At 34.0% G+C, this 72,089-nt stretch overlaps 4 protein-coding genes and 1 non-coding gene across 8 annotated transcripts; 2 read left to right on the top strand and 3 right to left on the bottom strand.

The window, feature by feature from the left end:
* Nucleotides 1–9,382: 9,382 nt before the first annotated feature.
* LOC113767176 lies at nucleotides 9,383–9,487 on the bottom strand. Its single transcript, XR_003467897.1, has one exon. It is a non-coding gene; the product is annotated as a small nucleolar RNA R71 (small nucleolar RNA).
* Nucleotides 9,488–31,027: 21,540 nt separating this feature from the next.
* LOC113767086 lies at nucleotides 31,028–32,904 on the top strand. Of its 2 annotated transcripts, XM_027311260.1 has the most exons (6): nucleotides 31,028–31,190; nucleotides 31,365–31,460; nucleotides 31,646–31,683; nucleotides 31,790–31,833; nucleotides 31,865–31,884; nucleotides 32,695–32,904. In XM_027311260.1, exons 1-6 carry the CDS (start codon nucleotides 31,121–31,123, stop codon nucleotides 32,796–32,798), a joined length of 372 nt encoding a protein of 123 aa, XP_027167061.1. In that variant the 5' UTR covers nucleotides 31,028–31,120; the 3' UTR covers nucleotides 32,799–32,904. The 2 variants fall into 2 exon arrangements, with proteins under 2 accessions (XP_027167061.1, XP_027167062.1); XM_027311261.1 differs by having other exon boundaries at nucleotides 31,790–31,884.
* Nucleotides 32,905–35,291: 2,387 nt separating this feature from the next.
* On the bottom strand, nucleotides 35,292–37,886 carry LOC113765958 (UPF0481 protein At3g47200-like). The gene is made up of 3 exons (XM_027310194.1): nucleotides 37,759–37,886; nucleotides 36,217–36,572; nucleotides 35,292–36,173 (listed from the first exon to the last, which is right to left on the bottom strand). The coding sequence occupies exons 2-3, from the start codon at nucleotides 36,565–36,567 to the stop codon at nucleotides 35,292–35,294; spliced, it is 1,233 nt and encodes a 410-aa protein (XP_027165995.1). The 5' UTR covers nucleotides 36,568–36,572; nucleotides 37,759–37,886.
* A 1,434-nt stretch (nucleotides 37,887–39,320) lies between these two features.
* On the top strand, nucleotides 39,321–50,018 carry LOC113765758 (cell wall protein IFF7-like). Of its 2 annotated transcripts, XM_027310003.1 has the most exons (13): nucleotides 39,321–39,515; nucleotides 39,640–39,734; nucleotides 39,912–39,995; nucleotides 42,672–42,779; nucleotides 43,751–43,903; nucleotides 44,033–44,083; nucleotides 44,755–44,808; nucleotides 44,960–45,010; nucleotides 45,953–46,003; nucleotides 46,225–46,306; nucleotides 47,995–48,056; nucleotides 48,186–48,355; nucleotides 49,865–50,018. In XM_027310003.1, the coding sequence occupies exons 1-13, from the start codon at nucleotides 39,434–39,436 to the stop codon at nucleotides 49,893–49,895; spliced, it is 1,074 nt and encodes a 357-aa protein (XP_027165804.1). In that variant the 5' UTR covers nucleotides 39,321–39,433; the 3' UTR covers nucleotides 49,896–50,018. The 2 variants fall into 2 exon arrangements, with proteins under 2 accessions (XP_027165804.1, XP_027165805.1); XM_027310004.1 differs by lacking the exon at nucleotides 45,953–46,003 and having other exon boundaries at nucleotides 48,183–48,355.
* A 6,975-nt stretch (nucleotides 50,019–56,993) lies between these two features.
* LOC113765312 (UPF0481 protein At3g47200-like) lies at nucleotides 56,994–59,458 on the bottom strand. Of its 2 annotated transcripts, none has more exons than XM_027309447.1 (2): nucleotides 59,330–59,458; nucleotides 56,994–58,634 (listed from the first exon to the last, which is right to left on the bottom strand). In XM_027309447.1, the coding sequence occupies exon 2, from the start codon at nucleotides 58,607–58,609 to the stop codon at nucleotides 57,125–57,127; it is 1,485 nt and encodes a 494-aa protein (XP_027165248.1). In that variant the 5' UTR covers nucleotides 58,610–58,634; nucleotides 59,330–59,458; the 3' UTR covers nucleotides 56,994–57,124. The 2 variants fall into 2 exon arrangements, with proteins under 2 accessions (XP_027165248.1, XP_027165249.1); XM_027309448.1 differs by having other exon boundaries at nucleotides 56,994–58,629.
* Nucleotides 59,459–72,089: the final 12,631 nt, after the last annotated feature.

The raw sequence follows: 72,089 nt of genomic DNA, 5'->3' as shown, positions 1-72,089 counted from the left end.
TTTCTTACCGTTTTCCTATCTACTTGATTACCTGGTACTTGATTACTTAATTACCGTAAATTACATATTTCACATGAAATTATCAAATATTGCTTATGTGTTTATGTGTTATTTGTTGCTAGTAATTGCTCATATGAAATTGTCCACCATTTTAAGGCGAGTGTGTACTTTATCTCACTCGACCTACCAAAAGAATAAATTTTTATCGTTAGCCAAGTTATTTGATTACTTGTGCATGTTGTAAGCTCTAAGCTGAACTTGGGCCCTGCCCTTGGTTACTGACCTACTCGAGCCAGGACTGGGCTCGGTCGGGTAGGTTGGAACCCTGGACCACCGTTTCGGTATACTCGAGTATTACCACTGGAGGGATAAGGCGATGGCCAGACAGTACCGTGGGGACCGGAAGTTATAAGGTGCAGTTGACCGAAATGGTTCCAATGGAACACCGTATCCTTCAATGTGTGTTTATTTTACATAATGATAACCGTTTCATGCAAATGTGCCATACCTGTGATATGCTGAAATTACTCGTACAATGATTATTGTCTCATGTTAATATGCCAATGTGCAACCTTGAACCATACACGCAGTATGCTCAATTACTTGATTTATTAGAACTGCTAGAGTGTCTTGGAACCTCACTGGGCTGTGTAGCTCATCCCACGTTTTGGGTTTCTTTAACAGGGTTCGAGACCAAGAGTGCTCGTGAATAGTACTAGATTGCTTTCTCTTGAAGACTTTAAGTTGTATTACAGCAGATGGCTGTAGTAAATATTCTTTTGGGTTGTATTAAGCTTGAGAGCTGATTAATTGTAAGTGTGAGATATTTTGGAGTACTTTTATTATGTATTGGAGTTATTTGAAGTATTATTGAAGTATTCCGGGCTTGTGAATTGTGGATTGTAGTGAGCCCTGGCGAGAGTTGGGCAGGCATCCCGCGAATACCCTTTGGTTCGCCTTAGGGAGAAGTGGGGGCGTCACAAAAAAACCCAATCTCGGGCCGATAAGGAACCCGGCAAAGAGACTGGATCACTAGGTCAACCAGTGGGTAACTGGTTGAACTGGTGAGTATTAATTTGATATTTATAAATATATAATAGTAATTTTAATATACATAAAATATATAATAAAGTGCTTTTAGATACTAATTATTATACTTAGAAAGATATATAATAAATATATAGATATTAATAGAAGATTTAATTTCATTTTATCATACTTTTAAATAAATAAATAATATAGTCAAGTATAAAACAAAATTTATATCGCTTAATAAAAAATAAAAAAAGTTTATTTTTTTTAGTTATCAAATAAAAACAAAGCAAGTGGTAAAGTCTATATATATATTTATTTATTTATTTATTTAAATGAAGATCCAATGTGCAAATCTTATCAAAAGCATATGTATTTTGTTTCAAAAACAAAGACCCACAATTTAAAAAAAAAGAGATAAACCGGGTCAATTGAAAAATCGGGCAGATTCTCGGTTGAATCTCCCGGTCAACCAGGTTTTTCCGGATCAATTGCTTGTCCGGTCAAACTAGAGACCCGACTCGATCTAATGCTTGGGTCACCAAGACGACCGGTTCTACTGCTGGGCCGGACTAGGTTTAATAACTATGGTTTGGTCTTTGTGGTTAAAGAGAATTTTAAGGTTGTTCTTTCTTATTGGTGCTATATTCATTAGGTAGAGGGCAACTAGGCAAGCTAAACATATGGTTTGTAATGTATGAATTTCATTTGACTACTATAAGTTTCTACACTATTGTTACTTCATGGAGTCCAGAAAGTATTTAAGTTGCTAGAGGATTGAGTAAATAACAAAGAAAGTTTAGTAATACCAAAACACATAATTCAAAAGTTTGATATCATATTAAACCATAACATTGCATATCAGAAGAGGGCAATTCATTGCCTAGTTTTATACTCTAATCCCCTTCTCAACCCGTATCTTGTTTGTTTTTACTCTTTCGGCGGTTCTTTTCTTCTCAAGATTCAACTTTTTCATTTGTGACACCCCCTTTTTCTGGTCTTTTTCTTTGTTTCATATCTTTTTTATTGATTGTCTTATACATATAAATTGGTAATAAGCGGGAAAATCTGATGGATGAAAGCACCTGATAGTTGATGCTAGGTTAACATTTTTAGTGTTTATCATCTTCTGATGCCTTCTCTTGTCTTTTAGAAGGCTCTACTCTTCCCAAAACTTGATTTTTTTTTGTCACCTCTATTCTTCTTTGTCTTTGTTCGTCAACTAGTTGATCAAATTTTCTATGTGTAAGTTCTTGATAAGGAGGGATTAACTGTTGCATGCGTAGTCTTTAAATGGCTTTGCTAAAATGGAAAGACCTTATTGGTTTTGCTGTTTTCTTGTGCTGAACTTTGTACAAGTATATGGGAGAATTCTGACAACTCTGGAAGGTCCATTAAGCTAGTGACAGTTCAATTAGATAAGAGTTTTAGAGGGAACGCAATTGATTTGCTAGATACTGATCCTAGATTGTAGAGAAATGTTGTAGGTTTTGAGCCCGAACAAATTTCAGTCTCCCTTTCTTTAGATCATGATTCAGCTTGGATTTCATGGATTACAGGTAATTTCATTTGATATACGTGTGTTCTTGGTTCTGTCTCAATCTAATATTATGAAGACATTTAATTTATATGTTTGAAGGAGTTTTTAGAAATAGATGAGCAGCAAAAATATATTCTATATTAGAACAAGAAGGGTATTGTTGAAGTTTATTGAATGCTCTTTTAATGTTAAGTTGATGGTTTCTATGTATTCTTTGAAAAAGTTGAATTGGTTGAGACGTACATATCAATGAGAAGAGTGCATTTTGATATGTTTGTTATATCAGTATGTTAATGTGATGTTTGTTCATTTTCTGATTCAATTGGATTATGGGTTGATGTTCATTTTGAGAGATAAAAGAGAAGAATGCATGTTAATAGTTACAAAGGGTGATTCACTAATTGCAGAACTACACTTCTAGGATCATACATCATGTCCGACTTACAAGGGAAATAGAAAAATTTTAAGTCACAAATTGGGAAGCAACAAATCATTTTTTATGTAATGCTTATTTCAAGTTCATATATGATTTTATAAATTTAGTTGGATACATAAGAAAGGAAGCACCCGAGGTTTATGATTGGGCACCTGGGTCATGTTACTCGTGATTGTCAATCACAACTCAAGGTCAAAATGTAATATTGCTAAAAGAAGATTAAGAGATAAGAAATAAGGTTATGTTACTGGCCCTCCAACACACCAAAAATAATGTTCTATTGCTAGTTCTCAGATTATCTGCCCTCCCAAAGCATCTATGAAATAAAGTGAGGGTTTAGGTCATCTCTGAGTAAAATAGATGTAAGGTGCCTTTGGTAGGATATTGATTGGTTTAATATGCAGTTAACAACTAAGAACCTTCTGTCATTAAACTACGACAGGAGAAAAGACATGTTTAGGCTCTTAGACTCACATGCGCATACCAAACCATTTCTATTACCTCTGATTAACTGAGAGTGTACTTGAATTAGTTACGATTCCATTTCTTAGTGGTAGTTATTCTCTATTGCCTTCAACCATTGAATTATCCACATCCAAGTCCTCTGAGGAATAGACTAAGCAAATATACAAATGAATGCATAACAGAATACACATTGTTATAAACTCAAATTAGTAGGATAATGTATTAACTACCAATTCAAAATGCTTCAGAATCTAACTACCACCAAAATCAATTGTATAAATGAATCAGCTTTATTACGAAAGCAAACAATTACGCAATATACTACACCATCTAAACAATTCAATTCCAATAGAAAAATTAATTGCAGTAGAAAACACATTGTAAATGAATGAATTGCAGTACTTTTCTGGTTTACCTTACTCCAAATACTCTCTGCAAAAATTTTTTTTGCAGTTGCTCCAAACCTATTACAACAAAACCACACCATTCAAATTATACACACCAACCAAATTTCTAGGGATACAATAATGTCACAACTAAGTTATGCTAATAGAGTATGAAATTTCCATTGCATTCATCTCACGATAGAAACTATGATTTCACAAACCAAAACACACCATTTAAAAAAAAAGAATGAAGACGCACCTCAAACTAAACCACCAAGAATAGTTTCACCTGAGAATCATACTGGAGTATAGAGCACAATGGGAACAAAAATAATCCTATCAATAGGCAAAAGGAATATAACCGAAGGACGTAAAGGAGAAGACATTCGAACAAGCAAAATTGATGCTCAAACATAAATTCCTTAGCAAACCCTATTTTCTTCATTTTGATTGAGATACAAATGGCTAGTGAATATGTAGAGGTTGTAATAGTAAAGCAACGAAAATAAATGATACTTCAATTTAGTGAAGACATACCCATCAATGTTTTTGCAAGGCCATTTAAGTAATTACACCAACACAGAAGCTTTTATGGCTTGTATCTGCTGCTAAAAAGATGACCAAATAATCCAACATTTCCAAAATACCCAAACCTCTCAACAAATCACCACTACATCTGTAAAAATATAAGGATATTTTGGTAAATACAATAAAATATATGCTACCCTAACTTGTACCCAACACTACAACTACACTCTAGATAACTTCGCATTTCCAAAATGCCCCTATTCTTGCGATTGAAATTTGTTAATCTTAGTCCCTAACTTTTGATATTTACAAAACAAATGGATGTTACTAATATCTCTCAAAGATCTTTTCAGCAATGAAGCAAATCAGGTTCAAAAATTAAGCACAATTGAAAGAGACAAAAAGTGCTGAAAGCTGTCGGACGCTCGTGAAGACTGGATCGGACGTCCGATAATCATTGCGTAACTTCGGACACATGAAGAACTCCACCACCAGACCTCCAAAGGAATTAAAACATTTCCTCTAACTTACTGACCTCGATCGGACATAGAGCATCAGAGCACCGGACGTCCGATAAACTTTGCGGCACTTCGGACGCAAAGCATTGGAAGCACCGGACGTCCAAAGAACTGAAGAAGATTTCTCATCTGCTTTCGGACGCAAGCATCAAAGACACTGGACATCCGAAGGAATTAAAGAAGTTTTCTCAAGCTCACTGCCTGCTGTCAGACGCAAAAATCAATTGTACCGAACATCCGACACACCCAACGGCGAGTTAACTCTTCAACTGCCTTCTATCCGTTGGAAGCATTAATGGGACATTTTTTGGTCTCATATAAATAGTGCATGGCCAACAATATTCAAAGAACTTTTGCACATTGAGAATACGAAAGATCTAGAGTAATTTTATTGAGAAAATTCTCTTCAAAGAAGATTTGTACTCTTAGTTGTGTAAACTTCGTATAAGCTTTTCTTGTGTGAGAAAAATACTTCAATAGTGTAGTTTTGTGAGGGTTATCCGAGTGATAGTAAAACTTCCTAACTTGACCAAGTGTGGCTTGGGGCAAGGAGGAAGTGATCCTTCCTTTGTACACAAAGATTGCTTATATTTGATCAACTTGAAGAAGTTTGCTCTATAAAGTAACATTCAAGCTCAAGCGGAGTTTGGAATTTGGTTTGCTATTCTTTCCCTATTACTTACTGTCTTGCAAATATAAATTGCTCATCTCTTCTACTCACAAGCAATCTTGCTTTCTTGTTAACTGTTCTATTGAGTGGTCATCTAGAAAAGAGGGTAAATTTCATATTGAGCCAAAAAGTGTCTCATAACCTGTTTGGTTTCTAAATTATCTAATTCACACCCCTTCTTAAGTTGTCTTCGATCCTTACAAAATTCAAAGCCACTCTTTAACCAAAGCTCATCTTATATAGTATAAGGATTTAAAAAAGTCTTAATAAAATTCAAAGCCACTCTTTAACCAAAGCTCATCTTATATAGTATAAGAATTTAAAAAAGTCTTAATAGCGGCTGAGGACATACAATGAGACAATGAATGTGTGATTGTAGCTAACAATTTTTTTTAGATTTTCTATTTCTTTTGTTAGATATGAGTTTTTTTTTCAAATTTGATTGTCAAATCTAGAATTCTTTTGTTTTATTTTGTTAGATATCACCATAATATCTTAGTTTGAAGCAATTAATTAGTAAATCTGTCAATTAGAAATATGCACGGACATTCTCTTGTAGATTGCTGGTGTTTTATCTGACTTTTGGGTATTGTTAGAGTTTCATAGTACTCCTTCCATCCCATTGAAAATATCATACTTTCTTTTTTGACTGTCCCAAAATATTTGTCATATTTGACATTTCTAACTATTTTATACTCTGAAATTCACCTTATACTTTTCATTAATGATGCATAAAGACAAATGTGATGGGATTGCTTTTTATTTTTTACTTTGACCAGCATATGATTAAAGGCAAAATTGGAACAAAAGAAAATTTTTTTTTGGTGGAATGTACTATGCATAAAAAGCACATATCTCCAAACATGACTAAATATATGGGATGGAGGGAGTATAACTTTTTTTGATTGATTCTCAAGATCTACAGCATCTCTTCTTCAAATCCATTAATGTAGATTTAATGAAATTGTGATTTATAAAAAAAAATAGAAAATAAAAACATTTTGACCTGGTCTCCCAAAATTTAAATGCCACCTCTTATACAAATCCATATTTGATGCTCAAATCGTGCCACCAAAGACTAACATCAGTATTCACTACCAGTACTACTACATCATCATTATCAATTGCCTTGCATGATTGGAGAAGCAAAATGTCTCTTTCATTTTTTTTAACATGAAAGTTCTGAAATACAAATTTTTACATGGTTGATAAGAGTTTATTTTACGTATTTTTAAGTGCATTTTATTAGTTAATTTTGAGTTGATTATTTAGTTTTATAAATAAAATAAAGAGGTTTTTGGTAAAATTATATATTTTTGGTAAAAGTGGATAATATTGCATTTCTATTGATTTTAATGGTAAAAACTTCATTTTTATGCAGAAATGATGATTCAATCACCAAAGGATGTCAAATGAGGTAAAAAATAGAGATTTGGTGATGAATTCAAGTGGCAACAAGAAGAATGAAGTGAAAAATGTTCAAGTGAGGAAATGCAATACAAGTCAGTTTTGACACTCTTCAGTATTTTGACCATATCTGGAGCTACACTTATCGGATTGAGGTGATCTTTATACCATTTTAAAGCTAAGAAAGAGACCTACAATTAGTATGAAGACATCGAAATCCATTTCGGCCATCTTCATGGGCAAAACGTTGGAATACAGAAGCTGCATTCTGTGGTCGGAAGTTAAAACAGAGGTTTGAACAGGTGACAGTATTTCGATCATATCTCAGGCTACAATGCTCCGATTTGGATGATTCTTGAAGCATTGGAAAGCTAACTCAAAGGGCTACAACTTTTGTGTTTTGCACAAAAGCTAGTTTGGCCTTTATCATGGAGAAAATCGCAGTTGAAATAAGGCCAGAGTGAAAACGCGAGTAGACAAAACGCGAGTTTATACCGCGTTTTGTGTAGGCGCGTTTTATAGCCGAAATTCTGCAATTTGACTCAGTCAATTCTCTTGTGTGCATACCACTTTCCAGCTATAAGATGCAAGGGAATTCGGTGCACATGCTTCTGCAATAAAAGAGAAGACCAAATGAGTGTGGACAAAAGGAAACATCATATCTTTGACTTCTTTTTACAAAATCTGAGTGGAGAAAATTATGAAGTGAGAGGAATGGAATTTCTACCACCTTTTATGCAGAAATACAGGGGAGAAGCCTGGATGACCATACGTAGCTAGTTTTCCTTCTTGCAACAAGTTTTCTCTCTAGAGTTCTTAGAGAAGCATTTTGGTTTTTCACTTTGAACCATCTTGTACAAGAACATAGCAGGAATTGGAGAGCTTTACCTTCAATTGGCTAAGCTTTCTTTTACCTTTCTTATACTTGTACTTCATGATGTTTTGCATTAATAAACTTGTGAGTTTGATTGTTAAATCATTCATGAGTAGCTAATTTCCTTTATCTAGGGAGTAGATGAAGCTTATGGCCAAATGATATGAAGTGATTGTGATTTATGCTTGTTATGTCTTGTATTAACTTATCTACTTGTGTATGTTGGATTACTTGTTGTTGCTTGATCACCAATAGCAGGTTTATAGTTATTTTTATTCATTGAGAAATGGTAAAAATAATGGAATGACACAAGTAGAACTTGAGTTGTATATTCATGAGAATAGAAATACGTTCAAGTGGATGAAATCTGCATTTCATGTGTGAATAAGAACAGATTTAGTATTTACCAAGAGATTAGGACAAACTAATCTGTTTTAACCCATTATTATCATGAGAATGTGATTTTGGTATTTCTGGAAATGAATCCTTGGTTAAACAAGAGCAGTAACAAGTGTTGAATTAATTCAATTTAGATCTTTTGTGTCATAAGTGGAATCTACATCCCTAGATCTTAATATTTAGTGAATTCTACTCCCCTTGAGATATTGCATTTATCTATTTAAGAATTTTTGTAGTTGAATTAAAATCTGAAGTTTCTGCTCAAATTAATTGTGAGTCTAAATAATAGAGTAAATTAGTATCTAATAATTGTTTTAAATTGCTCCTCGTGGGATCGACCCGATACACATCTCGTACTACAATTGCGACCTGTATACTTGCAGTCCAACGGGTGTAAATTCGGAATTAAACTTGCACTTATGTAAAAACCCGTCAAGTTTTTGGCGCCGTTGCCGGGGAGCGGCAATATTAGAGCCTAATCATCTTTATTAATTTAGACAGTATTATTTTTTTTTATATTTAATCTTATTTTGTAATCAGTTTTTGACAATTGAAGTTGCATAATATCTCTTATTTCTGTTTGTAGTGTATGCACCGGGCGTCTCGGGAAGTTACACCTTTCGATCCAGAAATTGAGAGGACACTACGTAGACAAAGGAGGCACACACAACAGCAAGAGGAACAAGAGATTTGGCAACCGATAGAGGACATTTTGATAGAACTACCATTTGAAGAAGAAATGGCGGAAAATGACCAAAATAGGCGAGTTCTACGAGATTATACTCTACCGGGAACACAAGGATCTCAAACAAGCATAGTAAGGCCTACGGTAAATGCTAACAATTTTGAGATTAAACCATCACTTATCCAAATGGTTCAACAATCTCAATTTGGAGGTAATGCAGTAGAAGATCCTAATACACACTTAGCTACATTCTTGGAAATTTGTGATACAATTAAAATGAATGGAGTTAGTGATGATGCCATAAGGCTAAGATTGTTCCCATTTTCATTGAGAGATAAGGCCAAACTTTGGCTACACTCTCATGCTCCTAATACTTTCACTGGATGGGATGAACTATCAAGAGCATTCTTAAATAAGTATTTTCCACCAGGTAAGACTGCTAAGTTAGAATGGATATCACTAGTTTTAGCCAATTGGAGGGAGAATCATTATATGAGGCATGAGAAAGGTTTAGAGATTTGCTTCGGAAATGTCCACATCATGGACTGCCGGAATGGTTAATCATACAAACCTTTTATAATGGTTTATCTTTCTCCACTAAAACTATTATTGATGCAGCCGCAGGTGGAGCTTTAATGGGTAAATCACCCCAAGAAGCTCATAATTTGATAGAAGAAATGGCCGCAAATAACTACCAATGGGCCAATGAAAGAGGTAATACGAGACGTCACGCAGGTATGATCGAAATGGACACTCTCAATATGTTGAGTGCCCAAATGAATAACGTGATGAAGTTATTGAGTAGACAAGGTGGAGTTAGCCCAAGTTCATCTAATGCTCACGTAGCTTGTTGTTCTTTCTGTGGAGGTGAACATGATATTAATGAGTGTGTTGATTCTGAACAGGTACAATTCGTCAATAATTACAACCGAAATGCTCCAAATAATCCCTACTCGAATACTTACAATCCGGGGTGGAGAAATCATCCAAACTTTGGATGGAAAGATCAAGGCAATCAACAAAGGCCAACCAATCCGCCGGGATTTCAACCAAGGCAACCACAGGCTGAAACTAAACCAAGTTGGGAGATCGCGGTGGAAAAACTTGCTAAGGTGACTTCGGACAGATTTGAACGAGTAGAAGGGAGATTGGATCAACTCACTACCATGTACAGAAATGTGGAGGTTCAAATTGGTCAAATTGCCAATGTGATCAACAATAGAAACCCTGGTGAATTACCAAGTAAAACCGAAGTGAATCCGAGAGAGCATGTCAATGCAATCATTCTTAGAAGCGGTAAAACGGTTGAGGGATTCGATTTTGAAAATTCAGGTGGTGAAAAAGACAAGAAGCAAGCAATTGAAGGGGAGCAAGAAAGTCAAAATGATCATGTTATCATTGATATTGATGCACTTCATCCCAAATTAAATTCTAATGTGATACCTTTTCCTCACAGGTTGAAGAAAGATGGACAGGATCGGGAGTTTGAAAAATTCTTCAAAATGTTTAAACAATTGCACATTAACATTCCTTTCATTGATGCTATAACACAGATTCCCTCTTATGCACGTTTCTTGAAAGACATCATGTCAAAGAAGAGGAAAATTGTAGATAATGAGATGATAGCATTAACGGAAGAGTGTAGTGCATTGATTAAGAATAAACTCCCTCCTAAATTGAAAGATCCGGGAAGTTTTTCTATTCCTTGCACTATTGGTCAATTGCATTTTTCTAATGCTTTATGTGATTTAGGTGCAAGTGTGTCACTTATGCCGTTATCGGTTGCCCGAAGATTGGGACTTCAAGAGCTAAAAGCTACCAATATTACATTGCAATTGGCGGATCGGTCAATCACACGTCCCATGGGTATTTTGGAAAATGTGCTCATAAAGGTAAGACAATCTATAATACCTGTGGATTTTGTTGTCTTAGATATTGAAGAAGATGTGAGAATGCCAATTATTCTAGGACGACCGTTTTTAGCCACTGCACGAACTATAATTGATGTAGAAAAAGGTAAGCTTATATTACGGGTTAATGGTGAGGAATTGGAATTCAATTTGGATAATAAAGAAGGGAGTATAGAGCCTACTGCTCTTGTGTCTAATATGCCATATGATGAAAAGGTTAACCAAGAAAGGACCGAAGAAGTTAAATTTATAAATGTCCTTGGTACTAACTTTCATGGTGTAGGAACAAAGGAGGAGAAGATAAGGATGGAAGTTGGCTTAATAAATTCTCCATTCCATGAAGAAAATGGTGAAAAGTTGAGCCAATTCAGAAAAGACAAGCAAAATCCACTCCAAGGTGAAGTTGAGCCTCTCTATGACAAGTCTAATATTCCTCCTTGGCATTTGAGGAAATTGGACTATGAAGATCAATGCATGGTTCACCACATGGTGGATTGGTTCGGGAGTTTCGACCCATGGGGAGAAAATCTCTCTCTAATGCTCTAAAGTGATTCAACTTTTTCAGTCGAGCCAACGACTATAAACAAAAGCGCTAATTGGGAGGCAACCCAATATTTAGGTTATATTTGTTAACTTGGTGTGATTTTGTGGTTTGAATCAATGTTTTAGCTAAATTGTTGTTTTTGTAATGTAGGGTTGGCAATTGAAGGCAAGGATGACCAATTGAGTACAAAAAAGGCGAACTTTGATCAAACAACTCAACCCCTCGATTTGCGTTAAAGGTGTTTTTGATTCATTATAAAGGGGTAAAATGCATGTTTTTAATGTTTTACATTTGTTCCAGTCATTAAAATTGGCAAACAAATGATCTATGATGCATTTTGAGTCATTGGGGTACCTTTTGTAATTTTTCAAAAGTTGAAATTCTGCTAAAAATCGAAGCAGAAAACGCGTTTTCCAAGGAAACGCGACTACAAGTCGCGTTTCTCAGAATCGCGTTTTCAATTCTGCGCCTGCAGAACAGAAAACGCGCCTTTAAAACGCGACTTGAAGTCGCGTTTTGGAGGAAGTCGCGTTTTCTCGCCTGAGCAAAACTGGAAAACGCGACACAGATAAACGCGACTTTAAGTCGCGTTTTCATACGTAACCGCGTTTTCAATTCTGCGAGATTTGTGCAGAAAACGCGGATTTAAAAACGCGCGTTGAAGGCGCGTTTTTAGTCGCGTTTTAGGTTCATTTTTCTGCTTTAAAAAATGCGATTTCCAGAACATTTCTTCACTTTTCCATTTTTCCAGCCGCGTTTTTCCTTTTTCCTTCTACCCAACTCACAAATCTTCATTTTTACTCCATAATCGTCTAAGCCGAATTGAAGATCATTTGGGCATTCATCCACCGCCCAATCGTGATGCAGAGGATGACGATGATGCTGAGGGGGATGACTGACTTGGCACACTGCAGAAGCTATCTTTAGTTGATGAACTTGCTTGCCTAATTATCTTAACTTGTGGAACTTAAGATGTTTAACTTCATTTTATTTTTCTGTTTTCTATGTGGTAGGTACTTGTATTTTGACAGTGGTTCGTGATTAGTGGCTGATAAGGATCTCAGCCATTGACTTGGGGAGTACTTCTTTCTTTTCTTTTCTTCTTTTGTTTCATTTCTTCCCTACACATTGAGGACAATGTGTAATTTAAGTGTGGGGGGAGAAATATGTGTGATACTTGTGGTTTTAGTTGTGTTTGATATAATTCTTGTGCTTAAATGGTGTTTCTTGTGGTTGCTGGCAGGGAGTTTTAGTCCACTTTTAAGGGGAGACTCTGTCAAAATTTTTCCAAAACCTTATACATATATATGTTATTAACTATAATAAATAAATAAAATTTTGTCACTTATCCTTTTGAAATAAATATATGCGGTTTTGATACTTCTTTTCTTATGAAATTTGGAAATGATTTTTATGTGATTATAATTTTTACATTTATAGGAAAGTATATCTAGTAAAGTGGAGAAAATTATGCCTACATTTTGTATATTTGATGAAAATTCTTCTTTTTATCTAATTTTATAAGATAAGAAATTAATATGGTTAATAAGTGTCATACTCTTCTCATGATTACTCTTAGAGGGAATTTTATTATATATATATATATATGAAAAAAAAAGGGGTTATTCTACTCCAATGATTCTCATACCGAGTAACCGGGGGTTGGCATCTACAAATGTCGACATTCGCGTAAAAAGGTACTTGAATTAAGAGTATGCAAAGCAACTTGAGTATGTGAAATGTTGAGTAACCGGGGATCTGCATCTAAAAATGTTGATCTTCGCGTCAAAAGGCATTTTTCACAACTTAAGTAATATTTAACCCTTAAAATATATATAAAAAATAATAATAATAATAAATAAATAAATAAAAAGTAAATTAAATCCCTCTTTAAGAAAAATAAGAAGTTGATCATGAGATTAGTTAGCATCTTTATTGACTATAGGAGTTGCTTGCTTGCGAAATTTGATAAAAATAAGAAGTTGAGTTGAATTGGTAAAATTATGGTATACTTGGCTCTTCTTTGCTTGATATTATGAGTACTTGAACTTAATGGAAAGATCACATAAGGGTTATTTACCTTGATTCAAGGAAATAGAGTTGAAATACTACATATGTTTATTTTCAATTTTTTTGGATCATTGATGGTTAGAATTTTATATTGCTTGAGGACAAGCAATGATTCAAGTGTGGGGGTATTTGATAAGAGTTTATTTTACGTATTTTTAAGTGCATTTTATTAGTTAATTTTGAGTTGATTATTTAGTTTTATAAATAAAATAAAGAGGTTTTTGGTAAAATTATATATTTTTGGTAAAAGTGGATAATATTGCATTTCTATTGATTTTAATGGTAAAAACTTCATTTTTATGCAGGAATGATGATTCAATCACCAAAGGATGTCAAATGAGGTAAAAAATAGAGATTTGGTGATGAATTCAAGTGGCAACAAGAAGAATGAAGTGAAAAACGTTCAAGTGAGGAAATGCAATACAAGTCAGTTTTGACACTCTTCAGTATTTTGACCATATCTGGAGCTACACTTATCGGATTGAGGTGATCTTTATACCATTTTAAAGCTAAGAAAGAGACCTACAATTCGTATGAAGACATAGAAATCCATTTCTGCCATCTTCATGGGCAAAACGTTGGAATACAGAAGCTGCATTCTGTGGTCGGAAGTTAAAACAGAGGTTTGAACAGGTGACAGTATTTCGATCATATCTCAGGTTACAAAACTCCGATTTCGATGATTTTTAGAGCATTGGAAAGCTAACTCAAAGGGCTACAACTTTGGTGTTTTGTACAAAAACCAGTTCGGCCTGCATCATGGAGAAAATTGCAGTTGAAATAAGGCCAGAGTGAAAACGCGAGTAGACAAAACGCGAGTTATGCCGCGTTTTGTGTAGGCGCGTTTTATAGCCGAAATTCTGCAATTTGACTCAGTCAATTCTCTTGTGTTCATACCACTTTCCAACTATAAGATGCAAGGGAATTCGGTGCACATGCTTCTGCAATAAAAGAGAAGACCAAATGAGTGTGGACAAAAGGAAACATCATATCTTTGACTTCTTTTTACAAAATCTGAGTGGAGGAAATTATGAAGTGAGAGGAATGGAATTTCTACCACCTTTTATGCAGAAACACAGGGGAAAAGCCGGGCATCACCATACGTAGCTAGTTTTCCTTCTTGCAACAAGTTTTCTCTCTAGTTAAGAGTTCTTAGAGAAGCATTTGGTTTTTCACTTGTAACCATCTTGTACAAGAACATAGCAGGAATTGGAGAGCTTTACCTCCAATTGGCTAAGCTTTCTTTTACCTTTCTTATACTTGTACTTCATGATGTTTTGCATTAATAAACTTGTGAGTTTGATTGTTAAATCATTCATGAGTAGCTAATTTCCTTTATCTAGGGAGTAGATGAAGCTTATGGCCAAATGATATGAAGTGATTGTGATTTATGCTTGTTATGTCTTGTATTAACTTATCTACTTGTGTATGTTGGATTACTTGTTGTTGCTTGATCACCAATAGCAGGTTTATAGCTGTTTTTACTCATTGAGAAATGGTAAAAATAATGGAATGACATAAGTAGAGCTTGAATAGTATATTCATGAGAATAGAAATACATTCAAGTGGATAAAATCTATATTTCAGGTATGCACAAAATAGATTTAGTATTTTCCAAGAGATTAGGAAAAACTAATCTGTTTTAACCCATTATTATCATGAAAATGTGATTTTGGTATTGTTGGAAATGAATCCTTGGTTAAACAAGAGCAGTAACAAGTGTTAAATTCATTCGTTTTAGATCTTTTGTGTTATATGTGGAATCTACATCCCTAGATCTTAATATTTAGTGAATTCTACTTCTATTGTGAAATTGCATTTATCTATTTAAGAATTTTTGTAGTTGAATTAAAATATGAAGTTTCTGCTCAAATTAATTGTAAGTCTAAATAATAGAGTAAATTAGTATCTAATAATTGTTTTAATTGCTCCTCGTGGGATCGACCCGATACACATCTTGTACTACAATTGCGACCTGTATACTTGCAGTCCAACGGGTGTAAATTCGGAATTAAACTTGCACTTAAAGTAAAAACCCGTCATGTACTGCTAATTTCACAGATTAAGAGTAATTATCGACTAAATGGTCACGAATTTACTGATTAAGTTGTTTAGTGGCCAATTATTGACGAAAAATAGTTTGATGGCCAAAACATGATCTGACAAATAGTTTAGTGGCCGCTGAGGTTTTTTGCCCTTAAATTTATGGACGAGAAAATATTAGGATGATGCCGAGATAAAGTGATAAGATGCATCAATAACTTTAACAATTGAATCAATAATTAATAACACTTACAATAAGGGATTAAAGCCACTCGTTTAGTACAGTATGTTGGAATATCTAGAATATTGGAAAGATCATCCAACCAAAATGGTTAGGAAAAAAATTGATCGTTCTAGTCTCTTATACACACATTAATACAGAATACACATTCCTATTCAATATTTGATATAATCAATATTAGAACTCAAAATGGAATAAAATCTATACAAATTTTACTCAGTTACCCCAAATATTATTTGACAAGATATAACATGTTTATTTTTTGCTTCTATTTTGTTTGTGTATTTATGTGAAATTTTGACATTTTTTTCTTTAAGAATAACTCAGGGTTTGTATTGAAATACTTGTAATATTTGATTAATTCTAGGGTTTAATTTTAAAATTTCATTTTCGTCAACAATATAATTAGCAAGGCAAAGAATATAGCACTCAATACGAAAGAATTATATTCTCTTTTTATCTCATTCCCTTTCTTATATGAAATTCTAATAAATTCTTGTACAAAATTTATCAATATATGTTACCATAAACATTTTTGCTAGTGAATAAAAAATATTTTTAACATAGAAACAATCATTTTTATTGAAAACTACAGTTAGTTATTAATAAAACTTACAAATATCTTCAAATTTTGTGATGCTGTAAAAATGTATAACGATAAACTTGACATTTTATTATATTGGCCGTTGCAAGATGAAGTTAGAAAAATTTTTCCTAGGGTGGTTTGAGGAATAGGGATTCTAAGAGAGATACAACAGGTATTTTAGGAGAAAATGGCTTTCCAACTTAAATGATTCATACTAAATGTGAGAGAAAGGTTGCATTTTTATCATTTAATTTATGATTATTTTCTCCTTGATTTTAGTCAAATATTGCATTAATTGATGGATTCTGCTCATTTTTGTAATTGTGTTGGATGCAGGGATTTAGAGCAAAAAATAATTAAAAGGCATGATTTTCCACTGGACTTGTTGTCCGGCATAGGCACATGAGAGTTTAAGCTTTGTACGTCCGGAAAGCTCAAGAGTTGAAGCGTAATCTCCAGCAATGAGTTGAAATCTCAAAAGTCAGATCACAGATATTTCATCAGATAATCGTTGTTGATCTTTCATTTTCGGATAAGATGGATTTGTTAAACCAATTTGATTTGCATTAGTAGTAGTAGTTTAGTAGTAGGAAACGAAGCAAAAATGTTGTGATCTATATCTTTTCTTTCTCATGGGAGTAGGAAGTTTATTTTATTTAGGAAGCTACAAAATAGGAGATAGGGTGGCTGACTATTAGTACTTGGGTAAGGCAACAAATTTGATCGTCTGGGAGTTTTGGCTAATTACTAGTCTCGGCATCAAGACCAAATAAACGACTAGTTTTTCTCTTCGTCTTTTCTTTTTCTTTCACTTTTCTATTATCGAATATTCATGCAACTTTTGTCGATGAAATTTCTTGGATTATTCCCAATGATGAATTGCTAAATTTTCTTTTCTAGTCAAGAAACAATGGAGGATTTGGCTCATCTAAAATTGTAAGATCGAATTGGTTTTATTTTTTTTCCTATTAGTTTTTGGTATTCGTATATTCGCTGCTTTACTTCTTATGATTGTTGTATTATTCGAATAGCCAGGGCCTGGATTTTAGATTAATTCGATAACTTAAAATCAGTTAGAGCAATTAAATTCATAATTGTTTAATTGGTCTAAATTTGTAGTAACTAACATGATTGGATTTATGTTACGAGTTAATTTGAAATAACCCTCGTAGCATGTTGTTTGGTTAAAACAGGACTTTTCTAATTCTTAAGACAATTAGAAAATTGAACTCTATGGTCGTACCTAAGATTATTTCTTAATTAAGATAGTGATTAACGGTCGTACCTTGATCACCAATACAGTAAGGAGAAGTTGATTGTCATCGCTTATTTGACAGTTATAACATGTTTATCAGTTGATAAGTGAAATTACTATTACATCCATGATCGATTAAGTGAACCATTTATGAAGTTATTTCTTGGCTAGAGTTATTTATTATTGATTCCATTTTAATAAATTGTCATCTAGTTCTTGTTTGCTTATTTTATTTTATTCGATAGTATAATTGTTTTCATTTTTATAAGACTCTCCCTTACTCTAAACTCTACAAGAGACGAATTTTTCCCAATCCCTGTGGATTCGACCCTACTCACCACTACATACAAAAATTGTTTTTTCTCAAGTAGGTATTCATTATTACACAACTCGACACCTGTAAGTGAGAATAGAATGGACAATTATTTGAAATCATTTCCGCGTACCAAAAGTAAAGAGGGAAATTCACACATCTTCTCAAGTTTTCCAATTAAGTTCTTTTTCTTTCAAAACCACTTTTTTCGAGCAAGGGTACCACTTATAGCTTCATAAATCCTCTGTTCTTTCTTCATCAGTTTTTCCTCAAAAGTATTTTTGAGATAGTCATTTAATCAGTAATCTTAGCTATTGATTTATTGGCAATGAAAAATGAAACACTACCAATCATGTAATCTTATAAGACTCATTTATCTTTGTAATAGATGAGAACAGTCTCAAAGTAGAAGAAGGCAACAAGAAAGAACAAATTACTGAAGTCCGAAGAGTCAGTATATTTTCTAGTGATGATTTTAGATATGAATGAAATTATGAAAAAGTTGAAGTCTGACTGCAAAATATATCTGCAGTTTGATCACCAAAACTCTTTACCTGAAAATGCTAATGATGAAGGATCGGGCAATGATATTACTAGTAGATTAACTAAAATGATTGAAGATAAAATTTCCCAACAAATTTTAGACCACGATAGCGCTCGAAGCTTTGAGGAAAATGAGGTTAAAGACAAGTCCTAGGGTTCGTCAATTATGTGGTAAAGAGTTCTTATCAATTGTCTTCTTTTAATTAATTTTATTCTTCTTAACGATTTTAAGTGAAACTGTTCTTTTTCCATGAAAAAATTGATTGGAAAAACTAACATATAAAATTTAATCAAACATAAATCGAAAGATTGATGAACCAGGAAAGCATTTTTTCCGAATTAACGAAACATCAAGGTTTTTATATTTTGTTTTGACCTAGATACATGTACATCAATTATTCTTTTTGAGTGTCTACGTACACATCCAAGTTGACTTTTAAAAAATGTCAACTTAATTATTAAAAGAATTATAGAACAAATAAAAAGAAATTGTTTGAGATATAATACAACAGAAGTAATTTAACTTTTACACAAATTTGTTTTTAGTCCTTGAACTATTTATTTATTTTGATTTCAATCCTTTGTCTTTTACATATTGAGACATTCAGCCATTAGAAGTTCCATTACAAATAAGTGGCTCCTTGTGACGAAATAGTGGTTATAATTTGACCTCACTTACGTAGGTATCTATATCACATAAACTTTAGTAAAAATCAAATTAATATATTTCACATGAGTAAATATTACTAAAATATTTTTACATACTATAACTATAATAAAATGTCAACTTGTTATAGTCATGCACTTACTATCTTAAAATACCTAAAACAGTATCCACAATTTTCTATCGTTTGTTGAAAGGGACCTAAATTGATAAATAACTTTGAACTTTTAGTTTTAAGAAAGCTATTAGAAGAAAATGTGAGTAGGTTTTGACGTAAAAGATGCAGCTAAGCCTATCTTTTTTATTTGCAGTTGCTTTTGCTTTCGCCATGGGGAGAAATGAGAAAAGCAACAGCATTGCGTGCGTTGTTTGTTTTCAGCTTCAAGATTGTTTTTCTCATTTATGATTGTGATCATGGGCTACATTCAAACTGAAATATACTTTGTGGGATTTTGGTCAAATTTATCATTTCTGGATCTCTATTTCGTATGAAATCTTTAACTTTTTTGAAAATGTTAAATTCTTAAGCAGTTGATGTAGGTTAATAGTTTAATATCGTGCAGTCATTTATTGTGTGTAGTTACATCATACTTAGTCATTTATTGTGTGGTTTTTCCTTTCTTTTTCAAGCCACAAAACATTTATTGTCTGAATGATTCTGTTAGGAGACACTGGTTCCATCTTTTCTAGAGTGAATTTGGAAACCCGAAATCAAAACATTGGTTTGATCAGCCCCATAATAGTGCTTATATGCAATAAGGTTTGTTAGGAAAGGTTCTGTTCTCCCTTCAATGGTCAAAGTTGGGATTTGCAACAATCCGTTCTTGAATTCTATGTCAAACATGGCAAAATTTTTGAATTAATTTTTCTTATACAGATCTAAATGTATGACATATGCAAAATTTAAAATTGACTCTAAATTTCATACATATGGCATATTAGTTTAAATTAATCTTCTCTGATACAATATATACACTAGTAAGCCTGGAACCAATACTTATCCAATTAGTTTGATTAATCTTTCCTACGGGTGGATTGTAGCATACAGTTAGACCCGCTAGTTTATATGCCTGTTAGTGCAATTTGAACTGTTATTATAATTTGGATTAATCATTTCTAAATTGACAGTGTATATGACTACATATAAGCGGGTCCTTATTCATGACATACTTACAAATTTTAATTTCAAAAAATTTGCACATATGGTATGCATTCAACCCTACTTTTGTGTACACTGTAATAAAAAGTTTTATCCAATCAATTATCTAATTAGTTTTCTCAAAGTTGATTGTAGCCACGGTAAGTTTTGGGGAACAATGGTTCAACTGCGAATCTCCTATGCCATTCTTCTCTAAGGTGGAGTTTGGTTCGCACATTGGAATCGAATTCAAATTCGAAATCGGATATCCTGGATTTGGAATGAGATCATTCATTCCAATACATTTGTTTGGTTCAAGTACCTGGAATAGGTATCATTACTGACAGGTGTCCAGCCTGTGCAATAATAATTACCTACTCAAGAAAAATACAGATTTTGTATATAGCACTGAACATGGTCGAATCCACAGGAATTGGGGATAACTTATTTCTTTTAGAGTCCAAAGTATGGGGGGGGGGTTTTTGGAGAATATAAAAAACTAATCAACTACCTAATAAAACAACTAATAGAAATAAACAGGAATTAATCAATAACCAATACGACTCTAGCCAAAGGTGCAACTTTTCAGACACGGTCCATTCAACTGATCATCGATGCAAAGATAATTCAATTACTCATTACTAGATTGGTTATAGCCATCAACAAGCTCTGATAACCAACTTTTCCTTACTTTATCGATAGTCATGGTACGACCGTTGACTATTTCTCTAATCAAGAACCAACCCTAGGTACGACCGTAGGATTTAATTCCTTGATTGGATTAATAATTAGAAAAACCTAATTCTAACCAACAAACACACTACGAGGATTCATACATTTCCCTAACATGAAACCAATCACGCTAGTCGCCACTGGTATTAATCACTTGAACAATTACGGATTCAATCAGTTAATATGACAGTAGATTATTAGATTAATTCGAATATCGGACCCTTGACATTCAAATAACATAACAAGCATAAGCAATTAAATCAGAAAACGTACGAATACCAATGAATAAAAGAAATAAATAAAATTAATTCGATTTCACAGATATTTGGAACCGCGCCTTCAAGTTGTCTTCGACTAGAAGTAGGAGGTCAGTCCTCCATTAATGGAGAACAACCATGCGAAAAAGCTGTTCGAAGCCTTCCAAATTGTTTCTCCCAAAAAGTCCGCCCAAAAAAGAAAAATCAAGACAAAAAGTACTCTGCTATTTTGTTTCTAGTCAAAAGAAGATGATGAATTGATGTCTGCCGAATCTTCTCTCAATTACCTAATTGATTGGTTTCCTAATACCAATCCAACTCTTAAAAAGATTTCTATTACAAATCAATTTTCTCCAACTTTCCTTTTCTTTGAGAATGATCCCCGAAATACACCTCTGCGACTCTATTACTTGGTAATGTATTCACCACTACCTCGCAATCTCTACCACACAAGAAAAAATATAATCCTGTGTCCAAAGGCATCCCTGGTAATCTACAGAACCATAAAAAATCTGAGTCTTTTGGGTATCCAAGTTTCCACCCACATTTATCCAACATTATCAGGGACCACTCTTCCGGGTTGCATCCGTCTATATAATCCACCTGCCCTCCTAAGTATTGTATATTGGGAGGATCTGTGAAGTCACCTTGATGGTGTATTTCCAAAGTGAATGGTTGACCCAAAATTGCTCCATTACCACCATCTATTATTAAAAAAAAAGAATTTTTTAATCAGAAAATTAAATTTAAAAATAGCCCAGTAGTACGTTCAGAACCCCAATGTCTTCAATGGGGGGGCATTAGGATTCCAACGAAGAAGCATTTTGGTTCCAACATCACAAATTTCCAGACCATTTTCGAAATAAAAAATTTTCAAGTAAGTATATTGCATATTTAAATATTTTCACAAACCCCAATTTTTTACTAATCCCCCACTTCATCAGCCTATTTATCATTTTTCTATGTCAATACAAATCCCGATCCATCAACATATTCCAATTGCACACCACCCCTAATAGTATTAAAGTGAAATTTTGAAGGTTCTTACCGGTTTCCACCTTTACATTCCCTTTCTTTGCCTTCACTGGAGATGCCTTTCGATGCCCTTTCTTCCTTCCCATATCACCAGCTATAAATCCCGATCAATGGTGGATTGCTGTTTTTCTTTTTTATTTTTGGCTAATCCTACCGTTCTGCTCGTCCCTTTTCGAATGGAGGCAGCAATGGAGAACAATTTCATCAGACAACCTCTAAAATATTTACAGGTGAATTTACATTCATGTCCTCTCTTTTTCCTTCACACAACTGACACAACCTTCGGTTAACAGAACGTGTTTGCACGCTCTAGGAAAACTTACAGCACCCTAGATTCCGTCAAAATATTTCCTTAAGTGAGACGAATTTTTTGTTTAGGGACTTAAATATCCCATTTTGAAGTTTAGGGACTTAAGTGGGAATAAGGGCATAGTTTGAGGGGTCAAAGTGGAATTAACCCTTAGTCAAACTATTTATATTATATTATAGTATTATTATCTAGAGATTTTGTGCCGCTAGAATTATCATCACGTAAATGAATTAATTGTTCTTCTTACTTAGCTTAAATAGCGACGCTGTTAAAAATATACAACTAACTTTTTTTAATTTTTCCCGATTGTTAAAGCGTTTTATAAATAGCCTTACTGATTTTTTTCTTTTTCTTTTTTTTGTTTGGTGAGCTAGCCTTATTGATGTTGACATGGAGAGGGCCAAGATCCTCCGCCAAAACGTCAGCCACAAATTAAAAAGGCAGATCATATCTTGTCAAATTTCACTAGTGGATGTGAAATACAACCAATTGGAAAATATGTCTCCACATTTTACACCTCTTTTTTTTTTTTTTTTTTTGAAACGATAGGAATATATTGATCAAAACATAACTATACACTTATAGAGCAACAGCTCCAAGAAACTTTACAAAGGTGTTAGACACCTTGAGGATTGTTCCATTCCTCATCAACACAAATGCCTACAGCATAAGTACTCACAAATTTACTTATATTGTCATTTGCTATATCTAAACAAAATGAGCATTTTTGAAACGAAGAGACTAAGTTGGCAATGTCATCTATCATAGTTGCCAATCTAATATCTTTAGTTTTCCTTGACATCAACGATGGCAGAAGCTGCTTGTGGGGGATTTGAACCTTCAGTTCTGACCAATTCTTTCCTCTAGCCTTAATTAAAGCTAACCTTACTGTCTCAGCTAAGTCCAATACTGAAATGTTTGTACCTTTGTCCTTCATGGCCCAAGCTGTCTTCACTTGTCCCCTGTGATTCTTTGCCACCACTCCCCTTCCCAGCCATCTGGTGTCGTTATCCTCATAGACAGCTATCTGCAAATTGACTTCATTTGCTTCATCTCGTGCTTGAGCATCTTGCATAGGTCCTCTGGATGTTTCAAAATTGCATAGGTCCACATTTTACACCTCATGACCTTGTTTTTGACTCCTCAGTCAAATGTCCTTTTTGTGGATCAATGGCGCTATTTCTTTCTTGGAGAGGTGTACCTTGGACTGGAAAGATCCGAGAGGTGGTTGTTATTCATTGGGGAACTATGTAGTTTTCCTAGTGTAAATGGACAGTGCATTTGATGTGTAGGTTGCCGCTCTGCTGCTGTGTAAAAAATGCTCCCCCATTCTCTATCAATAAAAATTTACAAGTTTATATTAAAAAGAAAAAATAGTACACGGATTGTGTTTGTATGTCTAATCTGTAATTGTAGGGTTCAAAATAAGGACCAAAAGGAATACACCTAATAGATAGACAAATACTTCAAGTAAATTTGCTTCATGCTACTTTGTAATGTACTTTATTTATAGTTGGTGGAACTCAAACACAGATTTCAGTAGTTAATGAACACAGATTTGAGTGCTCTTCCCTAGCCAAGTACGAAGCAAGTTATTAATTTACTTATGTTTTTATTACATTCATATTTGGTACAGACTCGTATAGTTTTTGTATGCATATGAATTTTATTTGTGCACATTAAATCAATATACGAAAATAAAAGCTTATGTAATAGTATAGTAGCATGGAAGAATTACATCAATCAAATAGTACGAGACACAATAATTTATGTTTCTACATTGACTTGGTGTATACGAATAATCGGACATGGTTAGGTTTGGGATGTAATTCTTCCGGGTACTCTACTTTGATAAAAGCTTTTATTTTTGTATATTGACTTAGAATACTTTTGATAAAATTAAAGTTTGGAAATGTTAGGTTCATGAGTAAAAATTATGTCTCACATTGGTTCGAGAAATAGAAAAAGAGCGGTTAATATATAAGTAAGGGTCCGATACCTAATAGTTTAAACTTTTTGGTCAAAATTGGGTTCCTGACTTATATATTAGACTCTTTGGTGGGCTCTCTTGAGATATTTCTCCCTAATAAGTGGTATCAGAATTTCAAGTTACGAAATATGACTACTCATGGGCAAGTAGATTTTTCTCATAATTGCAATAAAAATTCTCTTTTTAGTGGTAGACTAAAATGCCAAAGTACTAAGGAGTTTGGTTAATGTTGGACTAGGTGCGCCATAGGTTTGGCAGGGAGTCCGATTAGCGTTAGATCAAGGATTCAAGAGTTGGCAGGAGTCCACAATGCAGTTTGGATGTTGAAAAAGAATGGGTCCATATTTGGGAGAAGATGTGATTTTAAGTAATAAGGTGAGTTTGCGTTGAATATTAAAATGAGTTCAAAGAAGGGCTTGTAAATTTGGATTTAATGTGTGGAGTTACTCATGAAACGGGAGATTGGATTAATTTCTTTTAGGTAGATTTCTTATTTTGTGTGAAAGTAATTGTTTTCTTAATTGATTTTAGTTACTTGAAATAGTAGTTAAGAAATTTCCTATTTGTTTAGAATTTAGAAATTATTTCCTATTCTATATAATTCTAGGAATTAGCACTGATTTCTGTTGTTATTTGGGTTTTAACCAAATAATATTCTCTATAAATTTGTGAGTTGGCATACTATACGAGAGAAACACAAGAGTATATAAGGGTGACATATAGCCTTACACATGAGGTGTGAGAGAAGATTGTTGGAAGATGAGAGATAGTACACAAGATTTGAGTTTGGATTCAAATTGTATTCTTGTATACGATTTTTCTCTCATAATAAAGAACAGATTTCCCTCCGTGGACGTAGGTTCAACAGTAAAGTCGAACCATGTTAAATATTGTATATTATTCATACTTGTGGCTTATTTATCACTAAATAGTTGTATACTTGATATCTCAATAGTTGCATGTTTCACGTTTGAATCCTAATAAGTGGTATCAGAATTTGGGTGCGAGATTGAACTTCTCACAAGTACTTGGATCCCAACAAATTGAATGGTTGGATAAAAAATTTGGTTATTCATGATTGGATTCTAGTTAAATATTGAGATCAAATTGATTAATAGCTATTACCAATTGAACAATTTAATGGGTGGAATCCTTAATTCAAAAGTTTGGCAAGAGGTATTGAAGGTAAAGAATGGAAAGAAGAAAAATATGCAGATACTTGACAATGAATTTAAATAGGTGATTCAAGAGTCAAGAAAAAGGCGGAGTTCAATGTTGATTTTGTACATGAATTGGTGGAGACTTTCTCATAACTCCAATGGTTGATATTTTATCCGAATGATTTTTAGATTCGGATTACATTCTTTAGATATTGTGGCATGTGTTTTAATGAAACAAAAGAATCTAATTTTCAAACGTCAGAAGACTCTGATGGCTACAAGTTTTATGTTGCAGGTGGAGTTTTGAAAATCACACATGGCGAGACAATCCTGAAGATGAAAAGATATATTGGTTATCTCAATAGTTAAAACTCACAGAAGGGGATCTCGAATTGCAAGTAGTGGTGAGAAAAAATTCTACAAAGACAGACGGTGAATTGAGGCACTTTCTCAAGAGTGAACAAGAGGTTGGACTCGAGATAAATACACATGTTTATTTGTCGATTGAATCAATTTGGTATCAGAATTGTATTAATTTGGGTGTGTAGTTTAGTACCATATTATTTAGTAGTTGAAGGCAAATAGTTGCTAAAAGAAATTTTCGCCACGGTGGAGATTTGTAAGGAAATTGATTTAATTTCTTTTAGACAGATTTCTTATTTTATGTGAAAGTAACTAGTTTTCTAATTGATTTTAGTTATTTGAAATAGTAGCCAAGAAAATTTCTATTTTATTTAGGATTTAGAAGTTATTTCTTATTCTGTACAAGTCTAGGAATTAGTACTAATTTCCTATTATTATTTGGATTTTGATTAGATAATATTCTCTATAAACAGGTGAGTTAACATACTGCATGAAAGACACATAAGAGTACATAAGGGTGACATGCAACCTTATACATGGGGTGTGAGAGAGAGTTCTTGAGATCTGAGAGATGGTATGCAAGGGTTGGGATTAGATTCAAATTATATTCTTGTATAGGGTTTTTCTTTTATAATAAAGAACGGGTTTCTTTTCGTGCATATAAGCTCAATAGTAGAGTTGAATCACATTAAATATTGTGTGTCGTTTATCTTTCATCCTTGTGGCTTATTTCTCATTGAATTGTTATACACTTGATGTTTCAATAGTTATTTATTCCGTACTGGATCTTGATAGGAAACTAAAATCTGAAATTAGAAATCTAAAGTTTAAAGTCATTAAATTATTGAATTGTTAAATACTAAATTTGATACATTTGAGTATATATCATATTAAGTAATAAATGAATAATTTATCACTTATTTTTAAACGCAAATTTTATCCAATAAATTCAATACCATTTAATTAATTCAGATGTTCAATTTTTTATTATAAAACATGTATGAATATATTAAAATTTGAATTTATTAAATTTAAATACTAAATTAGATTATGAAACAAGGCGTTAGTGTATACGAATAATCAGATATTGGTTAGGGAAGAGCACTCAAGTCTGTAGTCATTAATTAATGAGTTCAAGTTTGTATCAAAACGTCGTTATAAATGCAGGGCACATGCATGCAAAAATGTCAATCTTAATTTTAGGGGTGGCAAACGGGTCGGGTTCGGGTTGGCGGGTCGGGTTGAGGCCTAAGTATAACAAAGAACCTGCTGACCCGAACCCGACCCGCCAACCCGAAACGGGTCAGGGTACCTGACACGAACCCGAAAATTTCGGGTTGGCGGGTTGGCGGGTCGACCCGAAATGACCCGAAACTTAATTTTAATTTATTAATTTATCACTGTAATTTCTAATAAAATCAAATTTTCACAAAATTAATTACATCATCAAGTAATAAAAATTTAAATAAATAATTTCAAACCAAATCTAAAATAAATTAAACACCATAAAAGTGTTTTATTCCAAACCAAATATAAAATAAATTAAAACAACATAAAAGTAAAAAATAGCATAATATATTATTTGTCCAAATATAATAATTTTAACTTCACACAAGTTAAATAAATTCATTTAGGATTAAGTAATTAATGCCTTTGGAAAAAAAGAATGATTTAGTTTAGTTAGATAAAATAATTTTTATGTTTATTAAATTAGTTTTAATTCGTAAACGGGTCACATCGGGTCATATCAGGTCACCACAGGTTGACCCGAAATTGACCTGTTTTCTTTTCGGGTTCATCGGGTTCGACCCGATTCTGACCCGAACTCCCAAAATCTCAACCCAAACCCATTAATTTCGTGTTAGGTTCGTGTCGTGTTTTCGGGTCGTGTCAGGAATTGCCACCCCTACTTAATTTCACGAACAACTTTTTAGCATATTTTGTTTGATCAGTTGTTGTTAAACAACGTTTATAATCTTATTGTTTAAACAAAAATGTCAATCTTGTTGTTAAACAACGTTTAATATAATCTAAAGTCTATCTGAAGAAATTGTGGTGGGGACTTGATTTCTCCTCCTATTGAATGCTTGTGAACGAAAATTGACGAGTGTGCAAAATGGGGTCCGGTATAGCCCACTAATTTTTTTTTTTTTTTGAAACAATAGGATTGTATTGATTGAATAAAAGTATATACAAACGATAGGATTGTATTATAATGTGCATTTAGCACAGTAGATTGGGATTAATCCACTCTACATTATGATAACTGCTCAAAGTTTGAGCACTAAATAAACAGCTATGATCATTCATAGTAATTTTTCCTAGACAAAAGGAACATTTGTAAAACATAGTACTCAATTCATGGATGTCATTTATCAAGATAGCTAGCCATATATCCACTGTTTTACTCTTTTAAATTTGCTGCAGAAGGTCTTTATCCGGAACTCCAATGCATATTAACCTGCATCCTTGCTCTGCTGCTTTGATTAATGCCAATTTGACACCTTCAGCACTGTGTTGGACCCGATAATGAATACCAACAAACTTGATTACTGAGTTTGTCATGTCAAGAAGTCATTGCCGTTGGACCCGATAACAAATGCTTGGAAAGTTCCTCGAAACAACTTCAACACATTTTCTTTCGGTCGGTACTATTTGACTTCAATAGAGAACATTTTGGATTTACTCTTCAATTTGGGAAATTGTTAGGAAGGACACATTCTCTCTTCTTCGTCTCTGCTCCTCTTCTGTGGTTTTAGCTTTGGAAAAATTTCAGAAACCTCCCCTAAGGTTTCTAATAATTTCACTAGTATCTCCTAAAGTTTGCAAAATTATACAAACCTCCCTTGAAGTTAAGATTTTGGTAACAAAATTCGTCCAATTAAAAAAAAAATAACATTAAAAAAGTACTTTAAAGAGAGAGATGAACATTTTATTCCATAAATACCCCTTATGCATATATATAAGTTGTATTAGTAAAAGAAAAAAAATAATTAAAAGTTAAAAACAATGAATACACACATTTTACCATTTAAAAAATTTACGTTTAATAAATTAAATAACACAAATAAGTAACAAAATTATACTAATGATCACAAGATTCAATAAAATACACTTGTCGTCTTTTTTGACATGATATTTGCTATGATTCTTGTGATTTTGAATATAAAAAACTTTCAGATTTTGCCTTTTCTTCCCTCCATTTTTCTTTACTAATATTTAATGATTAAGTAATTAGAGCACTAATGAATTATTATGTCGAAAGAGATGACTATTCTATTTTGTCGAATCTTGTTATATTTAGTGTAGTTTTATTACTTATTTGTATTGCCTAATTTATTAAATGCAACTTTTTGAGTGGTGAAATATGTGTATTAATTGTTTCTAATTTCTAATTATTTTTATTCTTTTACTAATACAACTTATATATATATATATATATATATATATATATATAAGAGATATTTATGGAATTTAAAGTTTCATCTCTCTCCTTAAAGTACTTTTTTTTAATTGGACTAATTTTGTTATCAAATTTTAATCCCAAGGGAGGTTTGTATAATTTTATAAACTTTAAGGGAGGTTTGTCAAAAATCTCAGGGAGATTTCTGAAATTATCCCTTTAGCTTTTTCTTGCTTGAATTACGAGCAATCTTACTTGATGAAATTTCAATACTTAGCATAAATATTTATTAAAATGTAGGAAAAATGACCTGTTTTCATCCCTTATATTTCAAAAAAAAATTCTTTTCGTCCCTCACATTTAAAACAAAGCAAATTGGTCCTTCACATTTAAAAATCCAAGCTTTTACATCTTAGAAATCAACTATCAGTTGTGAATCAAACCATCTAACAACCCGCTTACAAATTTGGGGGGTAGAATTGATAGATCACTCGCAAAAACATATTTCTAACAAATAAATTAAAGCAATTAAAAAATCTTGATTAAAACCAATTTGCTTCTTCAAAAGAACGAAATAGTGCTAAAGCTCTCAAGCACTAAACCCTTAGCGCAACAAAACTGAGGAATATCATCGAAGTGCTTTCAACTATGGTTCTTATTAATCGAGAACTAATTAAAGTGTTGAATCCTTGTAGATGGAAGGCAACAAAGGGGAAGAAAGAGGGTAGCAGGCACTAGACTATGGTAAGTTTTTATGTTAATCTGCAAAAATTTTGTTGATTTAAGTTAAATGGGTTGTGGTACAGTAAAATACAACAATTATTGAATGATTGTGTGGTAATCTTGATTATCGTGTATATTTAAATGAAGAACAAGAAACTAGGGTTTTCTAATATGTTGTCGTGGTCGTAAATGAATGATTTTTTTTATCTGTATGCAATGGAATATTTAAGGAGTAAAAAAAAATTCAATTTTTGTATTGATGTTGATAATTTATTGAAAATGGGACAAATTAGAGTTATAAATTAATGGTTATAGCATGTGATGATATGAACATATTCACCTATTGTGGTCCCAAGTGTTTAATGGCCTCGATAAATATTGGCAGGAACAAACATCAATCTTTTTTCTATTAGGGTCCATCAAGGAGGTAAGCTTGAAGTTACACATGAGAGAGCAGCTGACATGGATGACCCGAAGTTCAAACTGCAACTTAATTTTATTGATAAACAGCTGTTCAAAAAAGCATGCAGAGCACATGAAGTCAAGTGGGGTAGAAGAATCAGATTCAAAAAGGATCATTTGATAGGGTGAGCGCAAATTGCAAGGGAAAAGGGTGCAATTGATTTGTATATGACATACATGAAAGCATATTTGACAATACTTTCCGCCTCTTTTGTGGCTGGCGTTTCGGCCGCGGGTCTTGGTCTTCTCCTTATCAACATCAATCAGGCTACCTCCAAAAAAAAAAAAAAAAAATCAATAAAGCTGTTATAAATTCTTTAGCTAGATCTCAGATGCAATAGGTTAGGAAAATCTTGTCCGATAGAAATTAGAGAGGAAGGACCAGACTCGAGAGTTGCCGAAAAAAGGTCTACTTCCAAATTTCATTATTTATCATGAATGAAAGAGCAAGTGAGGAATCAGCAGATGAACTGTCACCTCCTCTCATACCCTCCCCGGAGGACAAAAGGTCAATCAACTATTTTTCTTGCGTTCTTTTGGTTCCCTATCTTATACGGTCATCCCGCTTGGATTAGCTATTTTTTAATATATTTTTAAAATTTTTTATTGTAATAATGTATATAAAATTTTTTATTTATATATTACTGTAACGTTGTATTTTAAACTTATTTTTGAAAAACAGGCGAATGGTCTTCTGCGCCTATCAGAGCGATACCGCCATGTTCCCCTCCCCCCGGACGATTCGGAAACATTTTTCCAGAAGTGGCCAATACATCAGGTTAAAGAAAGCGAAACAATACATCGGGATAAAGAACTTGTACATGTGCATTTTGTTCGATTTAATGCCTTCAAACGTTGACTGAAAAAATAATGCATTTAGATGTTGTTATTGATTTATTGTCGATGAAAAATGAAATACATCCAATCATGTTATCTTACAAGACTCGTTCATCTTTGTAACAGATGAGAGCAGTCGGAAAGTAGAAGAAGCCAACAAAAAGGTACAAATTACTGAAGACCGAAGAGTCAGTATATATTCTGGTCATGATTTCAGATATGAATGAGATTATGAAAAAGTTGAAGTCTGACTGCAAATTATATCTGCAGGTTGATCGCCAAAACTCTATTCCTGAAAATGCTAACGGTGAAGGATCTGGCGATGGTGGTAACGACAAGACCCAGAGCTCGTCAGTCATTTGGTGGTAAAGAATTCTTATCAATTGTCTTCTTTTAATTAATTTTATTCTTCTTAACGATTTTATGTGAAACTGTTCTTTTTCCATGAAAAAATTGATTGGAAAAACTAAAATGTAAAATTTAATCAAACATGAACCGAAAGATTGATGAACCTGCAGGAAGCGCATTTTTACCAAACTAACGGAACATCAAGATTTTTATATTTTGTTTGGACCTAGATGTATTTTATACGTCAATTATTCTTTTAGAGTGTCTACACTACACATCCGAGTTGACTTTTAAAATACGTTAACTTGATTATTGACAAAATTATAGGACAAATAAAAGGGAATTTTTTGAGGTGTAATACTACAAAAGTAATTTAACTTTTACACAATTTTTTTTAGTCCTTGAACTATTTATTTATTTTGATTTCAATCCTTTATCTTTTACATATTCAGTCATTCAGCCATTAGAAGTTCCCTTACAAATAAATAAGCGGGTCCTTATAACGAAATAGTGGTCATAATTTGACCACACTTGCGTAGGCATCTATTATATCACATAAACTTCAGTAATAATCAAACTAATATACTTGGCACAAGTAAATAGTACTAAAATACTTTTACATACTGTAACTATGATAAAATGTGAACTTGTTACAGTCATGCACTTACTACCTTAGAATACCTAAAACAGTGTCTCACATTTTTCTATCGTTTGTTGAAAGGGCCCTAAATTGATAAATAACTTTGAACTTTTAGTTTGAAGAAAGCTATTAGCAGAAAATATGACTAGGTTTTGGATGCAGCTAAGCCTGTCTTTTTTATTTGCAGTTGGTTTTGCTTTCGCCATGGGGAGAAATGAGAAAAGGAACAGCATTGCGTGCGTTGTTTGTTTTGAGCTTCAAGGTTGTTTTTCTCATTTGGTATTGCGATAATGGACTACATTCAAACTGAAATAAATTTTGTGGGATTTTGGTCAAATTTATCATTTCTGGATCTCCATTTTGTACGAAATCTTTAACTTTTTTTGAAAATGTTAAATTCTTATGCAGTTGATGTTGGTTAGTGGTTTAATATCCTGCAGTCATTTATTGTGTGTAGTTACTTCATTCTTAGCTACATAAGGTTATTCCTTTCTTTTCAAGCCACAAAATCGACATTTACTTCCTTTTTGTTTGACAAATTAAGGTCACCTCAAGACTTAGCTCAATTCTAGAGACTTCATTTTGTAAGTATGTGCAGTTGCAGGTCCAGTTCGATTTAGATCGTTCATTTTTAAAATAAAGAAAATCAAAATGAACAGTATAAAACGAATGAGTTGATGTGATTCAAACTAAGTCAACAATGGCACTCAGCGGTTGCAATTTCAATTAGCCCCGGAACGGATTCCACATTTGAGATACAACTTCACTTGCACCTATAAAATTGTGAATGATTCTGTTACGAGACACTGGTTCCATCTTTTCTAGAGTGAATTTGGCAACCCGAAATCAAAACATTGGTTTGATCAGCCCCATAATAGTGCTTATATGCAAAAAGGTTTGTTAGGAAATGTTGGGATTTGCAATAATCCGTTCTTGAATTCTATGTCAAACATGGCAATTTTTAAATTTTTTTTTCTTACGCGGATCTAGATGTATAACATGTGCATTGTTTGAAATTCGCTCTAAATTTTATACCTATGGCATATTAGTTTAAATTTATCTTCTTTGACACAATGTATACACTAGTAAGCTTGGAACCAATACTTATCCAGTTGGTTTGAATTAATCTTTCCTACGGGTGGATTGTAGCATACAGTTAGACCCGCTAATATATATAAAGTTAGTGTAATTTGAACTGTTATTATAGTTTGAATTAATCATTCCTAAATTGATAGCGTACATGACTACATATAAGCGAGTCCTTATTCATGACACATGTTCAAATTTTAATTTGAAAAATGGTGGCGTGCATTCAATCTCACTTGTGAATACGCTGTCAGAAAGTTTTATCTTATTCGTTAACCAATCAATTATTCAATTAGTTTTCTCAAATTTGATTGTAGCCTCGGTAAGTTTTGTGGAACAATGGTTCAACTGCGAATCTCCTATGCTATTCTCCTCTTAAGTTAATTCCATCCCTTGTAATTAAGTTTCTGTTGAACAATGGATCCTCAATGGGCTTGAGCTTCATACTCCGATCAATTTCAGTGAACCAGGTCAAGCAAATGTGACAGGTTTTTATCTTGTGGATTTTCATTTTTACATCTTGTCCCTGGCAAAAGATCACTTAAAACCTCCTTAGGCAAGATCAATAAGTCCGCTACGTTGGTAGTGAAGCCCAATCATTTCATACAACTGACACAGAATATGAAGAAGGGAAGGTGATTTTCAAACAACATCCAGTCGATCTGCAAACTATTCAGTATCCACTCAAGGAGGTTTAATCAAATTGCTACCTAATCTTTTTTCTGTGGTACATCCGGCCACGTTGAAACAAGTTCAACAAAAACTAATACCAATCAATCGTTATATTGACACAATTTGACTGTTGTGTTCAAGTTCATGTCTTCAGACATGTACAAACCATGATTTGGAATGAAGGTTTAAGTGACCTTCATTTTATGCATTTAGAGGCCAAGTTATTGGTAAAATGACACAAATGCACAGACAGAGGAACTTATGCTGTGAAGGGTGCAAGTCCAGTTAACTGTGAGGAAATTGCATAACATAAAGAAGATACATCATGCTACAATACATTTTCTTCTGATACTTCCAAAAAAAACTGGATTGATATAAGGATAGTAGAAAATTGGGTTTAGAGTGGAAAGTATTTGAAGTAAATTTATACTTGCATTTTCGGGAAATTCTAATACCAAAATAAAACCTCCTGAAAATTTGTACCCCTTGCAGAATCACAGGACCTTGATCCAATGCTTGAAAGGAAATTACAAACCAATTTTGTGAAATAGCTACGTCTCAACTATAGTCTTTCATGTAGTAAAGGATTTTTGCTCAAGTTACCCATTTGCCACAGAAAGTTGGAAAAATGTTAGACTCTAGCATACAACAAGTTGGTACCAAAATAGACTAAAATAGGAAAGCACACGATTGACCCTTAATTTGGTAATCTCATTGAAAGTGAAAAAAGAACCTAACTAAAAGCCCAGAAATTGAACACTTTGCATAGAAAATTCAAGATGGTTTTGAAATTTTGATTTATGATTAGTGATTTGAATTTGACTCTTCAATAAACATGGCATGATGAAGGTTGACAAGGTAAAGCAGAAAGGTTTTAGTGGAAAACAAGAACAAAGCTCCATACAATATACAGCATTGAAAATCAATTGTCCTTGATCCAAAGCTCGCAAGTTGCAACAGGACAGAAACTCAAATGTTTTGTTACATATTCTTCGACAAACTAACAGATGGTCTTAATTTGTCAAACTAATGGTTCTTCCAAGATAAAATCAAAAATATAGTCTGCAACAAAGTAAGTATCAGCAGAAAAGAGGCAGCAATAATCGAAATTATTCCCGAAGGAGTGTTGCAATAATTTCTCCATAACGTAGCCCTCCATCGATTCACAGGTCTGCTGCAATGGATGTTCAGTCTTTCGAATATCTCAGCGTAAAGGAAGTTTCTACTGGGCACAATGATGCAGACATTCAATTTGTTCAACATTTGAGAGATGACTTCATTCTCACCAATAAGGTTACGAATGATTCCACGGTGGGAGAGTTTTGCTACATCCTTTGCAGACTTGATGAGGCAACCCAAGAATGTCACATAGTCTGTCACAATGTTGATTTGATCATCCCCACAATATTGCTCATAGGCAACCAGGTTCCGGAGGAAAGATTCTGTTCTCTCTTCGATGGCTAATGTGGGGATTCGCAGAGTTCCATTTTCAAATTCTATGTCAAATATGTCCTCTTGAGCAATTTTCTCTAACTTGATTCCAGCCTCTGCAAGTTCCATGGAACAGCGGATCAACGCCATATCTCCTGTGCCCCTTATCACTTCTTTAACAGGCTTGAGTTTTGATGTAGACCAATTTCTGTGTATCAAGTCAAGCAAATGTTTGATGTTGTCCTGTGGATTTCCATTTTCGCGTGTTGTCCCGTGACCTGGTAAAAGATCACTAAAAAAGTTCAAGGCAAGATCGATCAATCCGCTTTCTTGGTCTGGAAGCTCAATTATTTCATACAATTTGCAAAGGATGAAGAAGGGAAGCTGATTCTCAAACAACATTAAATCGCGCTGTAAACTGTTCAGAATCCACTCCAACCTGAAAACAGGATCAGTTTTATCTATCAAATCCTTTTGCTTGAACTTAAGCAGTAATTGTATGATAAAGCAGCCATCTAACAGCATTATTTCTACAAAACTCATCTGATGAAAGGGCTATAGGCTCTGCATAGCACTTTCGCGCTTTTTCCTCCAATGGCTTCACTGCAGCAACACATGTTGCCACCTTCTCAATCTTTTGACCAAGCAATGATTTTAGATAAACCAACTTGTGCTCCTCCATACCTGAGAGATCAGGTTTTCCACGATGATATGGTCCAATTGCTATGATCTCGGGTTCATAAGCTTTCTCATTTACCTTCCGCAACTGGCTATGTATTCTAAAGATGTTGCATCCTAACTCTGAGGCAATGACACTTTTCAGCTTTTCTTGAATGGTGATGGAGACATCTGCACTTCTACCGAGCTGCATGTTTACTTCAGAAAAACGGCGCGGTCAGTGGAACCAACAAAAGATGCATGTTGTTGATAGACATTGATTCAATAGCTAGCAAACATCCAAAAGGCGACAGTGAAGGCATGTGATGACAGGACGGAGCACTGGCTTAATAACTTCGGGATTTAAAGTACTGGTCGAAATCGCTTAGGCCATGACTAACTAAACTCGATAGTTAGTTCAAGGCAAAAGAGAAAGAAATATGAATGTGGTACTCTTTAGCATGATAGAAGGATAAGAGTCTTCAATCTTCATATGCATTTCATGATTAGCCTAGTATATATGGTGTAGACAAATTGAAGTTTGAGATAGTTTACCATTCAGTGATGGAATAGATTTGGAGCAGACTTGTGGTTGGAAAGGAATGTACCAAAAAAAAAAATTTGTGTTGTGATAGTTCATCTCTTTGCCGATGTCTAACTACAAAGAGGCAACAATTGCATTGTTAGTTTGATGTCTGGCGTTCTGCCTACAGGGCTTGGCAAAGTGCCTCCTAATTACAGCTCCCCAACCGCCGGTAGAACTAAGCTAATTCCTTTTTTGGGCTGTTAAAACGGACTAAATTATCTCTTTCAATTTACCATATTGATTCACTATTCCTTTATTTCCTAAGTTGCCAGAGGTTTCCTGTTTGGCAAATTTAACTCTCGACAATTTCATTGGTGCCCACTTTGACCCAATTATACTTATAGCAGAAGATCCACTAGCAATCCACAAGTTATGCTAAAACAAGGAGATTACAGTTCAACAGAATCAATAACACGCTTCACTTATCATTAACTGATTACAGATAGACCTGGGCTGAATTAAGTCTAAGAGTCAAGTACTTCACTTTGGCTTTGATATATAGAGTTTGGAGCTCGATCAGGCTAATCATAGTAACTAATCAAGTACTGCTTCGGCCTGTTAACTATTATTATCCTTGTATAAAATCATGAATCAAGCATTTTTATAAAGAAGCGATCATGCTTCAAATCAAAAGATCACCAATTCTTGAGATGGATAAGTTGACTAACTTATTTGGCTACTACTATGGTTAAACCGGAAGCGATTCCTAACTGATGAAACACTTGGGTTAAAAGACATTTAGCACATATACTAGGGTAAAAATACAGAAGAAGAGGTTAATTCAAAGTGAATTTCACTGAGAAAGACAAGGAATTTCACCTCAGGAAGAAGGAGACTAGAAAAGTGCCGGGGTCTGATGTTTGAAGTTGAATTCCAAGAATGTTCGTCGACCCCTCCTCTCCAATAATATCTGTCAGGGGATAAGAAACTTCACAGCACATAAAGACATTGGCTACAGTGTCTAATCAGAAAATGATGCGAGAAAAGAGGGACCGGAGCTAGCAGCACACTTGAAACTCCGACAGTTGCACTTGAGACCTTTTCACCAGCTTGGCGCTTCGCTACAGCTTGATCCTCACCAACTAAGTCGACTCGTGTGAAAGGTAGACAATTGTAATACAAGAGCAATTACTAATAACCTGCTTGTGCACTTTCTTGGAACCAGCAGTTTGAGTTTTTTCCAATTAGGAGGCTAGTTAGAGTTTGAAATGTAACATCTAATTAATTTGATTAGTGCAAAAATGCCCTAAATACTGTGCTTGGAGGTACATAGCATGCCACTTAAAAAAACGGCAAATTTCACTTTATCGCCCTCGTGATTTAGTACTTTGCTACATAATTTCCTTATAGTTTTAAAAACTATACATAACCCCCTCATGATTTGGATTAAAGTGTCAAAGTGACAGAATATTCATTCATAACGAAACTTTAAAAATATCAAAATTACCCTTTTAAATATATAACACACTAGACCCGTATGATTTTTATATTTTACTATATAATCCCCCTTATGGTTTAATACTTTACCATACAACCACCTTATGGTTTTCAAATTATACACATAACCCCCCTTGGTTAATAAAAAATTTCAACTTTACATAAAAGTATTTTTGACATTTTAGTTGACTCCGTTACGAATAATCATTTCCGTCACTTTGACAATTTAATCTAAATCATGAGAGGGTTATGTATAGTTTTTAAAATCATAGGAGAGTTATATAAAACAAAAATATTAAGCCACAGGGGATAAAATGGAATTTGCCCTAAAAAATGCAAATATGTCGATGCTCTATGCTGAAAAAAATATTTTTTGGCTCCTTAATTTCGATTCTCATCCTCACTAAAACCCAATTTGAATTCCCATTTCCTGTTGCCATCGTTTCAAATGGAGTGAAAATTTAAAAAAAAAAAAAAGAAAGGAATAAAGAGAAGTAATTATCACTATATTAGAGAGACTAAATAGCCCACATTGATTTACAGCAGTATATTTGTTGAAAAAAAAAGTTTTACGGCAGTATAAAACATTTTTTAGCGTTTACTTAAAGGTAAGTTGAGTCAATGATTTGTTCTTTTTTTGCTTCATTGTGTGCACCTAACAATCCAAATTAGAGACACAAAAATAATAATAGTGTACCAATAAATTAAGGTTAGAAATGTATATTATTAACACAGCAAGGGAGGGCCGTCGTCGTGGTCAATGACTCAACTGTAAACAATATCAGGGGTTAGTTAAGAAGTGGAGAGACAGATTCCAATTTGCAAGAAAATTTTGGCCTTGTCCAAGTTCATAGTGGCCGAGAGTTGTCTTGGTCTTCTTCTCCTCGTCAACGCAGAAAAATTAAATAAGGCTGTGGACTGCAATAAATAGGAGGAACCTTCTCCTCACCACATTGAATTGAAAAGCAAGAACGGTTGAGGGTTGAAGGAGCACTAGACTCCAGAGTGCAAGTAAAAATATCAAGCAAAATCAGAACTTTCAAGTTCTAAGTTTATCATGTATCAAACAACAAACCAGCAAAAATCAACCGATGAAAAAAGACCCCTGGAGGTTGACCATGAAGAACAGCAGGATAAAGGCCTGCAAACTATGAACTGAAGTCTTTGTTGTCAATAACTTTCAAGTTTGTTTCATGATTTTGGTTCACCAGCTCGTTATTTTTTTTTTCCAACTAATTATGCCTTTGCTTTTGCCTCGTCTAGTACAAGAAACTACGTGTCAGCACGCATTTTTCAGGCGCCCTCCCGGAGGACATCCTCTATTGTTTCGGAGAAATCCCAGTGGAACAACACATCAGGTTCAAGAACTTGTACATTTTGCTCGATTTGATGCCTTTGATAGTTGATCAAGAAACATGTGTAACAGACATGCTTTTAGCTTTTAAGAACTGGATTCAAAGTACTATTGTAGTATTATATCTTCTCCGTTTTCACAGACATATGCTTAGAAATGACTTCTGCAGTTTTTTTTCCAGGTTCCTAACCCTGAAGATGGATCAGCTCCAGGAGTTTTGCCTGCGAATTCTACATCTTCCACTGCTGAAACCAGAATTTCGGCCGTAAGTTGATCCTTTATGATTACAGAGAATATGTGATATATACTGATTAAACTTCTGGGATTTATGGTGTTATGATTGTATGGTTCATTTTTCTTGTTTCCATTTTTTTCCCACTTCGTGGATATCCTGTGTTTCTGTCGGCTTTTCTGGAACTACATTCTGGAATTATTATTCTTAGCAGTTTTAAATCATTACATTGTATTAGATAAAATTGTTGTGTTCAGAATTTCCTTGAGGCTTGTTTTATGTTTGTCAGAAAGTACTGTATTCTATTAAACAACAAAATTATTGAAAATGCAACGAAAAATCAATTTTTCGACTCCTGTAGCTGATCTTTTTATTATTTTTTCGCTTAATTTCACTAAGTTTAAGTTTCATTCACTGTTAATGCATTTATAGCACTACTATTTATTTTATTTATTTATTTATGGATTAATTTTTTCTACACCGACAGTGTATACATTATCAGTATTGGATAAATGACAACTATGCAAAATTTAAATTTGAAATTCAATTTTTGTGTACATGTCATGAATCCAACGATGATAATGTATACTGATAAGTGAATATTTAACGTACATTTTGTATGAATTTGGCATGAATTTTTGGTATGTTTTGAGAAGATTAAAGCCATATTTAAACTCTTTTGGTGATAATTGCTTAAATATTGTTTAAGAGTTAAGAAATTGATAAATGAGTGATTAATGCGTAATTTTGTGAAATTGTGAAGGTAATTGATGTATGAAATTCATGCACAAGTTGAAAGAAATGTCAGGGTCATCCAGAGGACAAAGTACACAAGAAAGTGGGAGCAAAAATGTAGAAAAAGGGAAGAAGTGAAAAACTGGAAAAATGCTCAACACGGATCCGAGCTCGGATCCGTGTGTACAAGAGGGATCCGACCCCTCGTCTGTACTTCTGGCGGAGTGTATCCGAGGTCAGGACGATCCGACCTCGGATCCATCATGGGAAGGCCTCGGATCCTATAATCCGAGCTCGGATCCATTATCACTCCTCGGATCCGAGGCTCGGATCTGTCTCTCTCCTCAGCAAGTGGCACAGCCGTTTTTCTTTACCTTTCTCACAACTTTTACAGCTATTTTGAGGGACAGAAATCGGTGGCACATGCTTCTGCAATAAAAGAGAAGACCAAATGAGTGTGGACAAAAGGAACATCATATCTTTGACTTCTTTTTACAAAATCTAAGTGGAGGAAATTATGAAGTGAGAGGAATGGAATTTCTACCACCTTTTATGCAGAAACACAAGGGAGAAGCAAGGATAACCATACGTAGCTAGTTTTCCTTCTTGCAACAAGTTTTCTCTCTAGATAGGAGTACTTGGAGAAGCATTTTTTGGAGAGTTTTCACTTGTAATCATATTGTGCAAGAACATAGCAGGAATTGGAGAGCTTCACCTTCAATTGGCTAAGCTTTCTTTTATCTTTCTTATACTTGTACTTTATGATGTTTTGCATTAATAAACTTGTGAATTTGATTGTTAAATCATTCATGAGTAGCTAAACTCCTTCATCTAGGGAGTAGATGAAACTTATGGCTAAATAATACTAATTGAATGTGATTTACACTTGTTATATCTTGAGTTAACTTGTCTACTTGTGTAGCTGTGATTTCTTGTTATTGTTTGATCACCAATAACTTGTTTACAGTTGTTATTGTTCAATGAGAATTGGTAATAACAATGGAAACACATGAGTAGAGCTTGAGTTGTATGTTCATGAAAATAGAAATACACTTAAGTGGATTACTTAGTATTTCATGAATTAAAACAGAGTTGTAGTAGTATTTCACCATGGAAATAGGGAAATCTATATTGCTCTAAGCCATTTCATCATGGAAATGAGACTTGGTAATCTTGGAAATAAATCTCTGGTTAAGCAAGAATAATAGCAAGAAGTAAATCCATTTATTTGTGTAGTTTATGCCATAAGTGGAATCTACATCCCTAGAATCTTCATTAAGTGAAATTTCTCTATTTGCATTCAGCATTTGTTAAACTAGATTTGTATATCAGATTTGTAGATTACAGCATTAGATTTTCTCTGCTCAAAATTAATGGTAAGTCTAAATAATAGAGAGAACAGGGGCTTAGTAATTGTTTAAATTGCTCCTCGTGGGATCGACCCGATACACATCTTGTACTAAAATTTCGACCTGTATACTTGCAGTCCAACGGGTGTAAAATCGGAATTAAACTTGCATTGATACAAAAAGAACCCGTCATATACACTGTCAGTGTATATAAGATTTACTCTTTTTTTTGTTGTTGCTATTTTTCTAAGAGTAAATCTTTCCTACACTAACAGTGTATACACAATTATCGTTGGATTCATGACGTGTGCAAAAATTGAATTTCAAATTCAAATTTTGCATAATTATCATTTATCCAATGCTAATAGTATATACACTGTCTGTGTGTAGGGGAGATTAATCCTTTTTTGCTAATTATTTCATTGTTCTACTTCTGATATAGATCTATTTATAGACACACATACACACACATTAGGATCCAATTTTTAAATCTAATACTACTTTGTATCTATATTAGGCTGGCAATTGGATAATTCTCCATTGGCTAACAATGGCAGTAATTTTGGGCCTTAACAGTGATTTTGGCAGTAATTTTGGAACTTAACAATGGCAGTAATTTTAGCAGGTCCTTAACAGTGAAGGTGGATCTCAAAGAGTTATAGCCCCAGATACGTCTACATCTTCTACCACCTCCACACAGAGCCGGTTGAAAATTCAAACTGACATTGTGGCTGTAAGCGAATCCATTAATTGCATCAACTTTAGACTTCAATAACGTGATCTTGATTTAACTTCATAAATTGTAGGTGCCATTTTACTATTCTTACACATGATAATACCTTCAGTAATTTTTTTTGGGCAATACCTTCAGTAATTTTCATCGATAACACGGGTAGTATTCCCTCAGTGCCAAAATTTTGGTCACATTTTGGAAATTCGGCTTTTTATGAATAGTGTTTTAATTGTGATGTCTGGATTTTTTTTTTCAATTTTACTCCTCAAAATTCAAATTTTAAATTTAAATGTAACATGCATTTGATCAAGATTTTATATTCTAATTCCCCATTCTCCATCTTCGCTTCTTAATTTATTTTTTCTCTCAACTAATAAAAATGGTGGTTATTTAACTAATAACAACGTATATATTTTCTGGTCTAAAAAGTTCATTTTTTAAGTTACTTCAATCACTATTTTGGTGAAAGAAAAAATTTAGTGGCCTAAAAAATGAATTCGAGATAGTTTATTTACCATTCAAGCCACTGCTCTAAAGAAATTATGAAAAAAAAAAAGCAAAAAATACCACAAGGGAATATACCTAAGGGAAAATATTATGCATGGAGATAAATGCCCCAAAACTTAATAGAGGTAGAGAAACTTGGCTGCTAAAATAAATGAAATGACTGCAAAGTTAGAAGTTCAGTAACTTATTTGAAATTTTTGGTGTGAGGGCAGCTAGCAATTGAACTCTTTGAAACTCCTTCTCTTACTTATGCAACTTATTGATTAATGTTTCTTGAAGTTGTACATAGATTGGACGTGTCTTTAGGACTACACTTGTATAAATTATATAGGATTGCATGGAAAAAATTCGTGCATGAAATTATTGAATTTTGTCTCGTACTTTCCAAGAAATACAGAAACATGGGATTAATTCAACTAATTATTGGTCTTCTTTTTGTTTCTTTTCTTGCTTTATCTCAAAAGGTTACATCCGAAGCACCAACAACAGAAGATGCTGAGGTCAATAACTCAAATGTGAGAACTGGACAAGAGACTTTGAAGGTTGTAATTACAACACCAGCAGCTGAGAATGCTACGCTTGATTGCTCAAATGTGGGACCTGGTGGATGCCCACCTGTAAGAAGAGTATTTGTTCCTTATAATTAACCCAAGGATTTTTTTTTCTTTCTAATTTTCCCCCAAAAAAAAAAAACCAAAACTATGATGATTCCATTCAGTTTTCAATTTTCTTTTTTATTTTGGAAGGTTGGAATTACAGCACCAACAATTGAAGATGTTGCGGACCAGAACTCAAATGTGAGAATTAGACCCCTTCGAGAAAAATATTGGTCTCATATTTACGAGTAAACTACAAATTAACACTTTATCAGATAACCCTTTTATGGTTTCTCTCAAGTTATATATATCACTTTTTCATGTTTTGCATTAAAATGTCAAAGTCATGGAATTATCATTAGCAACAGAGCAAACTGAAATGTCAAGAGTATCCCAATGCTTAGATGAAATTATTTGTTAACTGCATGGAGTTTTGCGTAACTATTGAAAGCATAGAAGAGTTATGTGAAAAAGAATTATATTGCAAGGGACTAAAGTGTAATTCAAATGAGATTAACATATCTTTGCCATTACCTGATTACCATCATTTTAGTTTTTCAATGAGAGTAATCTCGACATTTTAGCTACTTTTGTTAAAATTGGCCGATTTCTTTTACATTGATACTTTAGTTTAAACCATAGGAGTTACATATAACTTTTAAAACCATAAAATCGTTAACTGAAAAGGTGCTAAACTACGGGGAGCTAAAATATATTTTGCCTTATATTTGATAAACCTTTTACTAATCTTGAACTTTCTAAATAATAGAAGGATTAATCTACATCCCCGATGCATATATTACTAGGAAACATTGATCTGTAATAAAAACATATGGTGATTCAATTCAATGTTTGATTTTCTTTGGTTGAAGGTTAAGACTGAAGCTACACCGAAAACTGAAGATGTTGCGGCCAATAACTCAAATGTGAGGCGTAGACAATCAACGTCTTTGTGAACAATAATATTGATTTTAAATTCATTGAACCACTTTCTAATTTTTCCAACTAACAGAAAAATATTATGATTCAAATCAATATTTGTTGATGTGTTCGTTTTTTTTTTCGCTGTTTTGGCAGGTTGGAACCCAAACACTAGCAACTGAAAATGCTACGCTTGATAGCTCAAATGTGAGACCCAATATCATCAAGGAGAACTCTTTTTTTTTTTTTTTTAAATGCTTAAGATTGATGGATTCTTTCCTCTTACTTCTCCAAATAAGATGAAAATATGATGAATGAAGGGTCTGTTTGGTTGGAAGTAAAATGTTTTCCTTGGGAAAATATTTTCCGTGGAAGTAATTTTTCATAAAAATCATTTCCCTTTCATCATTTTCAGGTGTTTGGTTAGCTTATTGAAAATATTTTCTTACTTCATTTTTCTGGTGTTTGTTTAACTTTTGAAATATTTTTACTTTTATCTCTATCTTTACTTTCTACACATTATAACTACATACTTCTTCCCATGCAAAATAAGAAATTTTATCTCATTGTTTAACTTTAAAAAATCTTGGAGAAATGTATATATGAATAAAAAATATCTCCTTAAGCAATAAACAAATTGCTGGCCATTTAGTGTCAAATATCAATCACATGCAATGCTTATTGTAACATATATCTTGCACTCTCACTGCTGAAAGTTTCTCTAAAAAAGAATGTCCCTATTATACATAATTAATTACTAGCATATGATGAGTAGGATGAGTTTTTTTTTTTATTTTGAATATACTAGGGGGAGGGTTGGGTTGGGTGGTACGGGGAGGGAGTGTAAGGAAGAGGTCTTGGGTTCGAATCCTCCTGTTTTACACTAAAAAAAAAAAAGAACATACTACAAGATGTTTTCAGTAAGTTTGGAACATACTACAGGCGGGATGCATGCATTTCGGAAAACAACTTCAGGAAGTTTGGAAGGGAAGTTGTTTTCCATAAGATGAGTGAAAATATTTTACATAGGAAAATGTTTTCAGTAACTTTGTACAACCAAACACGGGAAATTAGGAAAATATTTTCCTGGAAAACATTTTCACCCGAAACAAACGGACCCGAAATCAACAGTTATTCCTTATTTTGCAGGTTGTCATTGAAAATCCAATAGTTGAAAACGGTGCGCCAGATAACCCAAATGTGAGATGAGAATTTTTTCCCCGCTTTTCTAAAGTAGAGGAAGGATGGGATTCAAAAAGTGAGGTGGTGAAGGGGTGAATTGAAAACTGGACCTCTAATTTTCACAACCTTTTCAGATGAAACCTGTTATGCATATAATTAATTCATTTCTTTCCTAAATTTCTCCAAATATTAGAAACACAGTGTGAATTAACTTCTTGTTTTATTTTTTATTTTTTAAGGTTGAAACTGGAGTACCAGCAAGTGAAGAAGTTGTGCCCAATAACCCAAATATGAGACGGAGACATTCAAGAAGAGTCACTGGTATGTACTAATTTCAAGTTTAATTTTTAGACGAAAGATTTATTGAATAAATTCATAAGATACACCAACCATTAGAAATTAATGTAATAAGAACTGCATTTTTAAGAAGGGAATTAGAAAAAGGAAAAGATATAAGATTCACATATGTTCAACTTTTTCCTAATTGAGAAGATTACAAGCTTTTACAAGCTTTACTTATCTACATTAATTAAGAATATTGATCTATATATTCCACTTTCTGTTTTTCTATTAAATGAAAGGACTAAAAAAAAAACTCTCATAATAAAAAAGCGCACGAAAGTTTTGTTTTTCCACATAAGGAAAAAGCAAAACAGGAGGTTTATATAAGTGGAGTGTATAAATCATTTCTTTCAATTTAATATATATATATATATATATATATCTCTCTCCAAGCAAACTGTAAAACTTATTTTTTAGATCAACAGTGAAGATTTACAAGAGAAACAATCTTAAATATGCATTCAACGAAAACTTGATTTAGTGGTTAAAGTTGAGATTTCAGGAATTAAAAGTCTCGAATTCAAATTCCTCCGCTCTTCTTAAGTCCCACTCTTCCCTACTGAAAAAGAAATTTTTTTAAAAAATCTTAAATGCATAAAAGTAGCCTATACCATTTACAAAGTCTCAAAAGCTAACTAAAACATTTACCAGCAGACAAACCCCATTCTAAAGCCAACTTCCAAGTTTCATGAGTTTTTGGAATCTTGCCCTAAGCTATTACCGTACGCTGAACCTCATCAACAATTGTCTGCAAAATACCAAATATGATAAACCATAACAGAAGATACAAGACTTTTGAACTGATGCACGAAGGAGTTAGCAGACCAATCATGAGCCAGCCAACATAATTCTTCATCTTAAGAATGTGTTCCTTTGAGAGTTATAGAGTTAAAAAACCAAATCGTGGACGCTTTGATGTTAATTACCAACGAAACAAATTTTTAGTTATGGAATACTTACAGGCAAAAGCTCTTCTTTTCTTGGGGAGATATGCTAGGGAGGAAAACCCCGAGAAAATCCAGTAAAGAGACTCAATATATAAATCAAGAATTCAACAAGATATTTATCAACACTTATGTCCTACGTACATAAATGTATATCTCCATAACATCGACTGCATTTGGATGGTTATTTTTTAAGGTATTTGTAAAACAAATACTATTCTGGCAAATTCTGTGCTGAACGTATGCATGTGATAAAAGAAAAGTGGTTGGGCATCATGTTTTAAACTGGAAGAGAAAGTGCATAAATATGTAGTAGAAGTAATATTTTGTTTTCCATGTGAAGTACTAGAGAACAGTGCAAAAAGAACAAAAGTAAGGTAAAATTTGCAAGTTAGTCTTGGACTAATTTCAAAACAAAATTAACCAACTAGTATTACATCAAACAGTAAAAACCCTTTTTATTTTATTATTTTTTAGGCCAACCAGTAAAAACTTAAACCTTGAGGGAGCACAGTTTAAAAATTCCAAATAGTTGACGAGCAAGGTAACATTCAACTTTCCTCCTTGTTCATTTCATGTGCATATATTAAACCAACGGATGTTCAGAAGTTTATTCACATAATCTTTTACTCAGTCATCTTACCTTTCATGTTGAAGCAGATGAAAAATGCAACACAACTGATGTTGATGAATTCTTACATGACTTGTTCATCTTTGCTACAGATGAGAGCAGTCAAAATTTTGAGGAAGCCAACAAGAAGGAACAGAATTCTGAAGACCAAACTGTCAGTATCTTTTCTGGTGCTGACATTTATTTTTTCTTTTACTTGATGGATAAGTTTTTGGTGTTGATTTCAAGTAAACATGAAATTATGAAAAAGTTGAAGTATGGTATTGCAAATTATCTTTAGCAGGCTGATGTCCAAAACTGCGTATCTAAAAGCTTTGATACTGAAGGATCGAGGGATGACATTACCAGCATGTTAATAAAAATGGTCGAAGAAAAATGTTTGCATGAGAATAATGCTCGAAAGACGGAGGAAAAGGAGGTCAAAGGCAAGTCCCAGAGTGCGTCCGTTAAGTGGTAAAGACTAGCAGAACCTAACTGATCTCTTCTTCTACAGTAGTATCTTATTCTTCATAACCATTTTATGTCAAACTGTTCGCCTTCCAATAGAAATTGATAGGACAATCTAGCATATAACAATAAATGAGGCATAAACTGAAGAGAAAAATGCAGTTTTGACATCTAAATTTTGACACATGAGCAATTTTAGTACCCAAACTTTGGACAAAAGCAAATCTGGTACCCAATCTTTCACTTTTGAGCACATTTAACAATTTTTTATGCCATTCCAATATGCTTCAAATGTTGAGTTCCATTACAAATAAGTGAGTCCTTACAACGAAATATTGGTACTAATTTCACCAAAACTCCATTAATAATCCGTGTGACATCTTATCTTATTATATGTAAAGTATGAGTGGAGTTAGTGTGTTAATTTTTGTAATGCACACTAACGATACAAAACAAAAGCGTAGATCAGAAAAGGGTTATACGAACTCCCTCTATAAAAAAAAAAATGAATTCAAGGCTTACAAAAAAAAAAGATTCAACATAACCTTTACCTTGATGCACTCAAGAAACAATTGATCATGAAATCAACCAAAATTGTTTAATCGAGAAAAGTCTGAAATGAATACTAGAACTAGACTTATGTATAGGCTCTAGGCTAGTAAAGAACTTAATAAAATAGGAAATATCAAACTAGGAATCTACTTAGAAAGCAACAAACTACTAAAAACATTTAAACAGAAAAGGAAACATAATGAAAAAGAAAACTGCTAACAAGAAATATGGACTAGAAAAATAAATAAAACACTAAAAAAAAAAATACTATGATGGCTATCATAATTAAGATTTTCAAACTGCTCCTTGGGTAGCTTTATTGATAATTGTTTAGCCTGGGACTTGATGTTCTGTGTTAGACTCCTCCACTTCAAAAGAACTGGTATGAATATTACAATGCCTATCTATAGGGCTCTAGGCTAGTAGAAATTTAACAAAACAGAAAACATTAAACTTGGAAACTATTTGGAAAGTAAGAAACTACTAAAAAAATATCAATAGATTAGGAAATGTGAAAAAAAAAAAGAAAACTGCTAAGAAGAAACATGGACTAGAAAAATAAATAAAATACCCGAAAACACTTTGATGGCTATTCTAATTAAGAACCCTAAACAACTTCTTGGGCAGCTTTATAACATTACAATGTCAGTTACTTAATTGATAATAACTATTTGAAGTTTTAAAGTTAAGTTCAATTATTTGAAGTTTCATCTTTTCATTTTATTCTTTTGCTACACTTATTTCTAAACCCAGTAATTACTTGATAAAATGTTAACTTCTTGTAATCATGCAATTGCTATCCTAAAACACCTAAAACAGTGTACAAAATTTTCTATCTTATCTTGAAAAGGGCCTCAATTGATTGATGGCTTTGAACTCTCAGTTTTAAGAAAGTATTAGTGCAAAATATGATTGGGTTATGACGGAGAGGATACAGACTAAGCTTACCATTTTTATTTCCAGTTGGTTTTGCTTTTGCTACGCGGAGGGATAAGAAAGAATACCATTGCCCGTTGCAGTTTGGAGGAATTGTTGGTTTTCAGTTCCAAGACTCTTTTTCTCACTAAAGATTTTGTGGGTTTTTGATCAAATTCATTGGAGTTTTTTTTTTTTTTTTTATGAAATCTTTAACTTGTTTGAAAATGTTACATTTCTGTGTTTCTCGGTGTTAATAATAATACAGTGCAATGATTCACCTACATATGTAGTTATTTCTATTTTACGTTCAGATAGTTATTTCGTTTTAAAGCATTTAGTTCTTTTTTGTTTGATAAATAAAGGTCACCCAAGACTTAGCTCAAATATGACTTCGTCTTGTAAAACTAATAATGGCTCTTGCCAGCTTACATTAACTTAAAAGTCTGATTTCAGCCATTAAATTCAAAATCAAATAAATTGGAATGAATATTTCAGATAGGATCTACCTGATGTGATCTGATCCAAACCATTAACGACTTTCTACACCAGATCCGCATTTGAGTTACATATGAAACAAATTGTGCCTGTCTTGGATTATACAGTTTCTTTTTTCCAAGCCCAAAGGATTACACAGTTTTCTGCTAAAAAAAACAATCACATTTTCTGTGAACAAATTTTTTTAATCATCTTTTTACTTCATATACATTAAATCGTTACAATACATTTATTTTTTTGTTTTTATAAAAACTCCAGAAAATGACAATCCAAACGGGACCTAAGTTTTCCAGCCTCTGTAAGTTACATCAAAGGCAAATCTCCTCCTGTGCTCCTTGTTACATCTTTATTGGGCTTGAGCCTCAGACTCGACCAATTTCTGTGAATTAAGTCAAGCAAATGTGTGAGGTTATCATGTGAATTACTCTCACTTTCACATCCTGTCCCTGCACCTGGCAAAAGATCACTTGAGCGGTCCCGTGGAAAGATCAATGGATCCACTATCTTTATATCGAAGCCCAATTGGCAGAGAATTGGCAGAGAATTAAGGTGAATTTCCAACAACATCAAATAGATTTATTCAAATTGCTACCTAATCTTTTCTGTAGCGTGTTTGGTTTTGGAGTATTTTAATAAGACAATCAAAGCAATTTTTTTGTTCAAAAAAAAAAAAAAACATAATCTTCGACAAACTAAACTGATGGTCTTAATTTGTCAAACTAATGGCTCTTCCAAGATAAAATCAAAAATATTGTCTGTAACAAAAGTAGCAGCAGAAGAGAGGCAGCAAGAATCGAAATTATACCCCAGAGACTATTCAAATAGTTTAGCTTTGACTCAGCCATCCATTGAAGACGCGAAGGTGATTTTCAAACAACATCCAGTCGATCTTCAAACTATTCAGTATCCACTCAAGGACGTTTAATCAAATTGCTACCTTATCTTTTCTGTGGTATATCCGGCCACCGTGAAACAAGTTCAACAAAAAACTAATACCAATCAATTGTTATATTGACACAATTTGAGTGGTGTGTTCAAGTTTATGTCTTCAGGCGTATTTCCGTGAGAAAATGAAGGTTTAAGGTACATTTCATATACCCATTAAGATACATTTTCATGCATTTAGAGGCCTAGGTATTGGTAAAATGACACAAATGCACAGACAGAAGAACTTATGCTGTGAAGGGTGGAAAAGGGTGCAAGTCCAGGTAAAGAAGATACATCGTGCTACAGTAAATTTTCTTCTGATACTTGGAAAAAAACTGGATTGATATATGTTAATGTGGCGTTGTCCCACATCGGCTTTTGTATAAGGAAACCTTTCTCTTGGTTGTCTATAAATATAGTAGGCCTGTGATGGAGTTAAGTGCACCAAAACCAAGAGAGTATTAGTGGGCTATTTGGACCTTTGGGTCATTAAGTCTTTTGTTTAGTTAAATATTTTTGGACTCTCTTGCGTTTTAGTATTAGGTGTTTTGGGCCTAAGAACACTTTCCTAAGGCATCTTTTGTACTCTCTTCTTCATAGTAAAATATTGCTCCTCCTCCGCCCGTGGACGTAGGTCAATTTGACCGAACCACGTAAATTCTTGTGTTCTTGTTTTATTTATTTTTGCTTTGTTATTTGTCTTTTGGGGTTGCTACAAATCCTTTTGTCAATTTCCTGGGGCCAGACCTAACAAACTGGTATCAGAGCTTCTTCGGAGGCTTTGAATTTTGTGGCAACAATGACAATAACAAAGACTGTCGTCGAGAAATTCGACAGGAATGTCAACTTCGAGATGTGGCAGCTCAAGATGGAGGCCATTTTGGTTCAAGACGGAGTTGATCTAGCGATACACGGAATTGAGAAAAAGCCAGAGAGTGTGACAGAAGCAAATTTTGCTGAGATGGATAAGAAGGTAAGATCCAGTATTATCTTAAATATCTCTGATAAGGTTTTGCGGGAGGTAGCCACTGAGACTTCGGCAAAGGCCATGTGGGACAAACTTAAGGTCTTGTACATGAAGAAGACAGTTGAGAATCGGTTTTATTTAAAGCAAAGTTTGTATATGCTTCGCATGACTGAAGGTACATCTATACTCTCAAATCTTGATAAATTTGATTCCATTATTATGGATTTGGGAAATATAGATTCAAAAATTGATGATGAGGATCAGGCCCTGTTACTTTTGTGTTCCCTTCCCCAATCTTTTAAATATTTTCGCGATACTATGATTTATGGAAAAGAAACAATTTCGTATCGGGAAATTAAATCTGCATTAAAATCTAAGGAGCAGATAGACAGGGATATTACTGGGGAATTTAGTGGAGGTCATGCAGAAGGTCTGGTTGTTAGGGGCAGAACTGAGAGAAGAGAATTTGATAAAAGTAGATCTAAATTTAGATCTAAATCAGACATAGAAATGTGGAGTGCAATTATTGTCATAAAATGGGGCACATTAAGGCAGATTGTTTCAAATTGAAAAATAAATTGAAACAAAAGGGGAAACCTGGTGAGAAAAATTTTGAAACTTTCGAAGCTGGTGTTGCAGCTGATGAGAATGAAGGAAGTATTTTCTTTGTGACTGATGACAGGACAAGGTCTAAAAATGAATGGATTTTAGATTCGGGGTGCTCTTATCACATGTGTCCCAATAGGGATTTATTTTCCACTTATGAATCTTACAATGGTGGAATTGTTTTGATGGGTAATAATGCCGCTTGTAATGTTGTTGGTAAGGGTACAATTCGAATTAAAATGCATGATGGTATTGTGAGGACGCTCACTAATGTTAGACATGTTCCTGATTTGAAAAAGAATCTCATCTCTTTGGGCACTCTAGAGGCTCTTGGGTGCAAATACTCAGGTGAAAATGGCATTATGAAGGTTTCTAAAGGTGCTCTCGTTGTAATGAAAGCTTGCAGGATTGGTAGTTTATATGTTTTGCAGGGATCTCCTGTTACAGGCTCGGTTGCAGTTTCGTCATCATCATCTTTGTCTGATTCTGACATCACTAAATTGTGGCATATGCGTTTGGGACATATGAGCGAGAAAGGCCTGGGCATACTAAGCAAAAGGGGACTTCTTTGCGGTCAGAGTACTGGGTCACTGGAATTCTGTGAACATTGTATCTTTGGGAAGCAAAAAAGAGTTAGCTTCAGTTCTCAAGCAATCCATAAGACGAAAGGTACTCTTGATTATATTCATTCAGATTTATGGGGTCCATCTCGTGTTCCGTCTAAGGGTGGTGCCAGGTATATGTTGACTTTCATTGATGATTATTCAAGGAAAGTTTGGGTTTATTTTCTTAAACATAAGAATGATGTTTACCTCACTTTCAAGCGATGGAAAGTTTTGATTGAGAAACAGACAGGTAAACAGGTCAAGCGGCTTAGAACAGATAATGGTATGGAATTTTGTGAAAGAGAATTTGATGAATTTTGCAAGAATAAAGGAATTGTTCGGCATCATACTGTCAGGATGACGCCTCAGCAAAATGGTGTGGCCGAACGTATGAACAGAACACTTTTGGAGAGAGCGAGGTGCATGATCTCTAACGCATGGTTGGCCAAGGTTTTTTGAGCTGAAGTAATTTCTATGGCCTGTTATATTGTCAATCGTGCTCCTTCTGCTGCTCTTAATTTCAAAACTCCTGAAGAAATTTGGTCAGGTACTCCTGCTGATTATTCTGATTTTAAAATTTTTGGGTGTCCAGCATACATGCATGTAAATGATGGAAAATTGGAATCTCGAGGTAAAAAGTGTATTTTCCTTGGGTATGCTTCTGGGGTGAAAGGATACAGGTTATGGTGTCCTTATCCTAAATCTCCAAAATTTATAATCAGTAGAGATGTTACTTTTGATGAATTTTCTATGTTATCTTTCAAGAAGGAGTCTTCTAGTTCTTGTCAAACAGATGATAGTATGCAGAAGCAGGTGGAGCTTGAGATTGGTAGTTCTGGTCCTTCTATTCAACAAGTGCCAGTAGATGCATCTGAATCTACTGATGAAAATAATTCAGAAGAGGAAGAATATTCCATTGCCAGAGATAGACCAAGGAGGGATATTCGACCACCACAAAGATATGCAAATTTGGTTGCATATGCTTTGTCTATCGCAGAAGAAACTGATGTAATTGATGAACCTACTACTTATTCAGACGCGATTTCTTGTGATGATTCTGCTAAATGGTTGGTTGCGATGAATGAAGAAATTGAGTCTCTCCATCGAAATGGAACTTGGGTTCTTGTGAAGCCGCCTCCAGGTAAGAAAATTGTTGGATGCAAATGGGTCTTCAAGAAGAAAGAAGGTATTCCAGGAGTTGAAGATGCAAGGTATAAAGCACGATTGGTTGCAAAGGGCTATAGTCAAGTACAAGGTGTTGATTTTAATGAAGTATTTTCACCTGTTGTTAAGCATAGCTCTATTCGTGTTTTGCTTGCTTTAGTTGCCATGTATGATTTGGAGTTGGAGCAACTTGATGTTAAGACAGCTTTTTTACATGGTGAACTTGAAGAAAAAATTTATATGAAACAATCTCAGGGATTTGAAATTGAAGGAAAGGAGGACCATGTTTGTTTGTTAAAAAAATCCTTATATGGATTGAAACAATCTCCAAGACAGTGGTATAAGAGATTTGACACTTTTATGCTGAGTCATGGTTATTCAAGGAGCATGTATGATAGTTGCATTTACTTCCGGAAGTTAGATGATGGTTCTTTTATTTATTTGCTGCTTTATGTTGATAACATGCTCATTGCTGCTAAGAATTTGTCAGATATTCACACTTTGAAGTTGCAGTTAAGTAGTGAATTTGACATGAAACATTTGGGAGCAGTTAAGAAAATTCTTGGCATGGAGATCAAAAGAGACCGAGGAGCTGAAAAATTATTATTGACTCAAGAAAATTATCTTGAGAAGGTTTTGGAGAAGTTTGGCATGAAAGATGCTAAACCTGTAACTACTCCTCTTGCTAGTCATGTTCGACTATCTGCTGCTCAGTCACCACAGTCAGTTGAAGAGGAAGAGTATATGACACGGGTTCCTTATTCCAACGCAGTTGGTAGCATTATGTATGCAATGGTTTGTACTCGTCCAGATATTGCACAAGCGGTCAGTGTAGTTAGCAGGTATATGTCGTGTCCTGGAAAAGCACATTGGCAGGCTGTGGAGTGGATTCTCAGATACTTGCGAGGGACTTCAAATTGTAGTTTGGAGTTTGGAAGAAATAATGACACTTTGGTTGGTTTTGTAGACTCTGACTATGCTGGGGATCTTGACAGGAGAAGATCACTTTCAGGTTACGTATTTTGCATTGGCGGTTGTGCAGTTAGTTGGAAAGCTACTTTACAACCCGTTGTAGCTTTATCTACTACAGAGGCAGAATATATGGCCATGACTGAGGCAATCAAAGAAGCCTTGTGGTTGAAGAGTCTGTTTGACGAACTTAGTCTGCATCAAGGTGTTACCACTATTTACTATGATAGTGAAAGTGCCATTCATTTGACTAAAGACCAGATGTATCATGAGAGGACGAAACACATTGATGTGAAATTTCATTTCATTCGAGATACTATTGCTGAGGGAAAAGTCCTTGTTCAGAAAATCAGTACCAAGGAGAATCCTGCTGACATGTTCACGAAACCTCTTCCAGTTTACAAGTTCAAACAATGCTTGAATTGGGTTGGTATTCGTTGTTGGTGAGCCCATTGGGGTTTATGTGGAGAAGGTGGCGCAACTGTTGATGTTGGGGACACGCCAAGGTGGAGATTTGTTAGTGTGGAGTTGTCCCACATCGGCTTTTGTATAAGGAAACCTTTCTCTTGGTTGCCTATAAATATAGTAGGCCTATGATGGAGTTAAGTGCACCAAAACAAAGAGAGCATTAGTGGGCTATTTGGGCATTTGGGTCATTAAGCCTTTTGTTTAGTTAAATATTTTTGGGCTCTCTTGTGTTTTAGTATTAGGTGTTTTGGGCCTAAGAACACTTTCCTAAGGCATTTTTTGTACTCTCTTCTTCATAGTAAAATATTGCTCCTCCTCCGCCTGTGGACGTAGGTCAATTTGACCGAACCACGTAAATTCTTGTGTTCTTGTTTTATTTATTTTTGCTTTGTTATTTGTCTTTTGGGGTTGCTACAAATCCTTTTGTCAATTTTCTGGGGCCAGACTTAACAATATATACCAGCAAGGAATAAATTATAGTAGTATAGTTTCGAGTGGAAAGTATTTGAAGTAAATTTATAATTGCATTTTCGGGAAATTCTAATACCAAAAAAAAAAAAAAAAAAAAAACCCTCCTGAAAACTCGTACACCTTGCAGAATCATAGGATCTTGATCCAATGCTTGAAAGGAAATTACAAACCAATTTTGTGAAATAGCTACGTCTCAAGTATAGTCTTTCATGTAGTAAAGGATTTTTGCTCGATAAAATAGCTAGTTAAACATTTGCCCACAGAAAGTTGGAAAAATGTCAGACTCTAGCATACAAGTTGTTTTGTTAGTACCAAAATAGACTAAAATAGGAAAGCACACGATTGACCCTTAATTTGGTAATCTCATTGAAAGTGAAAAAAGAACCTAACTAAAAGCCCAGAAATTGAACACTTTGCACAGAAAATTCAAGATGCTTTAGAAATTTTGATTTATGATTAGTGATTTGAATTTGACTCTTGAATAAACATGGCATGATGAGAGTTGACAAGGTAAAGCAGAAAGGTTTTAGTGGAAAACAAGAACAAAGTTCCATACAATATACAGCATTGAAAATCAATGGTCCTTGATCCAAAGCTCGCGAGTTGCAACAGGACAGAAACTCAAACGTTTTGTTACACAGTCTTCGACAAACTAACAGATGGTCTTAATTTGTCAAAGTAAGGGCTCTTCCAAGATAAAATCGTAAATGTAGTCTGTAACAAAGTAAGTATCAGCAGAGAAGAGGCAGCAATAATCGAAATTATTCCCCAAGGACTGTTGCAATATTTTCTCCTTAACGTAGCCCTCCATCGATTCACAGGTCTGCTGCAATGGATGTTCAGTCTACTGCATATCTCAGCGTAATGGGAATTGCTACTTGGCCCAACTATGCAGACAATCATTTTGTTCAACATTTGAGAGATGACTTCATTCTCACCAATACGGTTATGAATGATTCCATGGTGGGACAGTTTTGTTACATCCTTTTTAGACTTGATGAGGCAACCCAAGAATGTCACATAGTCTGTCACATAGCCCCCACCCCCAGAATATTGCTCATAGGCAATGAGGTTTCGGAGGAAAGATTCCGTCCGGTCTTCAATGACCAATGTTGGGATCTGCAGTGAACCATTGTCAAATTGTATGTCAAATATGTCTACTTGGTCGATTTTCAGTAACTCGATTCCAGCATCTGCAAGTTGTGTGGAACAAGGGATCAACTCGGACTCTTCTGTGCTCCTTTTCATATCATTTTGAGGCTTGACTTTTGGAGTCGACCAATATCTGTGAATCAAGTCAGGCAAATGACATTGTGTGGAAAAACGGATCGACTCGTGCCCTCCTGTACTCCTTTCCGCATCATTCTGAGGCTTGAGTTTTGACGTCGACCAAAATCTGTGAATCAAGTCAAGCAAATGTCTGATGTCATCCAGTGGATTTCTGTTCTCGTCAAGTAAATGTCTGATGTTGTATAGTGCATTTCCATTTTTGATTGCTGACACTTGAACTGGTAAAAGATCAATGAAAAAGTTCAAGGCAAGACTAATCAATCCGCCTTCTTCGTTTGGAAGCTCAAGTGTTTCATACAATTTGCAGAGAATGAAGAAAGGAAGCTGGTTCTCCATTAACATTAAATCGCGCTGTAAACTGTTCAGAATCCAATCCTGTTTGAAAATAGGATCATTTCTGTCCACCGAATCCATTCTTTCGAAGTTAAGTAATAATTTTATGATGAAACAGCCATCTAACACCATCATTTTGACAAATTCTTGTCGTGAGAGTTCTGGGCCTAAGGGCTCTGCATAGTATTTTCGTGCATCTCTCTCCAGTGGCTCCACTGCTTCAACACATTTTTTCACGTCAATATTTTTTTGACGAAGAAGTAATTTCAGGTACAGCAACTTGTGGTCCTTCATGCTCTTGAGATCAGATTTTCTGTGATGATATGGTCCAATTGCTATGATCTCTGGTTCATAAGCACTCTCATTTACCTTCCGCAGTAGGTTGTGTATTCTAAAGATGCTGCATTCTAACTCTGAGTCAATAACACCATCTAGCTCATTTTGCATGGTGATGGAGATGTCTTCTGAGACGTCTTGTCCTTCACTATGCTGCATGTTTACTTCAGAAAAAACCGCTGCACTAGGGAATGAAAAGAAGATGCACGTGATTAACAGATATGGCTTCAATAGCTAACTAAATAACCGAAGGCAACGGTGAAGACATGCGGCGACCGCAGATGCGCAACAGGCCAAGAGTTTTTGGATTTAAAGTACTGGTTCAAAATGCTTAAAGCCACGGCTAAGCGTCCTCTAACGTAACCTCGAGACAAAACAGAAACAAAAATGAAAGAAAACAGCACAGTTTTGTGGTTGTTCATCATGGTAACTTATGTAGCATGTTATAAAGGTAAGAATCTTTGTATGGATTACTGTGACCACCTGATAAGTTCAAGAAAAGTTAAGGTTTGGATAGCCCAACTTCTTTTCTGTAATGGAATACATAATAGGCAAACTTTCGGATACAGAGGAACAAACAGAAAAAAAAAAAAAAAAATCAGTCTTGGGAGATTTCATCTCTTTGATTATCTCAAACGATAACGAAGCAACAACTATATTCTTATTTTGATGTCTGAGATATTCCAGCTATTACACCATAAGCATTTTACTAAATTACGGATGAAATTCAGCGCATCAAATAGGGCAAATACTTATTAACAAGAGGATTTTAGCATATAGATGAACTGAAGCGCTAGCGAAGCTGTTGTACCACAAATAATGGACGATATTCAGAAAAACTAGAGTAAATGCTCAGAAGATCTGGTGTTTCAATCATACCAAGAATTTCACCTCAGGAGGCTAGAAAAGCTCTGGTGTTGGAGTTGAATGTCAAGAATATTTGCCGACCCCTCCTCTCCAATGAGATGTTTCTGCAACAGATGAACCAAGGAACTTCCCTAATAATGGATAAGAAACGTACCAGCAGATAAAAGCATTGCCTCCACAGATCCCTTGCCCCACCAGGAGAAAAATGACATGAGAGTAGGGACCTGCACAGTTGAACTTAAATGGCTGCAATTGTGCCGCGGAATAATTGTGTCTAGTACTATTCTTTTTTTTTTTTGGGGTCAAAAAAAAGGACCTGGTCCATTTTAAACTCCAACCCTTATTCGAATTGTTGGATTATTTCCCATTTTTATGACAAGGCTCGAACACTGAATCTCGGGTGTACTAACCTTTAGTGAGACCAGTTCGACTGTCTTGGAGGGACGTGTCTCGTACTATTCGATTGATGTAATTCCTCCATGGTACTATACACTCACATAAGCATTTATTTTCATATATTGATTTAATGTGCACAAAAAAAAATTCTTATGCATAATAAAACTATACGAGTAATAAAAACATAAGTAAATTAATAACTTGCTTTGTACTTGGGCCTTGTTTGGAAGGCAAGTTTTTTATCAAGTTTGTCTGCTACAAGTTTTTTAAAAACTTTAACTACAGTAACCTCAAAAAACTTTTCAAAATTTTTTAAACTATACACTTCAAAATATTAAAATTTACACATTTTAAAAGTTTTTTAAAAAACTGCTATAATAAGTTATAGTAAAATTTTAAACAAACATCCAAAAAATTTACTTACCAAATGGGGCCTTGGTTAGGGAAGAGCACTCGAGTCTGTGCTGATTAACTAGTGAATTTGAGTTTGAGTTCCACCAACCATAAACAAAGTAATTACAAAGTATGCTTTTTTATGTAAACTTATAAATTTTTATTGATAGAGACTGGTATGCTTTTATACAGTAACAAAGAGACTACCTACCCATCAAATGCACTGTGCATTTACACGATGAAAACTATACAGAACTAGGCGTCTGTTTGAAAGGCAAGTTTTTTGACTATAAGTTTTTTTTGTCTAGTAATTTTAAAAAATTCTTCAAAATTTTTTAAATACATATCTCAAATACTCATGCACACACAAAAAATTTTTTGCCCTTTTTTCTTCTTTTTCCTCCTCACGCCTCAGTCTACCACCATCTCCATCATTAGCTGGCACCGGACTCCTCTTTTTCTTTTTTTTCTTCCCGTCTTTCTTTCTTCCCTCTCTCTCGCATCAGCTCTTATTTTTTTCCTCTCTCTCTCTCCTCTCTCTTTCCTTCTTTTCCCTCTCTCCCTCTTCCTCCTCTGGGCGCATGTAATTGATCAACTTATCAGTCATTTACTTTTAACGTTTCTTTTCTGCATTTTTTAAAGGCTATTTCTGAAGCACTAACGACAGAAGTTGCAGTTGTCAATGACACACATGAAAGCATATTTGATTTACATCTTTAACGATTTTCTTATTCTAATTTTCTAAATAATACAAAAATATGATGATTCAACTCAAAAAAAATTATATATATATATATATATATATCTACCTATTATATTATATTATATAAGAAAAAATCCAAGTTACTATAGCACCCCATCTTTTTGACACATGTATTGCACATATTTTTGACAAGTAGATTCTTGGTCATTTTAGATAAACTTTTCCTTCCCTTTTTTGATTCAATTGGGCCAAAATAATTAAAATATTTTTTCTCCTTCAGAAAATCAACTGTGTCGCTTCTCCTTCTTCTTGCGGCAAGTGCTGTTATTTTTTATTTTTTAAAACTAATCTAACTAAAATTGTTGCCATGTTCTTTTTTTTTTCGTCGAGATGATTAGCTACTTAACAAAGAGAAGTTTTTATTATTTTTTTATCCCATTTTACATTTTCTTTTCTTCCTTTTTTTTCTTCATGTCTAATCTCTCATATTTGCTCTATTCTTCAATCATAATGTTATAGTCAACTGGCATTTGTTTGTTAAATTTATAGGATGATGCTATTATTTGGTATTTTTCATGGATAAAAGGTGAAATATTAAAATATGTAAAAAGAACTTAGAATTCATTTTATACCAATGATCATTTTCTATGAAGAATAGAATAATAATTCTTTCTTTTCTTTTCTCCTCCCACAATTTGATTTCTTACTTCACATTTTTTTTCTTTTTCTTTGTTTTTTGGTTACATTTTGTAATTATCTACAATTTTGTGTATTTTTTAAAGAGAAAAGATATATCATGTGATGCTTCCACCAAGATAAATCTAGTTAGGCATTCTTCTACTTCTGTGTTCTATAAGATTTTGTATATATTTAAACTAACGTTAATTTTTGTTTGTTTTTTAATTATTCAGGTTCTGTAGTATCAATTGGGTTGGCATATAAAAATTGTAGTTGGTGGTAGAAGTCACAATTAAAAATTGTTAGAAAATTCAATTTTGATTAGGAAGATGTTTTTGCAACAAAAAAAATGGTTCAATTCTAATTTGTATATGTAGATATGGAAACATAGCAATTCATATTTTTTATCTAACATTGCTATTTATATTCTGGAGCTACAGGATAATGTTGTCACCTTTAAACGGGATTTAAATAAATAAAGAAAGAAAAATGTGAAACTTTAGAGTAAGTTATATTGATGTTGAAGATTGTGACATGTCTTAGTGGCTTTCTAAACTTTTTCTCATTATTAAAATACTGGAAGCATTATGACTGCTTTTGATTTAGTTACAACTAAGACTATGCTGCTAATTAATACAGCAATGCACTTGTAGTGTATTGATTTTCTCTCTTTTTTGGGTATTATCATAATAATAGTTCAAAAATCTTTATTCACATCACAATAAATAGAGGTATTAACTTCATAGATGGAATTTCTCTTCACAACAAATTTTGAGGGAAATTTTATTTATACTCCATATTTTATTAATTGTATTCCTACAATAAATAAAAACTATATGATAAAAATAATAGTGAAAATGTGATTAACAGAAATGAGAGTTCAAATAACATTTGTCAATTTTAATTGTTTTGAGGCCCAATTTTCTCCTATATTTCTATTGATTTATCATGTGCCAAAATAATTTGATGTTATGTGTTTGACTAAATTTCTAAGGGGCCCAAGCTGTGCTTTGCACAGCTCAAGTACCTCTAGTATATATATATATATATATATATGGTACTAGGATACCAGCAAAAGAGATTGGTACCGCAGATAGCCTAATCTTCAAATGTGAGACCAGGACAATCTTCAACTCCAACAACAATATTTTATTATTCCCCTAATCCTTCCAAATTAAAAAAAAAAAAAAGTAGGATCACTGAATCCAAAAATTAACTCTTTTTTTCTTTTTCAGGGTTGGAACTGAAGCACCAAGAATTGAAGATGTTGTGACCGGCAGCTCACTTAGATGATTATCATCCTCGATAAGAATATCCTATCTAAATTTTCTGATTAAGGGAAAATGATGATTATGTGGAAAATTATAATGATTCAACTGGATGTCTGTTTTCATTTTTTTTTTATGGAAGGTTACAAGTTACAACTAATTAAGCACCAAGAACGGAAGATGTTGTGGTCCATATCAATGGCACCATTTACAAGCTTCACATCAGACGTCATCAATGCATGTTAACATGCAAGGATGGATGGACGGCCTTGATGGCTTGATACATAAAAAAGACATTTGTCTGAGTCAAAAACAAGCAGTCGGGACTCGGTGTCAGTCAAAAACAAGCAGTCGGCCTTGAATGATGGCTTGATACATAAAATTAAAAACTAGCAGTCGGGATTCTGAATATCGGTGTCAAATTTAGTGACCATCCCACACTTGTTATGTGAGAGTAGAAAAAACTTAAAATACATAACATATATGACAAGTTTAACAAATATGACACTTGACATGTTTGTTTGGATTGATTTATTTTTTAAAAATAATTTATTTTAAATATAATGCAACATTAATACATAAATAAAAACAATTCAAAAAAGTACTTAATCATACATTATATCAAATATTTCAAAAAACATTTATAATAACAGTTTTTCATATACACTGTTAAAATAAGGTTCTGTTTGAATTGGCTATTTTTTCAAAAATAAATTTTTTAAATATAATGTTGCAGTAATTCACAATAACTCAAAAAAACATTCCATCCATATAATATATCAAATATTTCAAAAAAATTTTATAGTAAAAATATTTCATATATAATATTACAGTAAAATTTTTCAAAAATATCTCCAATAATAGCTAATTCAAATGAAAATATTTAAAAATCACCCACCAAAAATAGCTAATCCAAATGGAGTGAAATAAAAAGGGTTAATTCCACTTTATCCCCTCAAACTATACACGAAATCTCACTTTAATCCCTGAACTTTAAAATGGACACTTAAGTCCCTAAACTACAAAATCTAACCCACTTAAATAAAATCCGTGACGGAATCCAAAAGATTGACGGTGCTTAGAGGTGTGGGAGGCACACTCCACCAGTGTGTACGTGTAATTCTTATAAAACAAAAAAGTAGGGACATAAAGGTAATTTTACACTCTTTTCTCCCTTCTCCCTTGTCTTTCCTTTTTTTTCTTTTTCCTATTCTTCTTCTTCCCTCATCCGCCACCACTGACGACTCCAATCTTATTGCTACTATTATCAAGATATCTCAAAAAGACAAAGTTTTAACAACCTTCAAAAGCTTCTATTCTTATATGTCTATGCTTACTGATGCTATTAGGCTTTTAGTTCCAGTTCTACTTGTACAAAAGCCATGGCTGCAGCTTTAGAATGTTGGACTAGGTGAGCTAGTCTGCTAGTGTAGATGAGGACATGGTGGAGCAAGTTTTGATGAGAACCCAGGACAGATCCGAAGCTCCTCCAGGAAACTCCAATCCTGCAACCTCCAATGGAGGAGTTTTTAGAGACTCTTCCGCAATTCTTCTTGCTTAACAATTCTGCTATAGGTTCACCAAAAACCTTTTCTTCATCCCCTTGAAAAGCTGCTCTAGCTGCCAAGAGATCATCATCTTCGTTACCCATCACCAACCCAATATTGCTTGTACCTTATCAGAACCCTTCTCATCAGAAATACAGATTATGGCAGCTTAAGAAATGGCTCATACCAGTATTTGATGGCTGCCTTTCCATTCGAAAAGTTTCTGACACTAAATCCCTTAATTATCTTGACATCAACCAGCTCACCGCCACCAGCACCAATAAGCCCACCTTTCTTTTTGGAGTCTTTGACCACAACATTTTTGTGGGATTCTGGTAAGAAATGAAGTTGGGTTCTTGCAAATAGCAGGATGAAGCTAGCAAATGCTAAGTCTATCTTCCACTTCACCACCAGCCCCTTAGGAGTACCACTGCAGATGTCACAGAAATCACAGCCGCCCCAAGAACAATTCGAATTCAACAAAAAGGAATTTCATGGAAATGAATTTGACAAGAAATTTAGTGGTTAGATTAGACACGTATTTTGTGAGACTTCGACGATTTTTGGAATACGGTTGCAGATTTGGAATATGAAGTGAGATTTGACGGAAACAGTTTTGGATTGGTAAATAAGAGATGAAAAAATGCTTGGAGGCCATTGAACAAAAGCATAGGATTGGAGAGATGTCAGTGGCGGCAGATATGGGAAGAAGAAGAATAGGAAAATGAAAAAATGAAAAAAAAAAGGTGTGAAAATACCTTTATATCCCTACTTTTTTGGTTTATAACAATTACACATACACACTAATGGAGCGTGCCCCCCACATCCTTAAGCTACCGTCAATTTTTTGGATTCTGTCACAGATTTTATTTAAGTGGATTAGATTTTGTAATTTAGGGATTTAAGTGTCCCATTTTGAAGTTCAAGGAGTGAAGTGGGATTTCGTGTATAGTTTGAGGGGACAAAGTGGAATTAACCCAAATAAAAATGACACTGAGTTAGTACAAGAAAAATGACACCGAGGATCTCCTATGCGAAAGCAAGGTCGGTGACATTTTCCAATTGGTTGCATTTGACATCCAATAGTGAAATTTGACAACATATTTTGACAGGAAAAAAGGAAAAAAATCAATGACAGGTGTCGAGCCTGTGCAATAATACAAATAGAACCTAACTACCATTAAAAGCAGTCAGTAATTAATCCTAGGTACTAGAGCAGGGACTCTAGGTGTGCAATGTGTTACTTGATTCACCCTGTTCCCGAATAGTTTGCTTAATCCGATATACCAGAATTAATTAGTTAACAAAAATTACTAAATAGTAGACAATGGCAAGTAGGGTCGTCTCCTCAGGGACTGAGGATATTTGTCTCTTTAAAATTTCAACTGGTAAAGGGGGATATTTATTGGAAAAGCAATTAAGGAATTCAACTAAAAATAAATAATTAACTAACACGAATATAGCAGGAATTAAATCAATAATAGATAAACTTTAACCAAGGATACAACTACTTAGGCACAGCCTACTTACCCGATCATTGATGCAAGAGAGGTTCACTTAATTTATTAATAGGCTAGTTATAATTGCCGATGAACTCTAACGACCAATTTTTCCTTAATTTATTGATAACCAAGGTACGACCATTAATCATCTCTAACCAGAAAATACTCCTAGATACAATCGCAGGAATTAATTTTTCAATTGCATTAATAACTAGAAAAACCTAACCCTAATCAATAACACATTACGAGAGTTATTTAAATTAGATTGCACATTCCTCTGCTGTGTAAACACACCAGTTGCCACTAATATTAATCAATCAAACAATTACGGATTTAATTGACTAATTTGGCAAGAAATTAATAAATCACATTGAACATCGGGCCCTTGACATCCAATTAATAAAATAATCCCATGAAAATTCAAATAGATAACGTGCAAATATTAACAAATTAAGAAACAAGTGAAAACTAATTAGATCTCACAGATATTCCGGACTGCGCCATTGAGTTGATCCTTGACTAGATGACAGGCCTAGCCACGCCGCATAAATAAATTTCCACACGAATTAATTGATTGCAAAGGCATTGCGTTTTTCACTATAAAACAAGGAGTAAAAGATATTCTTCCCGTTGGGAAATATTGTCGAGCACCTGGAGTGCGTCAAAGGAACCAAGAAAGAACAAAAACTAAACTATGCTAAAAGCTATCCTCCAAACTAAGCTCCAGAGAGCCGTCCTCCTTTTGTACGTTTGTTCCTTCTTAAAGCCAAAAGAAAACATGACACAATACTATCTATCTAGTGATCCCCACGAATTAGGAACAAGCATAACCAAAAGAAGAAAACTCCCTGCGCCAAACCAGGCCTTCCGTCTTATTTTTGTTTCCTATTACTAGTAGAACTCTAATCTCTTAATCAGCAAGCAAATACAGTCCGTTTCTTCCTCTCCTTGTGGGCCAGATCAATGGAGCCTTCTTGAAGTCTCCCACTTATGAAGCAAGTCCCTTCTATTTTGTAGTTATCTGCTCCATTCCCTGAAATTGAGTCTAAATACCAATATAAGTAAATATTAATAATTAAAACAATATTTGGCAAGGATAAAAGGAAAAATTAACAATAAAATTATTAACAATTAACACCCTATCAATTCCCTCCATACCTAAATCATGCTTGCCCTCAAGCATGGGAACAGCAATTGAACACCAAAATTTGACAATGGTTATTACTCTAACTACCACATTGCCAAGATACCCAAAAAACATATATCGAGCATCCCAGGTTAAGATCAAAGAAAAACCACCTCGGTTAGCCTCTTAACCACCAACTCCTCCAATTTAAAGTAAACTAATCTAAGAAAAAGAAATGGTTGCTCATATTTATCAGCAAATGGTCCAACTATTAACTAAAATCTTGACATTAATATCACAAATCGGCAAGCTGACTTTTTCATATACTAACACATTCTTTATTTTATTTTATTTTTTTTGTTTCTCTTTCTCTTTCTTTTTCTTTTTCTTTTTTTTTTAAATAACCAAAGACTTAGTCTATAGCCATTAGAGCCTGTTGACGCGAACTCCAACATTTGTCAGATGAAAGAACCCGGTTACTCAGCTCCTTTCGTTATGTGACCACGTACTCTTAGAAATTACTACCTTTTGATACGAGAATCGACACTTTAGGTGAAAATTTCCGGTCACTCAGTAGTAACAACTAGCGGAGTACAGTCAACTCTTATTTACAACCATATAGCACGATATCTAAAAATAACACAAAAATAATAGCAGTCAGCCTCAAATTTTCAAACATGGAGAACTAAAATTAATAACTGAACCAATTCACATGAAAAATGCCAACAATCAATCCCTATGTTTAGAAAAGTTAACCAAAATTGGAAAAATCAAGCAATTACTGATATTCACCAAAGAGAAATTTCTGAATTCAACCACATTAATTTGATACCCTTTTATTACTAAAACTTGGCAATAGCAGAATTAGAGACAACAAACCAGCATCGAAACTTGGTATTTATATAAGGACTGACCACTAGAAAAAAAAAAGAAAATAAACTAAACTAAAGATGGACAAAAACAAACTAAAAATAAAGGAAAAACCTCTAGAAACTAAAAACTGGAAAAACTAGCACCACAACTGACCTCTCCCCCACACCTAAATGACACATTGCGCTCAATGTGATAAATAAACAGTAATAGTAAGAAGAAGGGCAACGAAATTTCACTGAAGTTGTCAGAACAGTGGTGGGTGAGGCGAAAATGGTGCTTGGTGAAGCGGCAGCGAGAGCAAGAGGCTTTGGACCTCGCACCAGGGTGGGCAAGTGTGGTGGCGGCGGTGTGATGGTGAAGCGGCGTGCCCACGGGCAACAGCAGCGTTGTGGAGGACGCTCGTTTGCGCGCTTGGCTGCGACTGCGCTGTAGAGGCAGACGCGCGAGGAGGAGCTGCGACCTTGGGTGCATGCGGCAACTGGGTGGTAGAGAGAAAGAGAGAAAAAGAGAGGACGGCGAGGAGAGAGAGACGTCGCGGCTAGGATTGGCGGTGGAACTTGGAGGCGGTGGTAGCGATCGCGGGCTGGTGGCTCGCGATGGAAGGAGCTGGTGCGCTCGCCTTGGGTGAGCGGCGGACAGCGGCGGCGGTTGCTGGTGGACGGCGTGCGAGGAAAGAGAGGAGGACGGCGGCCGAAAATAGAAAAGGGAGAAGGAGAAGCAGGGGAAGAGGGGAAAAAAAGGGAAAGAAAGAAAGAAAGGAAAAGAAGGAAAGAAAAAAAACGAAAGAAAAAAAAAGGGGCAAAAAAAAAAATTTTGAGGGTTTTTTTTATAATTGAATTGAAATTTTAAATTTTGAATTTTGAACACCAAAACTGAAAGTGAAAACGAAAAATATTTTTATTTTTCTAATTTTTTTAATTCAATAATAATAAAAAGAATTTGTTTTTGGGTCATCAAACACAGTGTGAGCACGCTAAGATTATAAAACGTCCACTGACCTTGGGAGTCAATTTTTGCGCTTTAACGCGTGCCCTGCTTGCGCGGGCATGCCAAGATTCCATTTCCTGTCGAGGTCGCGAAATGTTAAGAATTTACCATCACGGCGTGGGCGCGCCATGTTTTACAAACATCCACTGACCATGAAACTTGAATTTAGACACTTAACGCGTGCCCTCCTAGAGTGGCACCCCAAGATTACCTATCCTGATCATAGTGAGGAAACATCAAGAGTGACTAGTACCCAAATGAGAAACAACATATTTAAGAAATTGAACACAAAAATAACAAAATCAACAATTGATTTGCCTCCCAAAAAGCACTTTTCTTTAATGTCTTTGGCTAGACATTGTCATGTTTGTTCAAGGAAGATAAAATCTTGTGACTCATTTCAGTGCTTCATCCTCTATATAATCCTGATAGCCCTCGTAAATAGAGTAATTCTTAAACACACGAGTTATGATTTTCCATGGACTAGTAGATGGCGCCAAATAAGTCAATAATAATCTAAATTCTCCAATCACTCCTCCATCAAGTGCATTTATTGGTTCAAGATATTTTGCCATTATCACTCTCAACTTATTCCTATCATGAAATTTAAAATTTTCTGATATAATAAAGTCAATCTCACTAACAGGAATTGAAGAATAAGAGTCAGGAGAATATTGATTAAGGAATGGAGAGAATGTCACCGCATTTGGAGATTGTTCACTGAATTCATTTATTCGAAGGAGTTGATGTTGAGACCTCATTTCTTGCACTTCAACCTCCTTTTTAGCTGCATCTTCAGATCCATTTTCTTGAAATTCTTGCAATTCCATGTCATTTGTCCGGATAAATATATCCTCATCTTTCTTAACGTCGATGATGGTCTGTGAGGGCAATTCTTCATAATTTGAAGAATTCAATTTGCTCAGTGTAGATGCCAATTCACGCCTTTCATCTTCCATCTCTTTTTGAATTTGATCTTGACTCTTATTCTCCAGAACTGTAGGCCCTTTAATTTCTTTTCCACTTCTGAGGGTCATGGCACTCATATTTTTCGGGTTAACTTCAGGCTGAGATGAAAGTCTTCTTTGGACTTGGGATTCTAGGCGGTTAATTACTATCACCATCTGACTCACCTGACTCTGCATTACTTGCACCTGTCCCAGTTGATTCCTCATACTTTGTATGTCAGAATCCGTCTTTTGTTGATTAGCAATTAACTGCTTCATCATTTCTTCTAGAGACGGACCTGGCATGAATGATGGTTGTTGAGACTCTTGCTGTTGAAAATTCATTGGCCTGATCGCATAATTAAAATTGAAATCATCCCACCATCCTTGATCATACCCATTTGAATAAGGGTCATACCACGTTTGATATTGAGATGAAAAATCTCCAAAAGTATCGATTGGAGCACTTAGACCATCTTCAAATGCTGGGTATATGTCGGTTGAATGATCTGAGGCAAAATAACTTTCACAATTTGCAACAGCCAATTGATCATTAGAAAAAGCATGGGTCTCATAACCCCATTCAGGAATAAAATTCAGTCTATCATCAAAATACGAATTGTTAGCAGTCATAAACTATATAAAAAAAATAAGAGAAAAATAAATAAAAAACAAAAACAAGATGAATTTAAAAAGAAACAAATTAACCTGGCACCAGTCCCCGGCAATGGCGCCAAAAATTGACAGGTGTCAAACCTGTGCAATAATATAAATAGAACCTAACTACCACTAAAAGCAGTCAATAATTAATCTTAAATACTAGAGTAGGGACTCTAGGTGTGCAATGGATTACTTGATTCACCATTTTGATAATCAACGTCATAATACAGTATTTTTAAGCTATTTATTTTCTTTAGCCAGTTACTTTTAAAAATTTTATTAAATGGAAAGAGACAAAAAACATTCCAATGTAGTTAACATGTCCTTTAGGATTAAATTTGGAACCATGAACCAAACATTATTTTGATTTATAACTTGAACTCTAACATATCAAATATTGATAATATCATGTTTTACCAAAATTGTTGTATATTTGTGATTTTATTACATATACACCACAATCATTACAATTTTTTACAAACGGAGAATATAATTAAGCTAAAAAATAAATATACATGTAATTTGAATTCTTTGTATTCTTTTTATTGCTATTTTTGTCAATAATGTAGTATAAATGATCTACCACATAATTTTTTTTTTTGACTTGTACATTCTAACAATTGAAATTTCATAGATAGAGATAGTTGGATTTTTTTCATTTTTTTTCTTTTAATCATATTTTTAGCACAATCCAATACAAAAGCAAAAGCAACAAGTCTACTTTTTCCATATTAGCACAATATCTTTTGTTTCAGTATTAGTGTTTTTGATGATCAAGGAATTGGAATGAAAATTCTAGCTAATTAAAAATTTTAATATTAATTTTTAGTATATTGCAGTATTTTAGTTTTTCAATTGTTAGTTTTTAATCCATAACCACTACCATTATTGTCAATTATTAGAATGCACTACATCTATCTAATTACAATTGTCACCATAAATGAAATCTACTTAATTTTAAAACTTTTCGTTTCATAACTGCTACCATTATTCACTAATATTGCAATACAATAAATATATGTAATCATTAAAAAAAAGGTATTATCATTCTTCATTTTAAATTTACTCTTATTATAATTTCTTATTTTATCATTGGAAATGGCTTCTACATAGTTTGATGGATGAATTTTGTTTACTCAAACCAATACAAATGAAGTATTACTATATTTTATCGTTGTTTGTCTTTTCTTGGATATCAGTGTTTTGGATGTTGTCTTTGATTTTATTTGAATTGTATTTCAAACATTTTAATTCATTTCCTATTACTTTATGTCATTTTATGAATCGTTTTCAGTTTTGTTTTTCAATTTTTCTTGTTTCGAGAAATTGCTATTAATGATAATAATAGTTTATAGTTTGTATGGTGCTATTTCAAATTTTCTTTTTTCCAATTTAATACTATTATTTCAATTATAAAGCTGTTATAACTTTTTGTATAATGAAATTCCATTGGGTGCAACATGAAAAATTCATCTCCTTCTGAACTGGATGTGTACAACTTATATAACACATCTGAGAAATGTTTCTCAAATCATTTCAGTGTTTATAACTTTAAGGAGATGTTTCTTTCTAAATCAATATGGTATGATGCAATATAGTGACACTAATAATCAGCCATTATTTTCTTGTAAGCCACCCACAATTAAGATTATATGAAACTTTAACCACAAATTAAGAAGGCAAAATTGGAAT

This window comes from Coffea eugenioides, chromosome 3 (genome assembly GCF_003713205.1).
Source record: "Coffea eugenioides isolate CCC68of chromosome 3, Ceug_1.0, whole genome shotgun sequence".
Classification (NCBI taxonomy): Eukaryota; Viridiplantae; Streptophyta; class Magnoliopsida; order Gentianales; family Rubiaceae; genus Coffea; species Coffea eugenioides.
The sequence above is the reverse complement of the archived record's forward strand: the minus strand, read 5'-3'. Positions and strand labels throughout refer to the sequence as shown.

Coding starts and splice junctions, on each gene's coding strand:
- LOC113767086 (XM_027311260.1), top strand. CDS start 31,121: ATGAAAGAGCAAGTGAGGAATCAGCAGATGAACTGTCACCTCCTCTCA. Junction 31,684..31,789: donor TAGAAGAAGCCAACAAAAAG/GTACAAATTACT, acceptor TTATATCTGCAG/GTTGATCGCCAAAACTCTAT. Junction 31,885..32,694: donor AGCTCGTCAGTCATTTGGTG/GTAAAGAATTCT, acceptor TTTTATTTGCAG/TTGGTTTTGCTTTCGCCATG.
- LOC113765958 (XM_027310194.1), bottom strand. CDS start 36,567: ATGCAGCTCGGTAGAAGTGCAGATGTCTCCATCACCATTCAAGAAAAG. Junction 36,174..36,216: donor AGTTTTGTAGAAATAATGCT/GTTAGATGGCTG, acceptor CTTAAGTTCAAG/CAAAAGGATTTGATAGATAA.
- LOC113765758 (XM_027310003.1), top strand. CDS start 39,434: ATGTATCAAACAACAAACCAGCAAAAATCAACCGATGAAAAAAGACCC. Junction 39,735..39,911: donor CCAGTGGAACAACACATCAG/GTTCAAGAACTT, acceptor TTTTTTTTCCAG/GTTCCTAACCCTGAAGATGG. Junction 42,780..43,750: donor TTCAAACTGACATTGTGGCT/GTAAGCGAATCC, acceptor TTATCTCAAAAG/GTTACATCCGAAGCACCAAC.
- LOC113765312 (XM_027309447.1), bottom strand. CDS start 58,609: ATGCAGCATAGTGAAGGACAAGACGTCTCAGAAGACATCTCCATCACC.